Consider the following 60,948-nt stretch of genomic DNA (forward strand, 5'->3'; position numbering starts at 1 on the left):
GTAAGCATTAAGCAGGGACAAGATCCCAGAGGGTTGGGTTCCATTTTTTAATAAAGGAGGTGTCATGCTGGGGAAGAGAAACAAGGGTATTGCCAGCAGAGAAGAGCAACCACGTGGCTATCCTGATGGAATCAACTGAGTCCTATGAACCTACCAAAGAGCCTTCAGAGGGAGCAGGTGGTGGCAGAGACTGTGCTACAGGGACTATTCACAGACGACTTGGAGGAATCCAGGGGAATAAGAAGTACTTCTAGGTTAATGGAAGAACACCAAAAATATCCTTCCAAAGTTGCACAAATTTTAATTTTGCTAGCCGTAGAAAAGAGGATCGCTGCTATTGTGTGGATAGAATAAGCTGGAGGCTGAACTTCAAATAGATAAGAAGTCAAGTGTGTCCTTTATTAAAATGTCACCCACAGAAGAGCTCCAAGTTGTCATAGAGAACTCACTGTTGACTCTGAACTAGACCTTGGGTAACTGACTAGAGTTAAGCCTGGAGGCAGCATGGGAAAAGGGCAAGAAGGCCAGAGACCATCAAAGACAGGAAGTCGGCACTGCAAAATCTAATAATAGCAGCTCTCAAATATTGTACACATCACTATGCAGCAGGAGCTACTGCAAGAGCTCTCTGAGGATTCACTCGCTCCATCTTTGCAATCCTCCTGGAAGGGAGAAGTTCTGGAGCTGCCTCCACAGCCCAGGCCCTTCCTCACTACACTACCCTACCTTTCCACAGCTGCTCAAGTGATTATGCAAAATCCGATCCCTTCTTGGCCTGGAGGGGCAATGGATTGTAGGCATGCATGCAATATAACAAACATTTTCCAATTGTGATTCATGCAGCCTCCAGAAGCTGCTTTATTTTTAACAAATTTATTTGTAGACAGCCACATGTCATGAAGGATTTGAGAACAAATGAGAATGAGAGGTTTGTAGGAAGCAGATCGTGAATTTAGTTAGAATCTACACGGTATCAAAAAAAAGTAATCTTCTGAATTTTGAATATTATTGAAAACGAGTCACAGAGAAGTTATTAGCCTGGGCAGAATTTATTCATTCCCCAGACCTCTGTTTGTTTACAGCTCTAGGGACTTAGAATCAGCCAAAACCTTCTTGGGAATCATGACATACTCATCTGGGAACTCAGCAGGTATCAATTCACACCACAATCTGTTCTCTGAAAGATAATGAATGACTTTGTAATATCAGCCATCAAAGAATAAATATTCATTCTCTGACACTGAAGAGAAAACAAATTTTAAATGTCAGTTGCATTTCATCAAAACTAGATGAAAATGTGTTTCACTCCTGTTAATCTGTGAAATAAAGAAGCTACAAAATGTACAAACACACTGAGGAAAACTGAAATCAGCAAGTATCAAAATCCAGTCAACACAACACTGTTTTCTAAAAGTTAACACTGTTTTCCAGAAGTTAAGTGCTGAGAGTGCAAGAATAATGTTTGGTCTCAGCTTTTTAAGCCCTTCTTCCTGATGTGATGGTCATGCTAGATGTTATGGGCCGAGCTGTGTCACCCTCAAAATTCACAGCTTGAAGTCCAAACCCCCAGTACCTTAGAATGTGACTGTATTTGGAGATAATACCTACAGAAGTAATTAAGTTAAAATGAGGTCATTAGCGTGGACCCTCTCCAACAAGACTAGTATCACCAAAAGGAGAAATATGGATACAGACACACACAGAGGGAAGATGATACAAAGAAAAAGAGAGAAGACCACCATCTGCAAGCCAGGGAGAGAGACTCTGGAGAAACCAATGTTGTTAACACCTTGATCTTGGATTTTTAGCCTTCAGAATTGTGAGAAAATTCATTTCTATTGCTTTAAGCCACCTAAGTGTGTGGTACTTCATTATGGCAGCCTTAGAAAACTAATATGCTGTAGCTCTCACTGGGATGCAAGATTGTGAGGGCCAGCGTGAGTCTGAGGTCTGGGTGTCTGCTTTGCCCTTGATTCCCAGAACATATGGTGCAGCCTGGTATACAGCAGACTCTCAGGAAATACTGTTGAGTGAATAGCTGACTGTAGCTAGAAGTTGTGGCCCATTTTACCAGAGTAAGGGAATTTAACCATTACCAAAAGTGATCAAAGAGAACTTTATTCCCTTACCAAAGAATAAGTTTCAATTCATCTATTGTGGGAAAAAAATGGAGAGCTGTATAAAAGAGGGGGGAATCACTAAAACCCTGTCACTTAGGGATAACTACTTTAAATTGTGATGTTTTCTAATCTTTTTCTATACACACACAGTAGAAATAGTACTAAACCACTTATCATTACAAAGCATTTTCCCCACATCATTAAAAATTCCTCATAAACTTTTTAAATGACTATAAAAATTACACTGTCATATATATCTTTCACTGAAATCCTCATGGCTTGACGTCTGTATTTCTAGCCTTTGCTATCATAATCAGCACTGTAATGAATATGTTTACGTGAGAAAGCTTTCGTCCACTTTTCTGAACACTTTAAAGAATGGCATCCTGACACTCAAATATCAGTTCAAAAGGTATGGCCATTGTCAAGTCTTTCGATGGACATCCTTCTATTGCTTTTTGAAAAAATTACATCAATTTATATTCTACAAGCAATCCATAAAATTTCCCTCTACACTTTTACCCTTTTACGTACAAACCTTGTTAATTATAAGAGATAAAGTGGGGTCTTAGTATCATTTTAATTTGCATCCTTTAAATATTACTGAGATTTCCATTCCCCCCTCCCCTGCATTAGCCATTCCTACTTTTGCCTGTTGAACTGCCTGTGTGTGCCTTTCCATAGGGGCTTCTCAGAACACTTTTGATGAAGTACTTTTTTTCTAGCTAGGCCTCTATGGCAATATTGCCTGTTCTTCAACAAAAGCCTTTACTCCCAAGTTAATGAGACTGCACATTCTAGAGCCATCCCAGAATCTTATCATGGGTTGATAGGATGTAATGAAATCTTCAGTGTTCTGAATAGACAAGGAATCATGTTCCAATTATTCTCCTCCTACTAACAAAATTCGGATACATCAAGTGCATATAAATGTATTTAATTTAGCTATCTAAGTATGAAATCAATATTCTTTGCAGTAGGAAAAGAAAGTTTCCACTTAAAAAAAAAAAAACAGAACTTTTGTGGGGAAAGCAGATAGCTCTCTCTATTTTCAACATAATTTTGGCATAAGATACCTCTTTCCCAGCTGCATTTATTAAATTCAGGACACAGAGGAAATTAAAAATACGTACATCTTCCAACTGATTTATTCTAAAATTCACATCCATAGTAAAGCAAAATGTTGCATCTTGAACAGAGGTCTTCTAATCAAATACCTATATGTTCAGATGGGGAGAAGTTCAGCAGACATTTTTGAAAAACAGTAGTTGGTGACAGAGGCTGCTTTTGAAAGAGAAATCAATGAGAGGGGCTAGAGTTTTCAGGATATCCGTGATATTGAACGGGTGCAGGGAAGGCAGGTGCATATGGTGAAGAAAGACCATGCGACTCGGAATTTTTTGGCATGATTCCCTTTCACTTCCTGGCTTTGTCAGCCCTCACAGTCCTTGCTCCCTCTTTTCATGGTCACAGTGTAAGAGGTATTCCTGTGCCTTCTGAGGATGACCCCACTTCTGCCTGCTCCGTCCTCTCCCCTCACACCTCCGGATGTCATCTGTCCCTTCCCTCTCTTGCACTGTCGTTCTTCCCTCTCCATCTGTTCCTCAAACTAAAAATACATTTGATTTTCCCCTTCCTAAAAAAAAAAAAAAAAAAACTTCACTCCAGGTTTTCTAAGCTAATAGTCCCCAATTTGTCCCCTTTTCAGACTCCTTGAAATGTACACTTTGTTTTACTTTCCTCCGATTTCCAGGCCACGCACAGGATCCTTTCCTTACCCACCAAGGTGACCACTGTTGCAGCTCTACCCCCATCTTCAATTAGGTTTGCCTGTCCTTGACCTTCTTATACATGAGAGTACTGTATTGTGACTGGCTTCTTTATGCATTTATCTTTTTATTGTGATAAAATATATATAGCCTAAAAGATACCATGTTAGCCATTTGAAGTTTGAAGTTCAGAGGCATTAAGTATCACAATGATAAGAAACTGAATAACATTCCATTGTATAAATGTGTCACAATTCATTTATCCACTCACCCACTCAATTGCTTCCAAGTTTTTGGTAATTATGAACTATCATAAACACCCCTCGGCAGGTTTATGTGTACACACAAGTTTGCTGAGTCGAATGTAAGAATATTTTTCATTTTGTAAAAAGCTGCCCAACTGTGTTCCAAAGTAGTTGTACCATTTCACATTCCATTAGGAATGAATGAGGTTTCTCACTACTCCATGTCCTTCTGTGTTGTTAGTGAAAGAATTGATAAGCTGGATTAAAACCTTTTGCTCTGCAAAAGACACTGTTAAGAGAATGAGAAGACAAGCCAAAGACTGTGAGAAAATATTTGGGAGTGACGTATCTGTTAAAGGACTCATATCCAAAATATACAAACAACTCTTCACACTCAGCAATAAGAACATGAACAACCCAAATTTTAAAAAACTGGACAAAAGATCTGAATGAACGTCTCACCAAAGAAGAAATACAGTGGCAAATAAGAAAAAATGCTCCACATTCAAAAGTCATCAGGGAAATGTAAATTAGAACAAGATGCCTCTAAACAATTATTAGAATGGCCAGAATCTGTTGTAGCTATTTTTAAATGTTCAGTTCAGTTGTGTTAAGTGCATTCGCATTGTCGTTTGAACACGAGTCCTAGGTCTCTAGAACTTTTTCATCTTGCAAAATTGAAATTCTCTACCATTCCAACAACTCTCCATGGCAACCACCACTCTACTCTGTGTCTATGAATTGGCAATTTCGGTTACCTTAAATAAGTGGAATTATACACTATTTACTTTTTAATGACTGGCTTATTTTACTGAACATAATAACCTCAAGGTTCATTCACTTGAAATTGGTCAAAGGGTTTCCCATATTTAAATTTTTTTTAATATTACAAGTGAGTTTATTTCTTACTTGTGATGCTTTGTTTATTTCAAATTTTCTGTGGTTAATTAATATGATTTTTAAAATTTTAATTTGTTATATATGACAGCAGAATGCATTACAATTCATATTACACATACAGAGCACAAATTTTCATGTCTCTGGTAAAACACAATGTAGAGTCACACCATTCGTGTCTTCATACATGTACTTAAGGTAATGCTGTCCATCTCATTCCACCATCTTTCATACCCCTATTCCCTGCTCCTTTCCCCTGCCTCCCCTTTGCCCTATCTAGAGTTCATCTAATCCTCCCATGCCCTCCCAACCACATTATGAATCGGCATCCTTAAATAAGAGAAAATATTCGGCATTTGGTTTTTGGGGATTGGCTAACTTCACTTAGCATTATATTCTCCAGCTCCATCCATTTATCTGCATATGCCATGATTTTATTCTCTTTTAATGCTGAGTAATATTCCGTTGTGTGTATATACCACATTTTCTTTATCCATTCATCTGAAGGGCATCTAGGTTGGTTCCACAATTTAGCTATTGTGAATTGAGTGCTATAAACATTGATGTGGCTGTGTCCCTGTAGTGTGCTGTTTTTAAGTCCTTTGTGTATAAATCAAGGAGAGGAGAGGGATAGCTGGGTGAAATGGTGGTTCCATTCCCAGTTTTCCAATGATTCTCCATACTGCTTTCCATATTGGCTGCACCAATTTGCAGCCCCATCAGCAGTGTATAAGTGTGCCTTTTCCCGCCACATCCTCAATAACACTTATTGTTGTTTGTATTCTTAATAACTGACATTCTGACTTGAGCAAGATGAACTCTTAGAGTGGTTTTGATTTGTATTTCTCTAATTGCTAAAGATGTTGAACATATTTTCATATATTTATTGATTGATTGTATATCTTCTGCTGAGAAGTGTCTGTTCAGGTTCTTGGCCCATTTATTGATTAGGTTATCTGTTTTTTTGGTGTTAAGATTTTTGAATTCTTTATATATCCTGGAGATTAGTGCTCTATCTGATATGCTTATGGTAAAATTTTGTTCTTAAATAGTAGGCTCTCTATTCACCTCACTGATTGTTTTTTTTTTTTTCTGAGAAGAAGCTTTTTAGTTTGAATCTATTCCATTTATTGATTCTTGATTTTAATTCTTGCACTATGAGATTCTTATTAAGGAATTCAGGGCCTAATCTGACATGATGGAGATTTGGGCCTACTTTTTCTTCTAATAGGCACAGTGTCTCTGGTTTAATTCCTTAAAAAAGGCATTGCTATGGTTTGGATAAGTGTCCTCCAAAGTCTCATGTGTTAAAGACTTGGTGTCTACCCCATGGCACTGTTAGATTGTAGTGGAACCTTTAAGAGGTGTGGCCTAGTGGGAAGGGTTTAGGTCCCTGGAGCTATGCCCTTGAAGGTAATATTGGGATCCCTTCCCTTTCCTCTCTCCCTTTTGCTTTCTGGTCATGAAGTGAGGGTTTCCTCTATCATGCATTTCTGGCCATGTTGTGCTGCCTTATTGCAGCCTCCAAAGCAACAGGCCAACTAACCATGAATTGGAAATTTCAAAAGTGTGAGCAAACATAAACCTTTTCTCTTTATTTATTATTTCAGTTTATTGTCTCAGGTATTTTGTTACAGTAATGGAAAACTAACCAACACATTAATGTTTTCAATTAATATGTTTGATGGCCCCATCTGTGTACCCTTGCCCCCATAGGATCTCTTCTCCATCACTCTCCCACTGCTATGAATCCCAGGAAGCTGACCTCTGTAGATTATCTCATCTTATCGATTGTGCTTGGGTTTCTGGTTGGGTTTGGCTAATGGGAAACATCAACAGGAGATTGGAGTATAAGGATTATTTAATTATTTCTCCACACTAGCATTGCCTTCCTGTCTCATTATTGTTCAGGTGGAAGCTGCTCTTCAGTCTTTCCTTAGCCACAACTCATCCTAGGCTCCCTTATCACCATTTTGCCTTCCCCTTCCTACCCCTCCCCACTTTGCACCTAGGCATAGGACAACTTCTTGCTGCTGCTAGTTCCTGCATACTTCCCTACTTCCCCTTTTTTTGTTGTTGTTATTGTTCTTTGAAACTTGCCCACACCTTGATAAGCAGTTTCTTCACTAAAGTCTCTTTATTAAACCTTTTTGAGTACACCATCTGTTCATATAATTCCTGCTAAAATGCTGAGTCAGACACATGCAACTATATAAAAAAAGTGATGGTGTAGAAGAAGAAATGAAAATTAAAAGTCTGTGTCTACCCCTACAGCCCTTGATCCATTCCATTCTATGTATAGTTGCCATGTCATTTGGTGAGCCCCAATTCTTAGGTGAACACAATCATGTTCAGTTTTTCTTCCTCGCCAGTAACCATTTCTCCAGGGCTAAGAGACTAGTATAGATGTTTGCCTGTCTTGGAACTGGGTTGAGAATGGGCACATGAGTCAAATACCATGACCCAGTTCAGAGCAATAAGAGGCAAAGGGAAATCTGCTGGGGGTTTCCCCTCAAACAAACCAAGCTTGGAGGTGATCTCTATTGCAGGAACCAGTTGGAGGAGTTGGCAGAGGAGGCTGAGCCAGGAGAATCATAGAAACCAAGCTGGGCCACTGGACTAAGCCACTAACACCAACCCTAAACTCAGATAACCAATTACAGAATCTGATATATTCCATGCTTTCTTGTTTACTTGTAACAAGGCATCTTAATCAATACATGCGAATACTGTAATATACACATACCCACATGGATCATACCATATATATTGTACTGCAAATGGCTTTTTCCACTAAATAATATGTTCTGACCATCTTTCCAAGTAAGCACTTTTTCCCCGACTTGAAACAGGGTTTCACTGTGTTCTCAGGCTGAACTTAAACATATAGATCTCACCAGGATCTGGGACCATCTGCACAGGCCATTGTGCCCAACTAAGTAAACAAGTTTACTGTTGTATTATTATTTAAATACTGGGCAGTATTTTGTGGAAGGGAAACATCAAGTTTACTTATCCCTTCCCTTGCTGAAGAATATTAGTTGTTTGCAATTTTTTCCTATTAAAAACAGTGGCACAATGGCATACATTATATGGTTTGTCTTTATTAATATACACACAAAATGAATTCTGAGTGAAATTACTTGATCCAAAAGTCTGAGAATTTAAAATGTTTATAAATACTACAATGATGCCTTCTAAAAGGTTATATCAGGTCACATTTTCATATCCTTGTCAACACTGAGTACCATAAAAAGTTTAAGTCTTTGGTATCAAATAAAGATTACATTTCATTAGTATATTAATATGTTTACTTATGAGTGAAGGTAAAGAATTTTATGTGCTCTTTTGTAAACTATTTACATCATTTGCAAAATTTCTGTTTAGTTATAATTTTAGTTATATTTATAGATATAATTTTCTTATTAATTTGAAGTAGCTCTTTGTATAGTATTTAAAAGAGCTATTTATCATAGGTTTTATAATTTTTGTTCTCCTGATTTTGTTAATCCTCTTAGTTTTTATGGTATATTATTATGAAAAGATTTTGTGCAATTTAATGTATTGATGTTTTTTCTTTATTATTATAGATATTGTTTTATTCTTAGAGTCCTGAATTTAATCCAAAATTATTATTTAAATTCACCAACGTTTTAGATGGGCCTGGTGTAATCCCAGTTACTCAGGAGGCCAAGTCAGGAGGCAAATTTGAGGCCAGTCCTGGCAAATTTGTGAGATCCTGTCACAAAATGGGGGATGTACCTCAGTGGTAAAGCACCCTGAGTTTAATCCCCAGTACTGAAAAGAGAAAAAATTGCCAATGTTTTCTTCCAGCAATTTTGTGTATTTGTATTTGCCTTTAAATTTGTGATCCAAGTGAAATGTTTTTGATCTATACAAATCTGTTACAGTGAGCATGTATTACTAATTACCAATATTTTAGTTACTAATTATTTAGCATATATTTTTATTACCAATTATTAAAAATTTAAAATATGGTCACTAGCTAGTACAGATAAGTCTTTCTATGAAAATCTTGACAAAAGCAAAACCAATAACAGATGTGATTTGAAAAAAACATCAATATGGTAAAAGAATGAAACGAGGCTTCCCATATTTGAAATTTGAAAGTTCACCATATGTGTGCCTCCCTCTGGTGTCTCTAAGCTCTGATTCCATGTGTACATACTGTTCAGCACAAGAGGCCTGTTGGCTTGGTATCAGTGGCCACTCCTCCTTAGCTGTCAATCCACAGAAGAAGAGGAAGAAACAAAGTCAACAAGAAAGAGGGTATAAATTAACTGTTAGAAGTAGAATCAGCATTTACCTCAAGGCAGTGACAACTGTTTTTGAAACTCCTGGATGCCCAATAAAATGATTCATTTCACAGTTTCCACCCCATGAAAATTTGAAATCCCCTAGCACCTCCATCCCACAGCACCAAAGTGTCTCCATTGCACACAAAGTTCAGAGCAAAGACTATATCCAGACTGCCTGCTTCCTACTTGACTCCAGTACTTAACTGCAGGACCTTAGTACATTGCTTGAGTATCTCTGGACCTAATTTTTCTTACCTTTAGAATTGGAGATAATAATACTACCTTTTGTGGATGTCCTGTGGATGGATTACCTGAGTTAATACATATAAAGCTCTTTGCACAGTTCTTGGATATAACAGTGTACAATCAGTATTACCTATTACCTTTACTTGAAACTAGTTAAGTCTATCTAAACCAAAACTCCATTACAGAAGTCCAAGGGAATATGAGAAAGCTGGAAATTACAGAATATTCCAATTTTGCTGTTGTATGACATCTCTGGAAAAATCATATAACTTTTGCCTTTCTTCTTGTCTGAACTATGATACAAGGATAATTAGTTTCTCATTACAATTAACTACTAATCGTAAATATGCAGTTTGAAGGCTATTATTATTAATGTGATTCTTATTCACCTGACTTAAGATGTGCTGTTTTTCTCCAACTGACTCAATGCTATGGTGCAACAGTAAGAGAAAGTTGTTGGATCATTTCAAACCTGCTTATTCATGCTAAGATCCCACTGTGCAATAGAAAAAAAAAATCTTAGTCACACAATAAGGCAATGGTTGAGAGGAAAGTAGAGTATCTTACTTCATAAAGTGCAGCTAAGGTGTATTTTGTGGTAATTATTTTCACAATAATTCTATGAAGAACTTCACCGACTTGTACTTTGAAGTTCTCCTGAACATACGCAAACTAAAGCTTTACAATATTGCATTTCTAACATAGATCATTGGGGACCATTTTAGAGGTTTACCTATCACATTTACCTGTAGGTATAAGCTTTTATTTTTTTTCAAAATTTATATTCATGCGATTAAAATACATTAATTTATCATTTTATTTTATTTATTTATTTTTTGCAGTACTTTTTGTTTCTGTCTGGTATACTCTATTATAATTGAATTCCTGTGCTCATTTCTCACAGTTCATTCTTTGGTGTAATTCCAGTTACTCAGGAGGCCAAGTCAGGAGGCAAATTTGTTATTTGGTTTGTCTAGTAGGCCTATTATTTCAATGATCATTTTTAATTTTTATCAATAACAATTTTTTTAAAGCTGCCTGTCCAGACACAGTGGCACATGCCTGTAATCTCAGCAACTTGGGAGGCTAAGGCCAGAGGATTGCAAGTTCAAGATCAGGCTCAGCAATTTAAAGAGGCCCTAAGCAACTTAGGGAGACCCTATAACAAAATGAGAAATAAAGAGGGCTAAGGATGTGGCTCAGTGCTACGACACCCTTGGGTTCAATTCCCAGTACTAAAAATAATATAAAAATAAAAATTGTGAGCAATTATGATTGCAGTATACTTTTTTTTTTTTTTTTTGGTGTGGGTACCAGGGATTGAACCCAGGGGTGTCATAGCAATGAGCCACATCTCCAGCCCTCTTTTGTATTTTATTTAGAGACAGGGTCTCACTGAGTTGCTTAGTGCCTTGCTTTTGCTGAAGCTGGCTTTGAGCTTGTGATCCTCCTGTCTCAGCCTTCTGAGATGCTATGATTACAGGTGTGTGCCACCATGCCCGGCTCTAAGGTTTTCAATTATAGTTCATTTTAAATCTTATTTGTTCTAATAACTATTTCCTTTAGCATTCATGCTTATGTTTATTGAATTTACTGCTTGTCTTTCAGTTTGGTATTCCTTAAAACTCTGGTGGTTCACAATATAAAATGTTTTGTTATTTATGACTATTGGAACTTGTGATATATTTGATTTATATAATGTGTTAAAATTATTTGTTAGTACTAATTTTATTTGTTTATTTATTGGTACCAGGAATTGAACCCAGGAGTGCTTAACCACTGAGCCACATCTCCAATGCTTTTTTGTATTTTATTTTGAGACAGGATCTCAAGTGGTTCAAGGTCTCACTGAGTTGCTGAGGTTGGCTTTTAACTTGCTATCCTCCTGCCAGTACTATTCATCTAAGCAAGTTTATAGAAAAAAACACAAAGTCCACTAAACTCAAGTTCCATTGTTCCATATATACTTCTAATCTATCAATACAGATGTATACACATAGCATAGTTCTAATATTTCATGCATACTATTTTTGTAATGTTTTGTTAATATGTGTATATTCACTTTTATCTACAAATTTATACAGTTGACATTTTTAATATCCACATACTTATTCAACCATAAAATCATCATGTTTACTAACATCTTGTTAGTATTTGTATGCTTATATATTTTTATATTGTGTCAGAATATCAACACTGTTAAACATTTTTCCAAAAAACTTTAATCAATTTATAATGCACCATTAGCCAAGGCAAATATGATACTCAAATATATTTATTCTTTTGGAAGTTTCTAAATTAGATTTTTTGTTTTGTTTTTTAGTACTGGTAATTGAACCCAGGGCTTCAGACATTCTAAAGCATGCAAAGTATCACTGACCTACACCCCATCCCTAACTTTTTTTTGTCACATTACGACTATTTCTCTCATTTCATATCTAACATCCTATCTGTGTTCTTTCATGTGTTCTTGTGGCAGAGTACTTTCCCAATCTGTCTGCAACAACCAAAGTCACACATTCTTCTTTGACACTTGTCTCATTGAGGGGTGACAGCTATGTTCTTTTCCTTGAATCTGGCTGGCTTGTGACTTCAGAAGCGAAACTGTGTGACCTCGGGTGAGATTACAAAATGTAATACAGTTTCTTCTTGGGTTCTTTCAATATTCTTGCTCTTGGAACTGAGCCACCATGCTGTGGGGAAGCTCGAGGAATCTATGCAGAGGCCCAGATGGAGTGTAACTGAGGGCCCAGCCCACAGCCCTGGATGAGCTCGGTAGACAGCCAGCACCAATGTGCGAGTCACCTGAGTGAGTCATCTTGAAAGCACACATTTCAGTGCCCAAACTAGGAAGCAGGGGAGGCAGTGGGGGGTGGGTAGAGGTAAGGCATCCCAGCTGAGCCATGCCCAAATTAAAGATATATGAGTAAAATTAATAATTGTTATAAACCATAAAATTTAGGGTTGGTTTGTTATCTAGCAATAGGTAACTAACACAGCATGCATATCTCTTTTAACAACATAGAGGAAATGTCTTAAGTAACTCAATAGAAAGTCTGAATAGAGTAAGATGTGAAGTTTCTCAATATATCATTTAATAATGCCATCAAAGACCCAGGCTATATCCTTCTCTTTGATTTGCAAATATTGATAAATAATCACAAGCATCATATCCAGATATGTCAAAGTCTAGATGAAGAAGAGAGGCCATCTACTCTTTTAATTCTTTGATAGAAAAAAGGTATTGCTTCACATTTAGGCTCCTTGGCAAAAATTGAATATATGCCCAGTTCAGAGCCAAACCCCTATTAATATGATTGGAATGGAACAGGTGTTAGAACATCAACCACTGAACATTTTCAAGCATGTACAATTTATCTCTAGCAATATTACCCATTTTAGCAATAGTTCTGATTTCTTCTCTGATCTTCATATGATTTAAGAGCATGTGAAGGAGCAGAGAAAAATTTGAAGGTGCAGGCCTTGAAAACTAGAGTGATGAAATCCCCCAAAAAAGCATCCACAGAAACTGAAACCAGACTGGTTCTCCCCTAGAATCTCTGGAGAGAGCACAACCCTGCTAATATCTTGATTTCAGCTTGGTGACACAGCTTTAGGACTTTTAGCCTCTAGACCTGTGAAATAATATATATATATATATATATATATATATATATATATATATATATATATATATATATATCACAAAGTTTGTGATAATTTGTTAGAGCAATTACATTAAAATTTTATTAAAAACTAATATAAGGCCAATCAGTACATTGTTTTGGGAGTTATATAAGACCATATACCTGGGATCTCCTGGAATCCTTTTTGTCTTCCAATTCTGCGGTAAAGGCACCATTCCAGGTCAATCACTTGTAGACTGTGTCAAGGAAGCCACTTTGCAACACCTTTCAGTGATTGTTATCAGCAGATTGAGTCATTTCTCAAGATCTATCTAGAACAGCAGGCATTTCCACCCACTGTCCCAACCATTCCCACATAGGTTCATCTCCACCTCTTCAATTATCTGATCTACCAGGAAATGATAGCTTTTAGTAGTGTCCTGTGTGATGACAGCAGAGTCCTGGATAAAATAAGGGCCACTTTTGGTATCTGTGAAATCTAAGTACAGAAGTTACCTGGTGGTAAAGTGGGATTGCCTTTAAGTCCATAAGAAAACTCTACTGGCTTCCTGTTACCATTGAATGAGTTCCTCAAAAGTCCATGTGTTGGGGCTGGGGATGTGGCTCAAGCAGTAGCGCGCTCACCTGGCATGCATGTGGCCCGGGCTCCATCCTCAGCACCACATACAAACAAAGATGTTGTGTCCGCCAAAAACTAAAAAAAAATAAATAAATATTAAAATTCTCTCTCCCCCGCCCTTTAAAAAAAAAGTCCATGTGTTGAAAACTTAGTGCCTAAATATATATATATATATATATATATATATATATATATATATATATATATATATATATATGGTATTTGGAAGTGGGCTGTTTGGAGGTCATGAGGATGGGGCCCCTGTGATGGGATTAGTGGCATTATAAGAAGAGAAAGAGCTGAGCTTGCCCACACCTGCTTTCTCACCATGCAATGCCCTTCACTATGGCATGATGCACACAAAGCCCTCACCAGATGTGGCCCCTTGATTTCAGACTTCCCAGTCTCCAGAACTGGAAGCCAATATACTTCTTTTCTTTATAAATGATCTGGTCTCCCATCTTCTCTTACAACTGCATGAAACAGACTAAAATACTTTCTAAATAAAATTTATTTTCATTTTCTAACTAAAAATAATATGAAACAGTCTAGTTTCCATAAAATAGATGAACACAACTTCCTGCCTGCAAAACACCAATTGAATGAAACCTAATAGTGGACTGCAGCTATACAGCAAGGTGGGCCATCTCTTTGCTCAGAGCTTCCCAGCAGACAGAGTGTCTTTTGTTTAAGTCATTCTAGAACCAGTAGGCCTAATGGATGCAAGAGCCTCACTGTTCTTAAAACCACATTTTTTAAAATGTTTCTTTCTTTGTTTTAATTTTGTTTTTGAAATTAGAAAAAGAGCCTGCATTTCCAAGGTCATTAACTGTATCTCAGGTCTCTTCTTTTCATGACCATATTGTTTTCTTTAACCTGGAAAAAACAAACAAACAAACTTAACCACAAATGTAATGTTTATCTTTTAAAATAGCAGCAGGAAAAAAAAAAAGCACAGGATGTGTGAGGCTAAAAACACTCTTTGGCTTCCTCTCTCTCTCTCTCTTTTTTTTTTTTTTTTTTTTTTTTTTGATGACTTTCCTAAGGTTCCTCCCAAAGGGAGCCTGTTACAAGTAGCCTTCTTCAGTTTGGCTTAGAGATGAAAGCTCCCCAAATGACTGCCGCATCATTTAAGAACCCAACCTTGTTTATTCTGACCAAGTTGGCACAGGGTTAACTGCAGTTTGGCAGCGATTCTTCACTATCTTGTTTTATTCATTATGTCATGACTTCAAGTCTTGTCTTCCTTCCTCAGTTCTTTGAAAATACTGTTTGATCATGGATATCAGAGCTTCTGAAATATTGGCATTCTTGGGTACTCTGTAAGAAAATTTCTTAGAAATCTATCTGCAACCAACTGAGCTGCTTATTTTCTTTTGGGAGTACATTCCATTAGACAACAGGATTTATTAATTCAAATGTCTGCCTGATAGAACCACTTGTTCTTAATGACATCAGTCCTTTCTTCCACATCTCATACCCCATGCCCTCTCTGCCCAATTTCTTTCTTTATTGTTATCTTTGCACAGTCTTCTGCAACCACTCTCCTACTTACCATCAACAATAGAACTTTCTCATCTCCATTATGACAGACCTGACTCTGTAAAAGTAATAGGTAATATTGCAAAAGTCTTTTAAAACATTGAATCAAATTGCTTTAATTAAATGCTGTTAAGACTCTGTCTACAGTTTACATATTTGTTTTATTTATATGCACTCCAACTCTTCATAAAACTAACTCTGGTGTTTCAGAATGATGGCCATGCTATTTTTTTTTTCGTAATGACTATAATTCATAACGTTTTATCATGCCTCCAAAGCATCATCTTTCTCCCTGAAAAATGCAATTAATTCACTCTTAGAAAGACATATTTATCAAAGTTTAAAAATTGACCAAACCAAGAAAAGTAAAAACTAGTTTAGGCATATTTGGTGTAGCCTGAGCCATCCATAGTTTGACCCAGGAAAGGGCACTAAAAGAGTCAAGTAGAACAAAGGCCCTCTTCCTGATATCAATGCTGTCACTTTGGAGTATTGCCCCTCCCACACCCCAATTAGTAACTTCTGCAATTTTAACTGACTAGACTCCTTGGGGGAAATTCTCTTAAGTGTATGGGGTGTTTCTTGAACCACCAGTAATTTTTTAAAAAATTTTCTGTTAAGTAGAGGTTTGCTTGCGTTTCTATGTAATTTTATTTGGGGATGTGTGTGATGGGGGTATCTTATTGTGTTCATTCCTTTAATAATTTTACGTCTTGAACTCAGAACTTAGAAAAGGGAAGGAGGTGCTGACTATTTTTCATTCCTTTACCGTTTTCATTGGTAAAACCAAAGGCAGACCACTTCTTTCACATATCTTTTAGCATCTGATCAGATTTTCTTTTATATTTTTTCTCTTCCGTGTGGTCTCTTAAATCAAGTGGCAGTTAAACATACGGTTTCTAGTTTAGATTGTGCACCTTCTTTAAGATGGAATTTATAGGGCTTTTACGCAGTGTGATCGACCAAACCCAAGATTATCCTAAAGAGAAATTTCTGTGTTTAATATATTTAACACACATGAATCTCCCTTGGCCTTCAAAAGGTATATCCTGACTCTGCTCTTATTTTATCTGTCCAAAACATCCTTTAAGGGAAATTTATTTTTAAAAAGTTTTACAGGGGTTTTTACATTTGTATTTTACACAACACATTTGTATCTTGGTTCTCTTGAATTTTAACAAGTCAAACCTTTCCTCTTTTCTTAAAACAAGCCAGAGGAAAACTAGATGAAAGATCAGACACAACCAGTTTCTTTAGATATGTTCTGACTCAGAATACAAACAAGCTTCTCTTGGGTACAAGTCCTCACTATTATTCAAAGACTCAAAGTACAAGGAAGTTGATCACATCAGATTCACTGTAAAAATCTAAGTATATGCCTCCTGCTTTGGTGGACCTGTTTGTACTTCCCATATTCTTTAGCCAGTTGATTAGCACAGGACCCAGGCAGACTGGGGAAGGAGATATTCTCCTCTGTAACTGAGGACATTGTAGGAATCAGTCTGTACAGGGAGACTCTGAAACGTGCTTCTTTACAGCCTGGCATAGGTCACACAGCACAGTTCATTTCTTATAATTTTATCCCACCTAGAGCTCCTTTGGTTATAAACTCCCAGTTTGCTTTTTAGCTATCACTTTATTAAAAGGATAATAAATATTTTTAAGTTTCCTCTTCAGCATTAAAGCAAATGCTTAAAAATTTTTAAACTGAAAGTATTAGGGCAAAACCTAGGAAAATAAAAACCAGTTATATTCACCAGTCCAAAGATCTTGAAGTGTTCCCCAAGTTTAATAAACAGGGCTTTCAAGTCCACGCTTCACCTCCGCTCACCCTAGAAAGCAATAGAAGGAATTTGGTCTGGACAACACAGGTTAACTGTGCCAGTTGCTTCTAAGGGTTTACTTCTAAGTAACTCATGGGGAGGTCTTTCCCAGCTCTATGTGTCATCTAGGGACTGGGAAAATATGGACAGTTTAACTAGGCAGAGACGGTCATGCTGATCTAGGAAATGATTCCTGAGAAGGAAACTGACTTCTTCTCAGCACTGTGAGTAGCTGGGTTGTTCCACCACCCAGAAGTTATGCAGACTAAGTGTGCAATAAAGCTCTACTGTTTTCATTGCATTAATTACACTGCTTTATGAATCTCTTCCTTGCTTAATAACTATTGCCAGATGCAATGTGTCTTGGAAGTTTGAGGCTGAAAAGATTACTTTAGTACCTGCCCACAAATAGCTGCCATTGATCTCACTTCTGCAAGAAACAAAAATAGTTCAACTATGTCTTTGATTTTTGAAGTTTTGTTAAATGATCATAAGAAAAGTAATTTTGTTGTGGTTTGTTTTTTAAAAAAATGAAGTCTGTCTAAATAAGTATGACCTTCCCATTACATTGGACTATAATCTGTTCTTAGACTAGGCAGAAAAAGAACTACCAGAGACTTCTTAAAGTTGTTTTCCAGTACTTTGATTCTATTAGCTAGAACACCGTTTGAACAAAAGGCAAAGTCCTCTGGTTATTAAGTATAAGAACATGAGACTTCAAATTTATGGGTTTTAGACATTTCAGTTTCCCAAGCCAGTCAAATATGTTTTATTTCTTTTGAAACTCTTGCCCAGTATGTCCCCCCACCCCTATTTTGATTTAGATTCAAATAGCACTTATGTCTTAGATGTAGTTAATAAATACATAGAAAATATAAGATACAAAATATTTAGAGATGTGATTTATAAAGCCATGGTTAAACTATGTAAGTCATTTTCATACAAGTTCTAGATAAGTAAATTTTAAAATTTGAGCAGTTAAAGTTACGAAAATATTTCTAGGAAATAGTGTATATTGTTATATGCTTCACTTTTAGAAAAGCATCTATACTTTAAACAACATTTTCTGAGTTAGAGTTAAGTATTCCTCACCTCTGTTCCTCCTCCCTCCCTCCCTCCCCCCCCCTCCCTTTCTCTTTCTCTCATTTAAATGTGTCAGAATGTTAATAGTAACAGACAAAGAGTTACCACTGCTTTTATCCCAGCTGTGGGAAAGGTTAAGAAAACAAGGAAGGAGCTGGGCACAATGAGTTTGTATTCCCAGTAATTTGGGAAGATAAGGCAGGAGGATCACAAGTTCAAGACCAACCTCAGCAACTTAGTAAGTCTCTAAGCAACTTAATGAGACTCTGTCTTAAATAAATAAATAGATAGATAGATAGATAAATGGCTGGGGATGTGGCCTTATGGTTAAGCATCTCTGGTTTCAATCCCCAGTATCTAAATAAATAAATAAAATAAGGAAGGAAAAAATATACATATAGGGATCACATGAGGATTTGAATTAATTCCTAGGGTGATTAATGCATTTTTAAAATTGGGGTTATATGGAGTCTGCCTTCAGGTATCTATTTCTTACTATAGATGTGCCAGATCTCTTTCAGTTTATAAAAGTGCAGGAGGAAATAAAGAAGATGGTACTAACTTTCTCTGCACTTCAGTCAAGCATCTAAGAAACTCACTGAAATTAATTTCTTAGCACTAACTTCATGTTCCACTTTCATTATAAATAACTTTACTATATGCTTTATCTTAATTGAGTAATGATTTTGATGAAGATATAAACAGGGCAAATTCAGTGTCTTCAGACTGAACAGAATAGAATGGAGAGAGTACATGGAAGATGAGAAGAGGACTTGGAGGGATGTTACCAGGTTATGGAGGCCTTGAAAAGCACATAGAGGAATTTAAATTATAGACACACAAGCACACACAAGTTTCATGTGAGGATATGTGTATGCAGTCACAATAGAGAAATATTAGTATTGCCTTCTGTGATCCATGTTACCAAAGCAATGGGTAGGACAATACAACAACTTCATGCCATTAGAAGTCCAGAGCCTTCCAGGATGAAGCCCAGTGTAATGTTTAGGAAGGCTCAACTGGAGTACGACTGATTTTTTTATGATATCAGCTTCAGTGCATATGTCTTTTACCTCTTTTCACTTATAACCACTTCTATTAGACATAGTATTCTTTTTATTGATATAAATAAAAGAGCTTTAAGAAATTTATCTTCTTTATCCATATTTTCAAAAAGAGGAGGAAGGAAACTGGTTTGAACTTCTCTTTCTGCCTCTGGTGTTTCCTTCCTTCTTACTCGCCCACAATGCCAGATTAATCCTTATAGAGTCATTTTATTTTAAACTCAGATTTGGAGAAATTTACAGCAGTTTCCTTGAAGACAAAATCCATAGTACATTCTAACATGATGCTGTGGTTTGGATCATAAGTCCTCCAAAGACTCAGGTGTGAAAAGCTTGGTCTCCAGAATGACACTATTAGAAAGTGGAGAATTTTTAAGAGGTAAGTCCTAATGGGAGGTTTTAGGTCATTGGGGGTGCACCTTCAAAGGGATTGTGGGACCCAGTCTCCTTCTCTTCCTCTTTCGGCTGCCATGAGGTGAGCAGTTCTCTCTCCTATGTGCTCCCACAATGATGTGCTGGGAGCAACAGGCCCCAAAGCACTCATGAACTTAAGCCTCCCAAACTATGAGCCAAAATAATCCTTTCCTCTTTATAAGCTGATTATATCAGATATTTGTTCCAGCAACAGAAAGCTGGCCAGCACACCCAACATGCAAACATGGAACGCCAGTCCCCTTCCAGCTGCATTTCCCACAATTACTCAGCAGATGGGTTCCAATTGCCCAAGCTTCTCTCCCCTGGCTCAGTCCTCTCTCCCTCTTCTTAGGCTGCTTTTATTCTTTCTCTTCTATCTTCTGAAACCTTTCATTCCTCCAACCAAAATTCTGTCTTCTTCACGAAATCTTACAAGGCTACTGCAGCTCATTCTAGACTCTGATATCTTACTACAAACAGTTGGTTTGTTTGCAGTGTATAGCTGCAGGTTCCAAATCCATGGAATCAATGGTAGAATGAAAATATTCAAGAGAAAAAATTGCATCTGTCTGATCACATAGTCTTTTTCTTCTTGTCATTATTCCCTAAGAAATGCTACTTATATAGCATTTACATTATAGTAGGTGTTGTAAGCAATCTAGGAACATTTCCATAAGCTAGATGCAAACACTATGCCAATTTTATATATGAGACTTAAGCATCCAAGAATTTTAGTATTTACAAAGGTCCTGAAACCAAACCTCCATGCAAACAAAGGTAACTGTATTGCCAATGAAAATACAATATATGGAAAGTTTTAAGCAAGATACTCAGAAGAATCTGAGTTCAGTGGGTTCCGTACTTTGGTCCACCTAACTTTCTGCCTTTTCTTTCTCTCTCTTTTTAATAAACTTTTTTTTTTTTTTTAGCAATTTTAGGTTCACAGAAAAATTGAGCAAGAAAGCAGAGAGTTTCCATAAATTCTTGTCTCCACACACATACAACCTCCCCCACTATCAACATTCCATCCCAGACTGGTATACTTGTTGGAATCAATGAGCCTACACATCATTATCACCCCAACTCTATAGTTTATATTAGGGTTCATTCTTAGCGTTGTGCATCTGATGGATTTTGACAAATGTACAATATATAGCATGTATAACAGTGTAGTATCATACAAAACAGTTTCACTGCCCTAAAAATCCTACATGTACCACCTATTCATCCTTCCCAATTCCCAATCTTTGATCTTTTTACTGTCACCATAGTTTTGCCTTTTTCAGAATGTTATACAGCTATAATACAGTATACAGATTTTCAGATTGCCTTCTTTCACTTAGAGATATGATCTGAAGTTTCTATGTCTTCACATAGCCTGATGGGTCATTTCTTTTTAGTGATGAATAATTGTCCATCATCGGTATGTACCACTGTGTATGGGTCCATTCATTTCCTGAGGGATATTTGGATTGCTTCCAAGTTTTGGCAACTATAAACAAAACAGGTAGAAAAATACAAGTTTTTTTTTGATAGACATATTTTTTTGATAGACATAAAAACAATTGTTGTTGTTCCACTAAGTTATATATGACAGTAGAATGTATTTTGACTGTGAACATAAGTTTTTAATTCCTTGGGGTAAACATCAAGGATCATGATTGCTAGATTGTATGGCAGAATATGTTTAGTTTTACAAGAAACTGTCAAACTGTCTTCCAATTGACTGAACCACTTTTCATTCCCACCAGCAATGAATGCGAGTTCCTATTGCTCCACATTCTCACCAGCATTTGGTATTGTTGATGAATAGGACTTTGGCCATTCAAATAGGTATGTAGGGGTAGCCCGTGGCTGTTTTAATTGCAATTCCCTAATGACATATGATGTGAAACATCTTTTCATATGCTTATTTCCATCTGAACTGAATATCTTCTTTGGTGGTATCTATTGAGATTGCCTGGTTTTTAATGGGGTCATTGCTTTCCTATTGTTCAGTTTTAAGAGTTCTTGGTGTATTTTGGATACAAGTCCTTTATTCAATATATCTTTGGCAAATATTTTCTCCTAGTGTTTGGCTCATCCTCTCATTCTTTTGATTTCACTCTTTTCTTTTGGTTTGTTTGTTTATCACCATTTCCCTTTTCTTCTCCCCTTTTTAGTGTAAAGAAACGTATTCTAAACAGGGATGCTCTTAGAAAAACCCTGCTCTGGAGGAGGGAAACCAAGAGAGCACAACTAGAAGACTGAATCACCCACAGATCCAGTTTTTTCACAATCAAACAAAACATCAAGAGATCTGCAGTCATTGTTAGGACAATTCTCAACAGACTTAAATATTGTAGCCCAAGATTCTAAGAAAAAAACTGATCTAGCCCATCCATTAAGGAAAATAATGATAACTTATTATCATTATTTTAAAATTGAATTTAAATAACTGATATGATAAAGTAATTGAAAAGCATAATGCTATTGAGCTAGAAGGTGGAGGATAAATATAAAATTGGGAGGTAAGAAGTTTAGAAGCAATAAAGGATGCCCAAAGTTATGAAGAACAGAAAAATAGTGCTAAAGTGTGAAGAGGCAAGTGGAAGCCTTCCCCTCTCCCCTAGAAGGAACACTTCCCTTATGAAAGTGGAGACAAAGCCACAAGATGCCTAGCTAAAAACCACACATTGGGTTATAGGGGAGGTGCCAAGAGTACATTTCAAAGGGCATATTCAGTCATGTTGTTTCACCAAAGACCCTATATTTGCAAAAAAAAAAAAAAAAAAAAAATGTTTTCCATTCATTCTGCTAAACCTCAAGAAATTTCTCTGAAGAAGGAATTGCTTCCTTGAGAAAGAACAGAGGAAACAGAAATGTAAAGAACATAAAAATAACAATAATAACCCATGTCCAGTCATATCACACAAATCTAAATGAACTATGATTCTAGAATTTAGTTCCCCAATTCCATTTTGTCTTCTTTTTCAGTTAAGTAGAAAAACAAGCTCAGATCCTAGTGAAATCTAAAGCTAGTTTCACTTGAAAAACAGATTTTTTTTTCTGGCTCTCTCAAAATCAACATGAAAAAGGAAAACAAAGTTTTTCTAAGACTTCCTTTATATTTGATAGTTAATGGTAACTTATGACTATGTTTTTAACTTTTTTGTTGAGTCACCAAGTCTCCTCCTCCCCAACTCCTTGGTTTCCAGGGTCAACGGGCAACCTTTTATAAATCACGAGACTGGATTTGCTATGTTTGGTCTTGATCCAGTTTCTTTATTATCCTGGCTGTTGTGCACTACACAGCTCTGTAGACACACCAGATAAAACAGAGAAACAAAACCAGGAGATTATTCCAGACTGTTTGCCAACTGATTTTAAACTGTTGCTCACTGCTAGTACACAACATAATGAAAGGTCTCCCATTCAGGCATCTGATCCTGGGATCACAGAGGATTTCTGGTTCTGTCCACCTCATTTGTTCTTCGTTTGCCTCAGTTTCCTCATCTGTTTAATAGTGTTGTTCAGGAAGAATTTTTTTTCCCTCTAATTCTCTTTACTATAAGATGCCTTGGGTACTTTTCTACTATTTCATTCTAACATAGACCTAGAAGTGTTAAATAAGAATTACAGTATGCCTTTGTCTTAGACTAAGCTCCTGCAGTAGACCCCAGCAGACCAGGCTAAAAGTCAAAACGGTGTCTCTCATGCTTAAAGCTTCATGTCAGCAAGCTGAAACTAAGGTATTTATTTGTTCTTAAGAGAAGTCAGGATTAGAGAGGTAATAGTCAAGCTTCCTAATAGGCATAATAGTGAAGTCCCTTTGCCTTAATCTTTACACACAAAGAAGGTAAGCTGAAGTAAACTGATGTTAACCAGTTATTTTTCTATTGTTCTCTTTGTCCCTGTGACTTTGAAATGACCCATTTCTTCTCCTCCTCCTCCTCCTCCTCCTCCTCCTTCTTCTTCTTCTTCTTCTTTTTTTTTTTTTTTTTGTCATACTGGGGATGGAACCCAGGGCCTCTTGCATGATAGGCAAGTACTGTACCACAGAACTGTATTCCCAACCCCCTGCTTTTTTTTTTTTCTTCATCTGTAAACCAACCTCCTCTGTGGTCCTCATTGGAACTTATTCTATTTTATGGAATGAAATGTTGCTCAACTCTAGAATTGAAAGTAAAGCCAATTAAGATCCTTAAACTAACTTGTAATGGTGTCTTCTCACAGATTGATATATGTATAATTATAATCCTTCAGATCTTGCTTCCAGAATTCCTTGGTCTTCAGTTGGCATGTCTCAGGAAATCTGCAAAACTAGGAGATGCTAGCAGTACTTAACTTTGATGAATTAGATTCCACTTTTACTACCAAATGCCAGTTCACAAAGTGAACACCAGAGTTGACATCTGGCCAAGTGAGAACAACCAAGGGAGTTTAAATAAGTTGCTCCAACTCAATGGCTAGCTTCTGTTAAATCTCATTACAACTGGAACCCAACTCCTACTCTTATTGAACACTTAATTCTTTGAGAATACCCAAGATGGCTCCAAGTCTTGCCTGGGTTTCTTTCTCAGTCCAAGATGTTCTGAAATTTGTAACCTTGGGCTGTTTCTTGGGGATTTGTGATCTGACTTTCTATGAAAGATCTAAGATACCTAAGTCTCTCATTCAGCAGTCAAATCCTCAAAGACCTCAGACTCAACCTACTTTTCTCAGGGTTGACCCAGGCCAGAGTTGACACAGCTGGAATCTTGCAGAGCACAGCCACAAGTCTGGGGTGAACCAGGAGAGTGCACTGGGAGAAGGATACAGAATCAACCATTGTCCAAAGGGCCATCTGTGACACAGTCATAAACCCACAAACAGTACGGGCCAGTATCCTCCCTCTCTACAGAGGTTTCAGCTGTAAATGAAACTTCTTCAAAATATGAGAATTTTGCTTTAGCCTTAAATGAGCAGTTTTCACTTTGCAGAAAAGGACTAATCATCGAGTACCTTGCTTTGAATCACAAATCAGTCCAGTGTTCACATGGGCTCGTTCCAAGCCTGCACAAGAGAGGAACATTTTGTTTTACCAGTATGAGATGTTCAAAATACAAATCTGCTAAGAGGATTCATCCAAACTGATCTGGGACTAGGCAGGGCAGGCAATGACCTCCCCAGGGAGGGGAGAAGCAAGTCAGTCAGGCAACGCCCTTGGGCGAGGTCTGTGGAAGATAAAATCAGATCACAAATACAGAGCTTTGAACATTTCTGTGCTGTAGTGAAACGGTTCTCTAATAAATTGCAAAAATGGAGATCTTTCTAACACAAGAATTCCTTGACCTTTAGGTTCGCGGTGGGGGCAGCGGGCAAGGAAGAGGCGGCCTTAGTGCTGCCAGAGGTTAACCCATTGTGTGCGGCGAACCACAAAAGTTCACCCGATTTTGCCACCAACCTGCCAACACTGGGCCTGGAGGTAAACTGGTTGAAAGCGAAATCAGAACCGGAAAATCCAGGCGACCTAGAGAAGCCACCTGCCTTCCCCTAGGTACACCCCTCCAGCGCGACAGGTAGGGTTCTGCGCGCGGTTTGGGGGCCTGGGCAGGGTCTGGCGCAGAGCTCGGCCCCGCCCCTGTCCTCAGGCCCCGCCCCTCCACCCGCCAGCTCCGCCCCTCCCGACCTCAGGCCCCGCCCGCCCCCGCGCCAGAGCTGGGAGGCTGCGAGAGCGGAGCTAGTCGCCGCCTCAGCCGTTGCAAACCCCCCGGAGCTTCAACAGCCGCCGCTGAGTCGCGCTCGGAGCCCGGCCGAGGAGGCTGCAGCTGCAGCCGGGATCCCGCAGCCCGCGCCTCCAGCTCATCGCCGCCCGCCTAGGGCGCTCCAGGCCGCACCATGGTGAAGGTGACGTTCAACTCGGCTCTGGCCCAGAAGGAGGCCAAGAAGGACGATCCCAAGAGCGGCGAGGAGGCGCTCATCATTCCCCCCGACGCCGTCGCGGTGGACTGCAAGGTCCGAGCCCGGGAAGGTCGGGGAGCGGGGGCTGGGCCCCGCGGGGCAGCTGCGCAGGGTGGGGGACCCCGGGAGAGCCCGCGCTCCCCCCGCGGTGCGGCCGCGGTTCCTTCTTTGTACCGAGGTGCGTGTGCAGCGAGCGGCGCCCCTCGCGGGGTCGCGGAGCTGCGCGCGTCCCCCGTCCTCGTGCGGTCCTGGGATGTGCGCGGGGCCGGGAGCTGGCTGGTTCCACCTGGGACCGGCTGCGACAGGCAAAACAAGCTCCGCCGAGTTTGGCACTTCCCCTTCCCAGTATAAATAATGAGCCTAAAATGGCTGACATCATTCCAAGCCTAAACCTCTGTTGTTTCCTACTTTCGTTTCCAGGCTGAACAGCACTTGGACTAAGTCCAGCAACTGCAAGAGTCTTAATTTTTAAAAAAGCGTTTTCTTCTTTACCTTCCTTTTCCACGGCTCTTCGGTGTTGGCAGGTGAACTTCACCGTGGGGTCTGGAGCAGGGGGTGAGGCGATAGTCCGCTAGGAGTAGGTTCTGGCTGTTGGTTTGATAATTAAAACTATATTCCAGGTAAAGGTCAGTAATGACTATGTGGATGTAAGTGTAAAACCAGCAGTTGACATTTCAATATTTTATCAGTGTCTTTGTGAGCGCCTCTTGTGCAAAGTGAAACCAAAAAAATTTGTCTCCAGCTCCTTAAAATTTTCCTTCGTTTTATAAAGTTCCCCCTTCGGCCCTAAGTAAAAATCACAAGTGGAGCCGTTATTAACTTTTAGTGGTTTAAATATGAATATGATTTTCTCAGAAGTTTTGCCTCTTCCTACTAGATCTTCTTTTAGGTTGCAAAATTCAGTACGGTTGAAATTAACTGTAGAAGTTATGTTGCTTAGTTTATTTTTCCTTAGCGCTCTTCAAGACTTAGCAGGGTAATTTTAGTTTTGACTTAAATCATTTGTGTGCCAACTATGAGTAATAAGAATTTTGATATGGTCTAATGAAAATTACTACTGAAAAATGGGCCACTAATATACTATAAAATTTTTGAGAATATAATGATAATCTGTATGTGCCTGTACTTATTTTCTGGCAATGTTGTAGTTAGAAATAACTGGGGTTGGTTTTTAAATGACTTGTCTTGCCTTGAAATAGGACAGTGAACTGATTCCCTAAAAGGATTAAAGGTTTTGGTTTTGGTATTAGTATTGTTTTCCTGAGTCCATTGCAAACAGTCTTGGTCTTAAAAGAAAATGTTTGGAATGCACAGAGAAAAATTGCAGTAGCAAATTATCTTAGCTCTTTGTTAATCTAACATACATGGTACCTGAAATAGATTAATATTCAAGTACCCAGTCAGAACAACCTCAAATATATATTTGTAATGCTGTTACATATGTATGTAATTTTTAAATCCTATAAACAAATATAACTCCTCCCATTTAAAAAAAAAAGAGGAGAAAGCATTGGATGATGTCATTTCATATAGCTTTTCTCTGTTCCACTGTAGTGAAGAAGATTTGAAACTCTGGACAAACATCAGAATTAAATTTGCTGAGTAGCTTTAAGTCTGACTTCTGACAATTTTTGTTCTTTGTGAATTAGTGGCCCTATTTTCAGTTCTTAGACTTTCTCACAAATTCATCCTAATTTAAATTTTGTGGTTATTGCAGCTATTAAAAGTAACCATTTACAGCTCTGTACTTTGTTTTTCATTTCTTATTTTCTCAGATCCCTATATTCAAAGAAAAATACTGGAACTAGTAGAGACTTTTCCTTTATAACCAACATGTTAGTCACAGATTCATTGGTAGATAGAAAAATAATGAATTCTTTTCCCACCTATAAGCTGAAAGACTTTTTTCTTCACTGGGTAACAAAATATTTCTCTACATTAAAAGTAGGATTCTTATAATCAGTCTCTTAATAGATTAAGGGAGACCTTACTTAATGACAGAATTGAGAGAGAATTTCTGATCTCTTCATCTTAAAGCTGGGACAGTGATTACATAATGTTCTCTTGTTCCTTGCGGGTGACTGTGTGGCAACCACCTTGTCTGACTGCCTGGACTGGGAACGGAATTAGCCCTAATGTGTTTTGCCTGGGGCATTTCCTTTGCCTGCTTGGTTGAGATGATCTAGTGAGGCTAGTTAACACTAGTACACCCGGGTAAGAATTTTTAATACCTTTTACCCAAGTAAGAATTTTTAATACCTTTTAACCCTCCTAGACCACAGTATCTATTTACTAGTGTTTTTCAAAACGTGCTCTTGAGGACCAGTTGCCCTGGTATCATCTGGAGTTCTGGTTTTAAACTGCAGATTCTACTACCTTATGCCACAAGAATTCTGATCACTCTAGTCAGCTGTCTTATATAACATGCATTCCAATACTTTTACACTGCTCCTGTCTTTTGCTGTTTTCCTCTCTACAGGGGGAGAACTACCCTCCAGAAGCAGTTCCATTGCTCTATTATGGTTTCAGCCTTGTCTTTTCAGTAGCTGTTAATCCCAGCAGCTATTTCTATTGATTATCTCAATCAAGTAGCTTGCATTTTTTTTTTCTCTTCCCCTAAATTTTCCTGTTAATTGTTTTCACCTTCCTGTACCTGGCTTGGTGGTCACAAAGCTCTTGGAGGAATAGAAACACCAAAGAATCTATAGAATTCGTTTTGAGTGACAAAAAATGATTTTGAAATGATAAACACATTTTATATTGTAGGTAACAATCCATTTATTTTATGTCTGTAGCTTTGAACCTTGGAGAATTGTTTGTATATGGTATATCAAAGAAAATACTGAATGTACTAAAGCAGAAGCCCCAGTTTTGTCATTATATAACTGCTTGATCTTGGGCTTAAATTTTAGTTTTCCTGTCTGTGAGATAGGGTAGGACCAGATGGTCTGTAAGGATTCTTCCAGTTTTTAAAATTCTATGGAGATGTTAGGATTGCATAATTTTATTTTGGCAAGAATTAAATTGTTTTAATTGTGAAAAATAACAACTACTGCCTCACTCTAACTAGATTGTTCCCTTTCTTCCTTTCCATGTTTAACATGTTACATTCCTCCCTCATCTGAAGTAGCAGTGGCTGAAGAAAAAGGAGATGAATAAAGAAATTATGTAATAAAGCAAATTTTCAGTTTTGGTTACCTCACTGTAGAACAGACAAGTTGTCAACAACTCTTTTGTTGCGATGCCTGCTTATGAAACCTCTTTCCCAATATCAGGCCCTGAAAAAGCCTACGTTTGCTTCATTAGTTATCCCCACAAGCAGTTTTGCTGATGCAGAGTGTTGCCTGCTAAGTCTGTAGACGTCTTTAAAAGAAAGAGAAATAAAGTGCTTGTATAGGAGAGAAAATGGGGCAGGAAGGGAGCATGAGAGAAAGCGAAAGACAACCAAGGTCTGAGTTACCCATCACAAAATGGCTGTTTGGACCCTAATTGTTTATACTTTTTGCACAATTGTTTATACCTATTTGCACAATTAGGACTGAAGGATTTCATAATACAGCTTATTGTTTATGGTAGTGATTTCTGTTTTTTATGGGTTTTGTGGGGTTGAGGGAGGATCATAAAATGCATAATAGGACTGAGATGTATTAAGAAAAGGAATTGGAAACTTAATTCTCTTTAACCAAATACATATCATTACCTAGTTATATAATTTTGTGTTTGCAAACATTGGCCAGTAAAACTTTTATAGTCATTACATTTTGGTCTCCATGGATGGTGTCGATATCTGAAGTGAGGATTCAGTGCTGGGAGATAAATGAATTGCCTCTGTGTGTCCCAAGTGCCTTGGCAAAACCTCCTGTGTTTGCATTCCTGGTACTCATCCCCAGCTGGACACTGCTGCTGTTGAGTGTGGGTGAGATTGCATATCATGCCATTGGAGGGCAAGATACCTGCCAGAAGGTCTCCCAGGATTGTAGTCTTCCCAGATAGACAAGCTGGTGTACTATCCTGGGCATAATCAGCCAGTAAGACTTCATGGAATTCAATTCTGCTGTATAAGAGGTTTATGTGAATAGAAGTTGTTTTTTGTTTTGTTGTGTGTGTGTGTGTGTGTGTGTGTTTAACCAGAAATGATGAACACATTTCTGGCACAGGCTTATTTAGAATTTAATTTAGGAAGTGCTTATTATGCATTGCTAAGGCTTGACTTTTGTCCATAGGGAAAAAAAAATATACCAATCTAATTGTGGGACATTTTCTTTATCACAGATAACTGAGTGTCTCTTCAAAAGCCACATTTTTTTTTTCCCCCCCGGAAAGGAAATTCTGAGTTCCTGTTTTAACTGAAGCTTTGTGAGCTGTTTTGTATACCATCATGTAAATGGAGATCCAGGAAAAAAAAATTTATCTTTTCAATTAGGACAAATGAATTCACTCTCAAACTTTTTTGGCAAATGTGCTATTTTTATTGAGCTTAAGGACTTTCACACCAAAGGACTTCAGGCCATAACTACTGTCTATTAAAGGATTTAACTATTCTGAATGTGAACTGAGGTGGTTTTTGTGTAAATGATCTAGAAAATAAACAATGAAACTGTACTTTAAGCTTGTGTAATGTATAAATGTAGTTATTGCCAGCCCCTCTTCTTTGCAGAAAGTTAACAATGAAAGTCTTACCAAATAGACAACTGAAAATTACTTTTACAGATATTATTCTGAGGACATCGTTTTTTAAAATCTCCATTTAATTGTGATTATCCCCTTTAATCAGTAGTTGAGATATGTTTTTAACAGCTTTAAGGAAATTAATATAATCTCATTCAACAATTGAATGAACAAGATTAAGTAATTACCGATTTTTAAATCTGATTGATTGGTTATGCAGTATTTCTATAATTGTACATTTTGAGAACATGGACTCTTTATCCTAAACAGAAAAATTTGAATCTTGAGTTATAGAAATGAGAAAATTACCCTTTCTTTGTATGATAGATATTCTGATTTTTTTTTACTTAATGCTTTTATCTTTTAATCCTGATAAGTTTTCAGCAGTCATTTTTTGACTTAGAGCTAATATAAATATGACAAGAGAAATTAACATTGAAATAAAATTTGCTGTTTATAAATACCACTTAAAAGTAACATATCTGGAAGTTTATTTGGAAAATTGACTCTAAGCATTGTGTTAGATACTTAATCCTTCCAAAATTTCAAATATTTACACAAACCTTTTTGGCATAGTTGAATTCCATACTTTAAGGAGCAAGGAGTTTGGGTGGGTTTTTACACATTTAAATATTTAACCTTTAATGCCAAAATTATACATCAAGTTTTTTTTCAGAATAAGTTTAAAAATTAAGCTTAAATCTAAATTTTTCTCAACTTATCTATAATTAAAATGTTATATTACTGTTTAAAACTGTGCTATGCATGGTGGCACATGCTTGTAATCCCAGGGGCTCAGGAGGCTGAGGCAGGAGGACTGCAAGACCAAAGCCAGCTTCAGTGAATTAGTAAGACCCTCAGTAATTTAGCAAGACCCTGTTTCAAAATAAAAAATAAAAAGAAGGGCTGGGAACGTGGTTCAGTGATTAAGCACCCAGAGCTCAATTCCCAGTCTAAAAAAAAAAACCCAAATGGTAAAAAATGGTAAATTGTGTTGTTAGTTAAACCTCTTGAATCATTGCAACATATAAAAGAAGACCTCATCTTTATGCTGGGAAAAACAATTTTGAGAGACAGTCTGTTTAGGTCTGCATTATCATTTTTAGTCTTTCATCTTACATTTTATAGCTTTCTCCTTCAATTCATTTTTTCATTGCTATTATTTTACTACTAGGACATAAAATTTCCCAAGCTTAAGTTTTGACTAGGGCATTGCTAAACATGTTAAGCAGAGATGGTACACTCAGTGCTCCTATGCCCAAATAGATGAATTAACAAAATGATTTTTTCCATATAAACAAGTTAGAATTTCTTGGTTTTCTTTTTTATACTCAGTCTTCCAGTTTTTATGGTGCTGAAGATTAAACCCAGGGCTTCCCACACACTAAGACTGCATTCTGTCCCTGAAGTCCACCCTTAACCCAATATTCCTCCAGCTTTTTCTTTCATTTGTTTGTTTTTCAATCCTCCAGTTTGTTTGCAGTACTGAAGTAGAATTTAGGTACTCCTCAGCCCTTTTAATTTTTTATGTTGGGCTGGGGCTGTATAGCTCAGTGATAGAGTGCTTGTCTAGCATGTGCAAGGGTCTGTGTACAATTTCCAGTGCTACCAATAATAATAATAATAATGATAATAATTTTTTTTTAAAAGGAGAGTGGGGAGGGGAATGTGGAGAGAGAGGATCCAGCTAACTAGCCCATACTGGCCTTGAATTTGCAGTCTGTGCCTCTGTGCCTCTGTGCCCAGTCTAATCCTCCAGTTTTTAAAAGTGAGCTAGAAATCAGGAATTTTACTTGAATTCGTGCAGTAAGTTAGCCAGAAACACTGGGCCGTTATTTTACAGTCTCCTTTTAAAGTAAAAAGCAGGCTGGAAAGTTATGACCCATGTGTTCAAATGTGGTATAATGCTTGTTTTCCCATAGCCTGTGAAGTAGGAATGATTTGTACATTTTTAAATAGTTGATGGGGAAAATCAAATGAATGATATTTCTCCCTTTTGTTCAGTGCCCTCACTGAATGAGGTGTGCTGTTGAGGAAGCAGTACTGTCAAGGATTCATTCCTGCAACATAAAAACCCTTAGGATTTAAAACTGTTTTTCTTTCCTACATAATAGGTGTTTATATAATTTTTAAAATTCAATTTTGGGTTTTACCAAAGTTAACACTTAGTTTTAAAATGCAAATAGTCCTGTCCTACCTCAGAGGAACATACTTTTAAAAAATCATAATATCGTTATACATAGTAAAATGCACAGATCTTGAGTGTCTAGCTAGATAATTTTAAATTACACCTGAACTAAACAAAGATAAAACACTGTTGTCAACTCAGATGTATCTGATACTCTTAGAGTTTGTCATCCTCTCTCCTTAGAAACAATCACTGTTCTAATTTCTAAGCCCTTAAGTTAATTAGAGGAATCATGTTTACTCCTTAGCTTCTTCTTGTATTCTGCTTCCAGGGTGGCCACTAAACCATATTCTGCTTTTGAGAAAATTAGAAAAAAGTATCCTCTCTGGGGTTTTGGTGAATAGAGTTGGGTGGATTTGACAAGCCCCTCTGATCCCCTTAGCTAGCATCTGTGTGAAAGAAACAACCTGCCCAGACCATACATGGTGATCTGAGCTACATATTTCTCTAAATCAGGGTTCTCAAAACTTTATGGTCTCAGAACTCCTTATATTAAAAATTGTTCAGAGCTTTTGCCTTATGCAGATTATATATCTTGATATTTTCTGTATTACAACTTAACATATTTAAAATAATAATAAGCCTTAGTATGTTAACATTTTTTGATTTTTTTTTTTTTTTAGTTACAGATGGACACAATACCTTTATTTTGTTTATTTTATGTGGTGCTAAGGATTGAACCCAGTGTCTCACACATGCAAGGCAAGCAGTCTCCTGCTGAGCCACAACCCCAGCCTCCATAAATAACATTTTTATGAATAATAAAATTTTCTAAGCAACCAAAATGATTTAAAGACTAAGCATTGTTTTACATTTTTAGAGTGTTCTTTAATGAATAGCTCAATAGCAGTCTATTGTGATATCACATGTTTAGCTTCTGGAAAGCACTGCATACCAGTAAGAATGAAAGTGAAGCAGTGTCAGTATTTTATTATGGAAATAGTTTGACCTTATGGACACCCCCACCCTCACCCCAAAGGTCCTTGACCATAGTTAAATAGCTACTTTAAATACTGGCTTATACTGCTCTTTCATAGTTTTTGTTTTGTTTTGTGGTTTTAGATATTACCCATAGATATATCTAAATGGAAGGTGACTAGTTAGCCCTTTCTTTGTATTTACATACTACACATGTAACCAATTTTTCTGGGTATGGTTATAGCAATTTCTGGTTAATTATATCTGGTTGGGTGTATATTGTCCAAATGGGACATTGTTTTACTTTATTTATTGCCTAAGTTAATTTGTCTAAGCTATCTAGTCAGATGCTGACCTAATAGCTCCATGTTTTCCATAAGTCGCCTGTGGAGGCAGATGATAGACCTTATTAGCTCCAGATATTTGTAATGTTACACAAATCATTTTTACTTAACTCCCCTGAGCTATGTTAGGTTTATCTGTAAAAAACGATGTATTGGGATAACTGACTTTTCATGGTCCTTCATAGGGGATTTTTTTTTCTTTCTGATAAATGTATTGATCACATATTCAGGAGCAATTACTCCATGGTCAGATAGCATATGAAGAATTAAAAAATTCCTAAGCATCCCAGCCTTCCAGAAGCACATGGTGTAGCTAGGAAAGACCTACCAGTTATGTAAGCAGTATGTACCAAATTACTCACAACCTACTTAAATGTCTATGTCTGCTTTCACGAGAAAATCATGTCCCCGAGTCCAAGAGTCTGAAAAATAAAAGCAAGCAAATAATTTTACCGAGTATTTACAGTCCACACATTGAGTGCCAGGCATTAGAGCCCAAGGGTCAAAGCATTTCACACCAGCTCACTATAGAGAAACAGTTATCCATGATATCAAGAACTATAGTTTTTTTTTTTTTTTTCCTAGTTAGTCATTTTGTGTAACTTTTAAAATTTCAAACTTGGGTGAAAGATAATCTATAACTGTCCAAATTTAAATTATTATTTTATATAGGCTCGGGATATAGTTCAGTGGTAGAGCTCATGAGGCCCTGGATTCAATTTCCAATATTATAATAAGTAAATACTCCTCCCTATCCCCTCTCTTTCTTGGCATTCTGTTCTGCATTTCAAATAGAATTACCCATATTTGAATATGAACGAGTAATATTTATCTTGGTGAATGACATTAAAGTCCAACATTTATACAAAAAGTGAGTCCAAAACAGTTTTGCTTTTCTTTTACAATCCTGACAATTTTATAATGAATTATACAGGAGTAGAGCATTCCTATCATGCTTTAAATTTTTTGAAAGGTAGTTGACACGGGAACAATATGATCCCAGTGTGATTCAGCCAGTCGTAGGGAAAAAAAAAATCTGTCATAACTAATTTAGCTTTCCCTGGGAAAGGTTATCATTCACAGTAAAGAACATTTGCCTATAATACCGCTGTGTACAAACATCTGGTTGTGCTAGTCTAGGCTTTCTTTTTCCTATTCTAATACCTTTTAACTCCCAAATATGAATTTGAAAGTCTGCTAAAATTTCACTTCATAAACTACTCTTGCTAGTACAATTCTATCCATAGATTGAATAAATACCACATAGAAGTAATGGTCATCTTTTCAACTATAGAAAAAAGCATAGATTTTAAGGTATTCATATAGTATTGTTTTTCTTTGTACCACATACTCTGCTGGTCACTAACGGTACACATGTGATTAAGTTATGATCCAGCCCTAAATGCTTTTATAGCCTGCCTGATTTTTTTTTTTTTTAAGTTCTGACCCATTTTTCTTTACCTAGGCCTGTGCTAATTTTCTCTGGTGCTGATAATTTGATTCAGATTCCATAGATTTCTCACAAGAGTTAGACTGTTATACAATAGCTTTTTGGTTTTATTTTCTTCCTCTATTTCTGCTATACTTTGTAGGATTTGTTAATAAAAAAAATATGTTAGTAAAATACTTGTAGACATTGTAATTGGAGAGTGTTCTCTCCCCTTTATTTAAACTTCCCCCATTCCAAATGCAGAATAAGGGAATAATATTATTGATCATAACATGTTGGTGTAATTACCAACTTTGACTCAATATTAATTAACTTGGCTGAACAAAAGCCAGTACTGAAAAGGTCAGAGACCTTTGTGAAATATTAAGCCAGTTTTCTGTTTCTAACCATATAATGCTAATCACTTGGAAAACTGCTTCCTGTTTATGTGTCAAACATAATATTTTCCATATGGACTTCATAATGCCAGTTAAGACAATAGCAGTCCTATTTGAGAAGGCAAATTAGGAAGCAAAATGCAGATACTGATTTAAGTGGATAAGAATACAGTGCAAAGACATATTTGGTATCTATAGATTGTTAACATCTCAGCTAGAGAGTTTATTTTAGATATAGCAGATATATTTGGTAATTAAGGCTATTAATAATGGACAGATCACTAGATCATGTCTTTTTGATATTTCTGTGTTAAAGAAAGTAATCTAAGTAGAAGTTAGGTCAGTAGAACATCTACCAGCCTCTAAAACCTAGAATGCAAAATCTTTTATATGGAAAAGTAGTTTAAATTGTTTTATTAAATAATAAGTTTACAGGAGGAGCCTTATTTAGTCATAGCTGAAAATGAAGATCAGGGTACAAAATCAAGCAACACTGTAGAAAAGAACATTGTATTGTATGTTTGATCTTCAAGCCGCAAGAAAAATGTTGAGAGGAGTTGAGAACACTAGAACATTTTTTTAAAAATGTGAATAAGCAAATTTTAAAAATATTGGCAGCTGATTTTGTTTGGGGAAACATGTGGTCCAAACAACACATCATGGGTAGGTGACCTATGTATACCTGAATTTACATGTATTACATGTCTTACATGTTTTGAAATATATTGTGTTTCTTAGCAGAAAAAAAAATTACTTCTGAAGATTAAATAGCCCATGATACTCTGAGTAAATTATGTCGGTACTTTTCCATGTTTCTGTTTTATTTTTATAGTTAAAGTGTTTCTATGCCATTGTGTATGCGTTTCTGTCTCTTAATTTTTAAACCTAAGATATATTTTCCTCTTTAGTATAGCATTGCTGTTTTAATAATAGAAGATAATACATCTGAGCTTTGAAAATGTCTCTTACAAGCTTCATTTATCATATTAAAAAGGTGCCAGTAGAAGTGCCTGAGGATGTGAAGTGATTTGTTAGTTTGAGAACAGAATAAAAAATTATTGGAAAAAACATTTTATAAATTTATAACTCAAGCACATTTACTGGAGCCTCTTAGAGAACTGATTTAGATGACCTGATTCTTAACTAATAGAAGTAACAGAACATAATTTATATCTTTCATTTTAAAATATAGTGGCTAAGTAATTCTACTTTATCATCCAGTAAGATTTATTTGAGCCAGAAATTAGTATGGTGCTACAGTGAAATACTTTGAAAGCCGTGACTTTGTATATCTGCCGTTTCTGTATCTGCTATTGGTTATAGGCCAGCATGTACTTCAGTGTCTTCATTTATAAACTGGGCTAAAATCTTGAGGTTTCAGGGAGATTAATGAGATGATAATTGTACAGCACCTGTGGGAGTTCCGTTACCTTGTAAACACAATTTAAGGTGTACCAGTTTTATTACAGTACAGGGGGAGGAAATGCCTGGGTGACTTTTATTAAATGAGGCCAGGTAAAGTTATATACCCCAGTGAAGAAGCTCCTGCTGCTTAGTGATTTTTTTTCATTGTCCTTAATTATGAAATATTCCAAGTATATGAAAATATAGAGAATATATAGAGAACCTATAGTGTATTTTATTTTTAAGGTCTTAAATATCATACTTAGTATTCTTAAATATATACTTATATATTGTACAACTTGCCTGTTTTTTTTAAGTTCATTATTATGTTTAATTAAGTCAACAGGGCTAGTTGATTCTTTTTAACAGTATTATATAAGTCTGTAACACTTTATTCTCTTTTTTAGTTGTGTTTTAGTTGTAGTTCGACACAATACCTTTATTTTATTTTTATGTGGTGCTGAGGATCAAACCAGGTGCCCTGCAAGTACTAGGGAAACTCTCTACTGCTGAGCCACAACCCCAGCCCCAACACTTTTATTCTCTTGATGGACACCTTCCCTTTGTTCAATTCCTTCCCCAGCACTTGGTATTGTTAGACTTTCTTTATTTCCTGAACTCAGTTGATGTCTTCCCCACCTTCCACATTGAAATTAATTGTCATGCAGTACAACTTACCCATTTTATTTGTACAGTTTGAGTTTATGGTAGCAATGTAAAGTCATGAGTCCACTGTAAAAGTCAAGATAGGACATGTTTCCATTACCCTAAAATGATTCTCATGCTTCTGTATAGTCAGTTTTTCCAGCCTCTCACTATGACAACCACTAAGTTGCATTTTGTCACCATGGTTTTGTCTTTTCTAGAATTTCATAATGAAATTAAACGAAACTCTTTTGTGTTGGACTTCTTTTACTTAGCATGTTTTTGAGATTCAGCCATGCTGGGGTGTGTTATTTTTATTCCTTTTTATTGCTCTATTTCATACTGTGAATATATCACTATCATTTACCATTGACAGATATTTGATTTTTTTTTTGTTTGAGGCTATTTTTAATATACCATTATGAATATTCACGTAGACATCTTTAAGTGGATTTTGGATATTTGATTTTTAGCAATCTTGCTGATTTGTAATTAGTTTTGAATAATTTGACTTTCTCAGATATTATGCAAAGATTATTTACAAATAATGACAATTTTTTTTCTCTTTCTAATCCTATACCTAATCTTGTTCCTGTTCCTTGTTTACTGACTAGGACCTCTGATAAAATGTTGAAAGGAAACAATTTTAATGGGAATTTCTCTATTCCTTACTTGAAAAGGCATTATATAAATCTGAAGTTTTACCGGTAATTATGAGGTTTGCAGAAGGATAGTCATGGAGCTTTTCTTCAAGTAAAGCTTACTCTTTTAAATGTTAAAATCTAATCACTTAAGAATACTTTAAATCAAAACTTAAATCTTGAATGTATTTTAATCCGTTTTTCATGACTCACATTATGAGACATTTGTCTGTCATACATAGTGTTAATTCTTGACCATGAATTGCTCATGGTATGAGCCATGTCTTAATCACATTTGAATTTGCCACAGGATCTAGTGCCGTGTTGCACACAATAGGCCTTTAATAAATGTTGAACTGGGCTAAGTAAGTAAGGCTACTGTTTTGCTAAATTGTCAGTTTATTGTTGCATCGTGAATTATGATTCCCTCCTGCATTATCTTGTAAGTTGCTGATGTAACTTTTGCAAATCATAAAAAATTTAGTAGCCAAAACTTTTTTTTCTGTATCTAAGTTTTGTTCATGCATCAAATATTTTCATGCCTACTAAGTGTCATGCTTAGTTTTGAGTTACGAGTAATACAAAATGACTATGAATGGATATTCCTAAGAACCTTATAGTGCATCAGGAAGAGAGAAGCTCTGTTTGTGAACTTTTGTAACACAAGATAGGAAATGATTACTAGGAATGTAGAGAAGGAAAAAGAAATTAGACTTTGAACCCTTGGTAGCTCTTATGAAGCTTCTGACTATGGTGCATGGACTTTGGGTTCATAATTTGATTATTCAAAGACTGTTTATTCTCTCATTCTTAAGCCATAAATTTCACATTTTTGAGGTACTTAATAAATGACCTGTGAATAATTGAAGTATTTTGTAAATATAATTTTTCAAGAAATTGCTATTTTTTTCTTTTGTTGTAATAATTCTGAAAAGTGATTTTTTTAATAACATGAGAATTCAGGTTCATACCGTGGCCTGTAATGGCCCTTTGTAATCTTCCCCAGTTACTTCTAATTGTCATGTCTTGACCCTTCCCTATCATATTGGGTAGTACAGCTAAAAATAGCACATAGTCCTTGGAAATGTACATTCTTGCTCCATGATTTTATTCATCCTTTTGTCTTACATATAATTTCTTTTAACTCAATCTTCTGCTTTGTTAATGAATATTTATCCTTTAACATTCCACTCAAGTTATTTTCTCCCCAAGAAATCTTCTTTCCAAACTCATCCCTTATGTGTTCTCTGTGCCGGTATCATATTTACATTCTTTACAATTGTAAATGTATCTGTTTTTCAGACTGATCCAATTGGTCTTTTCCTTGGCAGAGGCTATCTTCCCAGTGCCTACCACAGCTCTTGGCACTCGGTAGATATTTACAGTTTTTTTCTGAAAATTGTTGTTTGATGAACAGTTAAAATGATATATCAAAAAGCTTGAAAACTTGACTGTTAAGGCTGCATATTCTTTTATAGGTATCTGCCTGGGGTCTTTGTCTATTTATGTGCTATTAAAAGAGAAAGCCTGCTAGATAGGGTGGGTGTGTTCATACATTTGACTGTCTCAGCAGCTGATACCAAATGTTGGAAATGACTTATTTCCATCTGTCATGCCCATCCCCCACCCTGTCTCTGCCCTGAAATTATGTTAGGAACAATTTCTTATCTCCCTAGATATTTGTATCAGACTAGGGCTCAAGCAAAACAGACTTTATCGTTCAAGAGTCATAATACCCAGTAACTCCCCCGTATTCTTTTAACTTTATTTTCACGTATGTCTTCCAGGCTTATCTGCAAGTGTACTGCTTCCCAGTGGTGTACTCAGTGCCTTAAGTGTGCACAGTTGGCATGTGAACAAGTATCACAGCAAAATGTAATACTCATAGTGCTTGATCTATCTGATTCTTAGATTAAATAGTATTTGTTAAGTGTTAAAGTCTATCTTTAAAAATAGAACCTCAGTCAATCTAGGAGCATACTGTTACATTGCTCTTGGTTGCTGTAACATTTGGGATTGAATTTTTCCCAATAAAATCAAGATAAAATTCCTTATCTTGGAATTAAAAACATAATCATACTCTTCTTAAGGGATTGCTTCAACCACATATATTTTCTTGGTCTGATAATCTCACAATATTTTTGTTCATCATTAATACAGTTTTTCTGTCTAAATTTATACATACTATTCTATGGCTTAGGTTAAATCCACTTTCTCCCTTAACATACTCCATATTGGGTTTTAGTTTTTAATTATTGAATTAGTTTTTTAATTAATACTGGTCTTTTTTTTCTGCTGCTTTGATTTTGAATAAAATGAGGAACTTTAGCAAACTGTTATTTAATTTAGAACAATGGAATTATAGGGTTATTTCTGAGTAACTTTGTGCTCTTTGAGATTCTAATTTTTAAAGAATTTTAGCATCGTATTATCTGTTCTGTCCTTTCTCATTTTCCTGTTACTTGTTCTTATGAATGAATCAGGAATGGTTTTATGCCTGGCATGAACTACTTATAGCAGGGTAGCACATAATTTTGAGACTGATCTGATAGTTTCCCTAGATCTGTGTAATACATGAAGCTTAGTATCATAATACTGCAAGACAAAGTTGTAACCTTTTGTGAATTTTTAGATGTTAGATAATAGCATCAAAAATGCATGGAAAATAGAAATTATAGAGTGTATCATTGCTTTAGACATGATTAGCAGATGTGGTATTGAAAATTAGAATCGGTTTAATTCTCCTTAGGGACCAGTGTCCTCCAGATGAGCAGGCATTGAGGTTATTATTACTACCAGTTATTATTCCTGGGTTGATTTTGATCAGGGTCCCAACTCTTTTGGTCTTTATGTCTTCATTCATTAAAACAATAATCCTTAAGGTTTTTCTAATTCTGAGCCTTTTGTGATTCTGCTCAGAGATATTAACTGTCCATTTTATATCTTAGGATCCAGATGATGTGGTACCAGTTGGCCAGAGAAGAGCCTGGTGTTGGTGCATGTGCTTTGGACTAGCATTTATGCTAGCAGGTGTCATTCTTGGAGGAGCTTATCTGTACAAATATTTTGCACTTCAAGTAAGTGGGGAAAAATTTTTTTTTTTTTATTTGGCCTTCCCATCATGTGTATCAGAAAGATTTCCTAACTAGTCCTAAGCTTTTACTTGCAGTCTGTGGCTTTTAGCCAGAATGGTGGTCCTGTTTTGAAGCTGTATTTTTAAAAAATCTCCTAATCATATGTTTGCCAAAAGGCAGAATAGCAGTATTTTGAGATGTCGCTGACTAAAGGGTTTAGACTGTTGGGTAATTTTTCAGAATCGACTCAACTTCATTTTCCTACTATAATTAGTGGCTAAAAGGTATAGTATCATGAATTGCCATTTGAATAAATACATTAGCCACAATTAGACAATTAGACAGTATTTGTGGCTAATGGGTAAACCAATTTGATTTACCCCTACAATAGCCATTTGCTTTTGAGCCCAGACCAAAGTCATTGATTTCTTTAAGAGTAGGATAACTGCAGCAGTGATAATATAGTAACTAGGGTAAAATTTGCTTATGTTAGAATTTTTAATAGTAATCACAGTGAATTGAGACATAGGTTTTTTTCTTTCAATTAATTATGACTTCTTTTGTGTATATTCCTCTAGGCAATCATGCAGTAGGGCTTTTTCTCCCCTTTAGGAATTTTGCTGTAGGAAATTAAGTTTTTATGACTATTTCAAATATTTCAATGTTTCAGAATTTTGAGAAACAGTTGAAAACTAATTCACTTTAAAAATTGAAGTAACTAATTTTGAAATATAGAATGAATAAATATTATACTTTTTTCTGTATTATTCAAGATGACAGCATGTTGATGGACATTACTGAAATACCAGTCATTTTTTTAATGTCTTTTTAGGGCTGGGGATGTGGCTCAAGTGGTAGCGCACTCGCCTGGCATGCATGCGGCCCAGGTTCGATCCTCAGCACCACATACAAACAAAGATGTTGTGTCCGCTGAAAACTAAAATATAAATATTAAAAAAAATTCTCTCTCTCTCTCTCTCTGTCTTTCACTCTCTCTTAAAAAAAAAAAAAAGAAAACTCCACCAAAAAAATATACATTTAATGTCTTTTTAGTTGATGGGCATTTATTTATTTATTTATTTATTTATTTATATGCAGCGCCAAGAATTGAACTCAGTGCCTCACACATGCTAGACAGGCACTCTACCACTGAGCTACAAACCCAGCCCACTAGTCATTTTTAAAAATATAATTTTTTTATAAAAATACATGTGATACAGAAAAAAATCATTTGGCATTTCTACTGTTCAGAGATAACATTTGGCGCCAAAACGTTTTGTTAATAGGCCTCCAATATTTATTGTATATATGTGTACTGTAAACACCCCCCACATGTACACACACATGAAGTCTATATTTTGGTTTATTTATCATCGAAATATAAAAGAGTTTGCAAGAAAAAGGCTATAGAGGTTGGAACTTGGCTTTGTAGCATTTTCAGAAATGCTTACATTTAAATATAATACAATTACAAAGATTTACTATGTTTTTCACTTAATTATGATATAAAGGAAAAATCAGATTTACGTGTACTTATGTGTAAAATTCAAGAAAATTATCAGTATTGGCTAATAAAGGAAAAATCATGTAATAAGTAAATTACATCAAAAGAAAGTTCTTTCAGACAAAAACATGACTTGTTTCTGCATATATTCTTTTGTGAAAAACAGTGCCTGCAGGTAGAAGTAGGCCTGTGTGTTTCTTCACACTTACTTGTCACTAGATGAGTAATTTCTCCTACACTCTGTTTTTATCTACCACAAAAAGTAAAGGGAAAATCAGCTGCTTTTCTCCTTCTGAAGCCATTTTTTTTTTTAATATTACTTCAGAACCTGATCTTAAAGAATGTGTTAACTCTGTAATTAAACTGTCTGACCTGTCATCTAAAAGTAAGAGTTTGCAAGCAAAATGCTATTTAGATAGAGGTGGCAGCTTAAGTAATGCTTACATTTAAAAACCTGTCTCACCCTGAATTGCTGAAATGAGTGTTTAAACTCTCTATAGCCAGATGACGTGTACTACTGTGGAATAAAGTACATCAAAGATGATGTCATCTTAAATGAGCCTTCTGCAGATGCCCCAGCTGCTCGCTACCAGACAATTGAAGAAAATATTAAAATCTTTGAAGAAGATGCGGTTGAATTCATCAGCGTGCCTGTCCCAGAATTTGCAGATAGTGATCCTGCTAACATTGTTCATGACTTTAACAAGGTGAGCCAAGTGTCCAGGATTTTAAAAAGAATGTAGGTTTTTCGTTTGTGCTTTTTGTAGTTTAATTTCAGTGTTTGTTAAATTTTCTGTTTAATTTTTACTTTTAAAAATGGAATTGGATTTCTTTGCTTTCTCTGAAGCAGACCCCTAGGGACCTGGTCTTCTCACATCTTGCACCCATTCTTCCCTTGCCTTACCTACTGTGAAAGCCCACTTCATGGCTGTTCTTCCTTTGCTGGCAAATTACTTTTATGTTTTTTCTTACTCCCATATTTTCTTAGAAGGATGTAATTTGTGTTCCCACTTCTGTATAGAATTTTTCAGAAATTAATTATTTATTGATCTTTGTCTAAGTTCTCATTCTGCATTTCCCCCCTACTTTTCAACATTTTTATGCAATGGAAAAGAGTTGATGTGATACCCAAATCTTCCAATCTGGCTCCAACATTTTGCCATATTTACTTCATCTTTATTTTCCTCCCATTTGACTATTTACCCCTGAATACTTAATCTGTTATCTCTTAAGTAAAGGGATATTCTTCTACATAACTACAATGTCATTATCATGTCTAAGAAAACTAACATGATTATTTAGTTATATTAGTTTATATTTCAGTTTCCCCAGTACTTTCGTCTTAGGAACTTGCTTCCTCAAACCAGGATTCAGAGATTCAGAACTTCATTGATTGCCTGTGGTTTTGCCATTTTGTACATTGACATGTATTCCTGCAGTTAATTTTGCAGACATTTCATATAAACCATTTTGAGAAATTACTTCAAGTTAAAACACTTAGCCAAAGCAAATAGTAAATAATAGTAGCTAACACCGAGTTCTTAGAAATCTCAGTGTTGTAGGGTTCACTTTAACTCTATCCTCAAAGCTATATTGTGAACTGGGCTTTCTCATCTGAACCACAGAAGACAAAATCATTTTAAGAGGTCGTTTTCCCAGTGCTCTAAGGATGGTACTAGTATTTCACATACATAAGAGAGAGGGGAAGGGGTATTTGGGCTTATAAATGAAGGGCATCAAATCTCCCAATCCAATGATAGGTATTTGTAATTAATTTTAATAGGTATTATTATTACTTATTATAGAAACAAGCCCCTGGTAAGAATTTTATTTACTAGTAGTAATTTTTTCTCCCCCATTCTTATTTTCCTATCTCACCAAATTCTTGATTTATTGAAATACAGGTGATTGATACATTCTAAAGTCAACCCATTTTATTGGTACCAGTTAATCTCAAAAATCTAGTTGCTGCCTGTCTTACAGATATTCATCTAACTAAAATGCATCTTCTTCCCAGAAACTCACTGCGTATTTAGATCTTAACCTGGATAAATGCTATGTGATCCCTCTGAACACTTCCATTGTTATGCCGCCCAGAAACCTGTTGGAGTTACTTATTAACATCAAGGTATAAAAATGTTTAGTATTTTCATTAATAATATTGTCACGGTGTCTTGGAATTCTCTGCTGAGAAATTAGCACTATAGGAACCCATCTTACCAAAATATAACCAAGAGTTTTACAAAGAACTACTCAGACTCATACCTTTTGTCTTCTTTAGTTTTTGAATGTTTTATATTTTGAAATTAAAATACAATTTCTGAAGTTTTCTTAAAGGACTAGAGAGTAAGTATTAGCCAACTACTTAATTCTGATGCCATAGACAATATGTAAGCAACTAGGCATGACTGTATTCCAACAAAATTCTTTGTTTATAGCTGGGCATAGTGGCCTGCACCTATGGTCCCAGGTATTTCGGAGGGTGAGGCAGGAGGATCACTTGAGCTCAAGATTTTGAGGCTAGCCTGGGCAACATAGCAGGACCTGTCTCAAAAAAAGAAAATCCATAAGAAAAAAAAAAAAAAAAAAAAAAAAAAAATATATATATATATATATATATATATATATATATATATAAATAAAATGTATATGGTGGATGGTTAGTAGTTTGTCAATTCTTGTATAATACTAAAATCTCTAAGAATTGTCCTTTTTTCTAGTTTGTTCAATGTACATTTTGAGGTTTTCTTATATGTTATTTTCTAAACGTAGGCTGGAACCTATCTGCCACAGTCATACCTGATTCATGAGCACATGGTTATTACTGATCGCATTGAAAACATTGATCACTTGGGTTTCTTTATTTATCGACTGTGTCATGACAAGGAAACTTACAAACTGCAACGCAGAGAAACTATTAAAGGTAATACTTTTTAACTTTAAAAGTGTTGGCAGAAAATTTCATTATGCCACTTCATTGTGTTAAATGATTTAGACGAAGCTTGATCATCGTTTTCAGTATGCTTGCAGTGAGTGAGGAAATAAAACAATATTGTGTCACTATGTAATATTTCCAGATTTATACAATCATCTTAATTCTAAATATATCCTTTGCAGATAGAGAAAACAAGTCAGTTTGAAATGGCATTGTCTTGAAAAACAGGTGTCTCACTTTCCATATAGCTGTCTAGTCTGACTTTCTATCCCCTCCGTGTCTCATCCATTCTGTTATCCAGAAGGTCTCTTCAGACCAGATCTTCACTTGTATTTTCAGTGATCTGGATCATAAGCAAGCTGTTTATCTTTTAGATCACATTGAGGATAATCATAGTTTAGTTAGAAAAGAATTAGGGTGAGGGGTGAGGAGTTAAGAACTTTGATCCAACTAATGTCACTTTGCCATATCACTTAACCTTTGTTTTCTCACTTGAGAAATAAGGATAACAGTATGTTCCTATTTTCTTTCTATTGTAAAAATAATACAAGAGTACCTGTGACAGAACTATAGAAATCAAGAAGTGCCATTCAGATGCACTGTGGTATGATTTCTTTGTGTCACCCAGCTTTCCTGGCTTTTATTAACAATAATAATACTGTTCTCTTTACCTGGAGCTGATGAGTCATCTGAAAACTACCACTTGATTTCTTACATTTAAAAATTATCTTGGTTCATAATTTTTTTTATTTGTTCTTTGTAGATAGGTTCATAATTTTTTAAAGTCAAAACTGATTCATACAAATGGATACATAACAAAATATATACCGAAATTTTTCCTTTTTATTGTACATTTCTCAGTTTCCACAAATATACACATGGTCATGCAGATACTACCACAGTCAAGATGTAAAACATTTCCAAAACCTTCAGGTTGAAAAATTTGCAAACAATCTGGAAGTCTTATTATTGTTGCTATGATCTATGAAGATGCTTAATTAATTCAGAAAAGGGAGAGAAATTTTCTGCAATGTAAGCAAAGCTATAGAAGTTTATGGAATATAATGAAATGTTTTCATGTATCTCAAATATTACTCTGAAGATTAATGTGAGTATTTTTTATTAAAGAACCAAAAATTTTAAAACTTTTTTCTCCCAAACAGGTATTCAGAAACGTGAAGCCAGTGATTGTGTCACAATTCGGCATTTTGAAAACAAATTTGCCGTGGAAACTTTAATTTGTTCTTGAACAGTCAAGAAAAACATGAAGAAAAATTTAATACCACAGCATAACCCCATCCTTTGTATTTTGTGCAGTGATTATTTTTTAAAATCTTCTTTCATGTAAGTAGCAAACAGGGCTTCACTATCTTTTCATCTCATTAATTCAATTAAAACCATTACCTTTAAAAACATCTTTTCTTCTTTCTAAGTGTGGTGTCTTTTATATTCGAATTAGTAATTGTATGAAGTCATGGATAATACTGCACTTCACCACCAATCTTAGTGTTAGGATGAATTAAAATTTCTTAATCATTTATCTGGATTTTTATGTTTTAATTATGCATTTTCAAGAGGAGGGGTTATCTAAAGAATAATCATATATGTGCATACATTAAAATGGACCACAGTGACTTATTTGTAGTTGTTAGTTCCCTGCTGCCTAGTTTGTTAGAGCATTTGAGCACACATTTTAATTTTCCTTTAATTAAAATGTACAGTATTTTCAGTGTTGCATTCAACTATTTAGAGTATGATTTCCACCTTGATGTTTTAATATCCTAGGCATATGATGTAATAATATTTTAGAAAATGTTTGGAATTTAAGAAATAACTTGTGTTACTAATTTGTATAACCCATATCTGTGCGATGGAATATAAATATCACAAAGTTGTTTGACTAGACTGCGTGTTGTTTTTCCCGTATAATAAAACCAAAGAATAATTTGGTTCTTCATATCTTAAGATAATCCACATAAAGAAAGAAACTATTTTTTAAAAATTCAGTTCTCTATATACAGTGAGTAAAATACTAGATTTTTTAAAAATAAAAATAAGTCATTAATAACTAAACCAGATTCTTTTTGGATACTATTAAAGTAACATTTAAGACTCAACCTTGAATGATGCTGTTCAAAATAAAATACCTTTTATGTTTAATTGCAGGACTAGTAGTAAAGTCTAAAGTTTCCAAGAAGCATAAAATGCTGTGCTTTTTTGAGTATATCCTCTTCACCAATGGTGCATTTTGGGATGGGGGTGCGGGGTAGTAGGGATTGAACTCAGGGGCACTTGGCCACTGAGCCACATCCCCAGCCCTTCTTATACTTTATTTAGAGACAGAGTCTCACTGAGTTGCTTAGTGCCTTGCTTTTTCTAAGGCTGGCTTTGAACTTGTGATCCTGCTACAGCCTCCCAAGCCGCTGGGATTATAGGTGTGTGCCACTGCGTCCAGCAAAAGTGGTGCATTTTGAGTTAAAGTAGTGATGTTCATTTGGTGTTAATAAGAGGTCTTGCTGTGTTTCTCAGGGTGTCTCAAGTGATCCTCTACCTCATCCTCCCAAGTAACTGGGAGGACAGATGTGCATCAAGGAGTCCAGCAAGCTATTATAGTGAATTTATTTGTCAAAGGTTGCTTCCTGTCTGAAATAATTCAGAATCTACTACCATTTAAAATACCTGAGAGTGCCAGGTGCGGTGGCACATGCCTGTAATCCCAGCGGCTTGAGAGGCTAAAGCAGGAAGATCACAAGTTCGAAGCCAGACTCAGCAATTTAGTAAGGCCCTAAGCAAGTCAGTAAGACCCTGTCCCTAAATAAAATACAAAAAAGGGACTGGGAATGTGTCTCAGTGGTTGAGTTCCCCTAGATTCAATCCCCAGTACCAAAAAAAACAAACCAACCAACCTGAGAGTGATTTCAGCTAGGTGGATACCTAGGGATTGAGAATTCGTTTTAAAAGAGTTATGGTCATTTTTTTAAAAATTGGTGCCTTAAATTATACATAATGATCGCATTCTGATAAAAGGAGAACTAAAATTTTATGACTTCATGATAAAAATGTAGGAGCATATTATTCATTCATCAAATACTTGCTGAGCATCCTATATATACCCAACACTGTATGTTAAAAGATACAGCTTTGTGGAGGCTTACAGTATACTAAAAGGGACTTATGTATAACCAGCCAATTATAATGTTACCGCTGTTTATCGGCATGGTGACGAGTTCTTGTTTACCCGAATGCTGAAGTATAACATCAGAGAAACACACCAAGGCAAGTTTAGAGTGGAAAGGAGAAGCTTTATTAAAGGACAGCAGAAAGGACTTCTCCCCAGAGGAAGAAGGGGACCCAAAAGGCAGAATCCGGAATCCCTGGAAGAGGCAGGTCTTCCCTTTTTTATAGCTAAGGTCTTCTTTCAGCTTTCCCACACTCATGTCTTTTGTTTCCCTTTATCTTTCAGTGATGGAATGCAGATGGGAAGGCCCAAAAGGTGGGAGATAGGTGCGCTGAAGGTGTAACCTGGGCAGGAAGGGCCTGGGGCAGCTTTGATTATCATTTCCCTGTTTGCTGAGAGCTGTTTCATTAACAGTTCCTTAGAATGGGTCCCAAGCCTTGGGGACATTAACATTTCAATTTCCCCAAGTGCTATTCTGCTTTCCCGGACTCCATTCTCTATAATGGCCTCTATTTTAGTTCTCTTACTCTATTAGACCCAATTTACCTAACCACACTAACTAACTACCTATCTGTAAATCTGGCTTCAATAATGCACTATGATCAGTGCTGTAAGGGAAAAGCAGACCCAGGAGGGTTAGTGAGAACTTTAGAATGCAAAGTGCATGGGACTGGGTTATGGAGGACCTTCTCTATTTTATTATTATTATTTTTTTCCTTTTTTAAAAATGTGAAAAAAAAAAAAAAAAAAATGTGATTCTAGAGATTGAACCCAGGGCCTCACACATGCTGGGGAAGTACTGCACCACTGAGCTACACCTCCAGTTCCTTTATATGCCATCTTGAGGACTTTATTTAGTAGTCTATGGACCATTAAAGGTTTGTATTTTGGAAGAAAAAATGTTCTGTTTTCCCATTGATCATAATGAGGTATTAGGGTAGCAAAATGTGGTAACCACCCCAACTTCTCACTGCCTTCAAGTGTTTGCCCTTTTCATCAAAGTCAAGTGTGACAGGCAGGCTCCAAGCTCCCAGAGACCCATAATTGTACTTAACTATAACACAATTGTTTCATTAGAATTTTTAAAGATTTTTGTATAATTGTCTTAGTAAAACACAAGATACTTCATAACATTTATAATTGATTTGGCCAGATGATCTAACATGGTGCTCATAACGACTTTACTTCCATTACTAGTAATTTCCCTAACTTAGAGTCAGTTAAATAGAGAGTGCGCCTCTCACCCAAGCTTGGTCATTCTGATGTCTTCTAGGAGTTTTGGTGCTCCAGCTGAGTTGCTAGGCTGTTCCCTTTTAAATCGTGTTCCTGGTGTAGTTTGGAAAAACCAAAGTGCAATGGAAATTAAAAGATTACAAAGAAAACCAGACATACAGAGGGGACTGTCCAGTTTCCTAGTGGGTTCCAAACAGACTCAACTATCCTTCCTTGTCCTTGAATTCTTACTACATTTGGGCTGCTGTAACAAAATATAGACCTGAATGGCTTATAAACAGTAGAAATTTATAAGTACTAGCTGAATAAAGAGCACAGAAATCAGAAAATAAGATTATATAAATCTTGGCAAGTTTTTAGGACTTTGATGATGATCAATTATCTGACACAGGAATGAGAATCTCTGATCCAGAATTAGCAAATAAATAATGAGTATGAAAGTGTACACATGATATAGCTCAGTACTTTATAGGTGATTAATGCTTTTTGTGACCCTTATCACCACTGTTAGCAAGTAAACACTGATCTTGTTTTTTTAATGCATAATTTTTCTTGAATCCTTTAAAAATATTTTCTACACTCATATTCATAAGTGGGATGCAAAAAAAAAGTACACAGTGTTCTAAATAGTGTTTATCTCAAATATCAGAAGTAGGAGTACAGAGATTAAAGAAATTCAAAGGCAGTTAAATGAAAATCAAATGGATTGTTGAAATGAAAAAAATCCAAATTCCACATTTGAATGTGGTTCTGAGTTAATGCTGAATAAATCTGTACCCCCTCTTCTACCTAACAAAGAGATTGTTGCCCAGAATTATATAGATCCTATTCTGTGTTAGACACCATCCTTTCTTGTTTAACTCTTTTTTGAGACTGTTTCCATGATAAGGACTTCTTATGTCTCTATTTAGAAAAAGTACAACCCTTCATGTCCACAGACCTGTCAGTCATCTCTAGCTTTCTACTGCATAGGTCTTTGTGGTTCATGATTTTGAGGATAAAACATAGTTCAGTCTCAGCTCTCTGACTGTTGATCACTTTAGGCTTTTGTCTTATTAAAAAAATATTAAAAACAATTTAAGATATTTTGAAATATTAACTGAATTTTGAAACTATAAGTTAAAATATTTCCAAATACAATTTGTAAATTATAGATTCTACACTTTTTAATTCTTCTGGTTTTCTATTGTAGCTCAATCCTGTGAAGCCAAAGGGGTGGGTGTGAGTTCTTCAGAGCTCAAAATCCAGTCCTAAGGTGACATGATACAAGATGATCCTTAGCTCTCTCCATTATTTATAAATAATTTTTATATAAATTATGCAATTCATATATTCATTTTTTCAACATTTGTATTTACATTTTCACTATTTAAAAAATATAGGGGCTGAGGTTGTAGCTCAGTGGTAGAGCACTTACCTAGCATATGTGAGGCCCTGGGTTCAATTCCCAGCACCACATAAAACTAAATAAACAAAATAAAGGTATTGTGTTCATCTACAACTAAAAATTTTTTTTATTAAATATAGAAGTGTTAAAAGTAAAAAATGACTGTCTCCCTCTTTCTACCATCCTCACTCCATCACATTCCCCAAGAGAATCTGTTGTCAACAGTTTTTGGATAACCTGGTTCTTGTATTAGTGACTAAAATAAAAACTACTTCCTCTGGTCATAAGATGTGGTCTTTCCATCAAACAAACTTGGAGTATTTTTTAAGAAGGCCAACCAGAAACCTACACTCTGGACAGTCACCAGTCTTCCCAACAATTTCTGGGTCTTCCATAGTCATGGGTTAACCACCTCACTACACCTACCCTGTATTTATCTATGATCCTTTCTTCATACAGCAGTCACACTGATCTTTGCAAAGCACAAATTTGATATTTTTATTATCACGCCTCCTGCTGGAAACATTGTCATGACTTCTGGTTTTTTAGACCAAAATACTTAACTGCTATGCAGCCTAATCTCAATTCACTCTCAACTACATCTTGATCTAACTAACAGGATGCTCTTGGCATCCTGTCACACTGGCTCTTGGTGGCTTTTTGGTGAATGCTATTCTCACACCTGTGAAATTATTCCCATCTATTCCCTGTTAGGCCCTTTAGTTAGCTTCTACTCAATCTTCAGGAGTTAGTTTAGGTGTTCCTCCCTCAGTGGCAACCAACTTTTCCTGAACTAATCAGAAAGTTTCTCTTGTTCTCAGAGAATCTCATAGTATCCTACCTATATTTCTCTCATGACATTTAATATGATATAAAATTTTGTTTCATTATCATTGCTTATTTGATTAGTATATTTTTTTACGTTAAACTCCAGTTCTTTTATTCTTTTTCTTTTTTACTTTTTTGGTGTTAATGGAAATCAAACCCAGGGCCTCATACTAGGCATGTACTCCGCCACTGAACTGTATCTCTAGTGCCTAGACTGGTATTTTAATAGAGTGTCTGGCACATAGTTGGAGCTCTTTATTACTTATTGAATGAAGTATTCCTTTCTGTACTACCCTAGTCTTTTCCATTGTAACCTTTGTTTCAATGATATATCATTTCCCAAAAAGTTCTCTTTTTTGTCCTTTGGAACTGGGATTGAACTCAGAGGCTCTTTACTGTTGAGCTACATCCCTAGCCATTTTTATGTTTTTTACTTTGAAACATGGTCTCACTTAGTTAGCAAGACCCTGTCTCAAAAAAAAAAAAAAGTGGGGGGAGGTGCTGGGGATGTGGCTCAGTGGTTAAGCACCCCTGAGTTCAATTCCCAGTACAAAAACAAACTAAACTAAATATTCTCTGAGGCCATATTAAGAGTTTTACATGACAGGAGTAGATGCGAATGTTTCAAACCAAGATCCATGCTCTATAGGGACTGGTATTTTGGGCCAGCTGCTCTTCCAGACCCAGTGTTATCAAAAGGCATCTATACTAAAGGATTTTTTTCCTTTTTTTTTTTTTTTAAACACAGGACTGGAGGATATCACTTATATTTAGTAGATGGAGCCAAATGTTAAATGTAGGGAGTTCTTCACAACAAATTATTGATTTCAATTATGCCCCTACATAAGTGTGAAAGGGGACTCAGAAGAGGTTTCAGAATGGAGTTTTCAGAATGCCAGAGGTAAAGGTAAACATTAAGCCTTCAAGTAAATAGAGGTTTTCCATTTGAGTATGAACATGGCAAGTTCTTAGAACATTTCTTAACACCTCATCATTAGCCAAGTATTGGTTTAGTAGCTAAACTGACATACTTAGATTTAATCAACTCTAGAGAACATTATACTTTATCCCTACTTATTTGATATCCAAATTCCATCACAAACCCTGCTGAAAAAAAATTAAGTGAACCTTGCTGAGGTGTCCAGAAAGGTAACAACCTGTGAAATCTGAGGATTCTTTTCCTCTCCCTGCAGCTAACTGGTATTCTGGAAAACAACTCTGCATTGATACCTTCCTTTAACTCCCCATAGAAAGTCCTTTATAGAATCATGACTTAATATTCTCCTTTTTTGAGGATTGGTAGATAAAAATGAGTCAATAACATTCCTTTAACGTTTTAATGTCTCATGTTCCTTGTCTAGATATTCTAAAATTTAGTGTTAGGAAATTTTTTTCTCTTTTGATACTTGCTGATATTATGTAGTAGATCTAGATAATTCATTTTCTTCCCTTTTGCTTTGATTGCTGAGAAACTCAAAGCTGAAACTTGTGCTTAATTAGAATTAATTAATTTTAAACTAGGTTTTCTAGTATGTAACCTTTTCAGTAGGACTTGAAGTAATTCTTCATTTTGTTGTATATTTTACATGCAAAACAATGACCACAGATTAGTTGCCTGTTCTTGAATTTTATTTGAATGGAATCATATAGTATGTAATCTGTATGTACATAATCTTTTTTTTGTCCTAATTCATAGCCACAGAGAATAAAATTTGTGCATACTTGAAACAAAGCATGTTCCATGGTAGCATACATAGCTGATATGCATGGGATTTTTTAAAATTTTGATTTATATTTGTTTTTGTACCTAATTCATACAATTCTGTTTCCGTAGCTCTTCTTTGGTGTATTTAGACATTCCTTTTCTATCCTCTCAACCAAAGACATTTATAAAGCTCAAATCTAGTGACATCCAGAGAAAGTTCACACAGAGCTATTTTTATTTTATTGATTTTATTTTGCAAACTCGTTTATCTCCATTCTACTTCCAGAGAATAATCAAAACCCAATAACATATATAATCTTTTTGCCTGGCTTTTTTCTACTTTTATGTTTTGGGCATTCATCCATGTTGTATAAATTAGTAGTTGTTTCTTTTCAGTTGCTAAATAATATTTCATTTTTTGTATAAGTTATCCTTTCTCCTGTGTATGAGTATTTTGGTTGTTTATAGTTTATGGCTGGTATGAATAAAGTAGCTGTGAACATTCATGCAACTAGTCTGTCTTTGTGGACAGCTCTTTTTCTTTTTTTTTAATGATTTCAGTGTGAAACCATCATTAATGTAACCTCATATCTTTTTAGAGGAGAGAGGTAAAACATAAGTAATAAATATATGAAAATATAGGAGTTAAAGTATTACTAGATATGTAGTCGTAAATATTAAGAACAACTTAAGACATTTCAGCTTCCCATTATCTTAGACTTGAAGGCCTAACCAAATATATATAATGGATTCCTTCAAGTAAATTTATGAAATTTGGACACCTACTCATTTGAATCCCCCCTAAGGAATAGATTGCTGTCTTTTTAGTTGAATAGAGTACACACCTACCTCATCATTACACCATGGAATCTACACAAGTTGCTGTCTTCAGATCTCCATTTTCCTTGCCCATTAGGCATTATCAGACTTAACACAGTCAAAGCCAAACTGGATTTTCCTCCCCACACCTGGCTTTCTCATGATTTCCTGTCTCAATACCTTTTTCCCATTGTGTAGACTGAAAATGTGGAGTCATCCTTGATTTCTGTCTTTCATAAACCTCACATGTCATGTATCAGCAAATTTGTACATTCTACCTTCAAAATATAGATTATCCAGAATTTGTCTTGCTTCCATACTAGCTCCTAGAGCCTAGGCTAAACTGAATAACTAAAGTGATCTTTTCTAGATTTAAACCACATTATATGTCACTCCTTTTATCAAATCCCAATCTTTTCACATAGAATAAAAGCCAAAGTTCTTACAATGATTGACATGACCATATAAAGATATCCTCCCAGAACCTGTCCTTGAATAATTTCCTACCACTCTCCCAACTTTCTCGTATCTGCAGGCGTGACTGCCTCATTTTCCATCCTGCCTCACAGCCCTTGCACTTGCTGCTCGTGGGCCAAGAATTCCATATCTTCCCTCCTCCACATACATCCCAAGATCTCTGCTCACGTTATTTCGTTAGATAGGTCTTACCTGATCACCTTTTTACAAAGGGAGTCCCACTTCTACCCTTAGGACTGGCAATTCCTACTTGTATTATATTCTTCTTTTGCCCCTCTAGGGAAAACCATGAAGAATACTTCAAGTTTGAGAATGGGCAAAATAGCTAGGACTTGGCTCAAGTTTCCTAAAACAGCGCTGGGTATGTAGCTCAGTGGAAGAGCAGATGCTAACATGTGCAAGATCCTGGATTCAATCCTCAATTAAAAAAAAAAAAAAATCTAAACAACTGATAAGAAAATGCAAAGAATGAATAAGCTAAGAGACAATCTTTCCTTCAGCATCCCCTGTTTTCTCATGGAGGTTCCTATAGTTTGGTGGTCCTCACAGCCCATATGGAAGGAGATGTCCACCAGGGCAGAGCAACATGGAACTATGGGCCTTGCCTCCTCTCTTGTCCTCATACACAGCTATTCAGCAACCCGAAACAATCTGTATGCTACCTTATCCTGCTGCACAATGAGCTGAATGAGGTTCACGCCTGATTTCCTTGCAGCTGTGACTGTGCAACTTAACTACAAGACTTCTGCATTCTACTCCCTTATATGTAAGGGCCTCATGGCCATGACCTATCACACTTCCTTGTTTTTCACCACCAGAAATGATATACACCTATTTTTGTTTTTGTTTATTATCTTCCTCTCCAAGTAAAATGAAAAATCCCTAAGAAAGAGATTTTATTCTTTTTGTTTGTGCTGTGTCTCTACCTCCAAGAATAGCACCTGGCACATATTAAATAATATATACTCACCAAATTTTGTCCAATGTCCTTAACTTGGTTCTATATAGTCTCTTCTTCAAAACCTGCTTTTATTGTGTAGTATTCAATGGTGGCTAATATCCAACAAAACCAAACCTTCCTTTTTCCTTTCTTTTCTTTCCTTTTAGCATTAGAGTTTTATTTGGGGGTTGGAATGGCCACAGGAGTTACATACACTTCAGACTTGGAATTTCTTATGCTGCATGTTAAGAAAGTGAGTTGGACATTTCTCTCTTCAGTAAACACCATGTAAAAACTCCATTACCTTATTTTAATGTCTAAATTTCAAATTATTTCTAATATAGGATTCCTTAAGTGTGATTGTGCTGAATCACTTGGAGAAAAACAACGGCAGAGTGTATTGAAATTCAGACTGATTAGCAAGTAAAAGTCCTCTTGGAGACAACATTCTGAGAAAGGTTCTGCTTATTTAACATCTACACATGATATGGCCTGGATGGGTTTGAATAGTGGATAGACTGGCTTGATAGAAATTGAGAGCTTCTCATCGATTCATTCCAAAAAAATAATTTTATTAAGTATCTAATATATTAGACACTGACTTCAAATGCATAATCCTAATTCTTTTATTTATTTTTTATTTTTTAATTTTATTTATTTACTTATTAGCAAACTATTGTTTTGTTTTGTTTTGTTTTGTTTTTTACAGTTCTAAAGACTGAACCCAAGGGTGCTCTGCCACTGTACTGCATTCCTAGCCCTTTTTTATTTTTTATTTTGAAACAGGATCTCCTTTAGTTGCCCAGGCTTGCCTTAAACTTGTGATCTTCCTGTCTCAGCCTGCTGAGTCGCTAGAATTACAGGTGTGCACCACCAGGCTCAGACCCTAATTCTAGTTTTTTAAAGCCAACATTGTCACTATAGTGAAATATTTTCTACTAGGTGACCCAGAAAATCCAGTTTTCTGGTGGTCAATAAATAACCTGTAGCAAGTAACCATGTGTGCAAATTATAGCACTAAGCTTTGCCCTAAAGGAATGTGCAAGTTGTATCTGTCTAGGGTTATTGGTTGAAAGGAGAATAATATGCTTGACAATCTTTCTCTAAGTGTGTTGCTTTCAGTGAAAGAAGAGATGTTTACTAATAAAACTTTTAGAGATCATCTCTTTTTGTAACATGGAAACAATTATCATTTTATGTCACTATTTAGTAGGATATATTTAATATTGACCAATTGACATAATATCACACTTGATATTATATCTAATCATTTTGGAGTCAGGCATGGAGCTTAAGCATGGGATAGTTGTGAACCCTGTATATTTGGATCTTTCTCCTCTAACACTTAAAAGCATGCTTAGAAAAATGGTTATTAGGGCTGTTGCAAGCAGAGGGGCGTCCCACCCACCTAACTAAATTCTGGTAAACAGAAAACAGTAATCAGCTTTTTAAGTAGCCAAGTATACCTAAAGACCAAGTCCACAAAGACAAAATTTAATAAGTCTGGTATGGATGGACTCTAGGCACCAGGATTTGGCCAAGGTCGTTGGGAGGCCAGCTCTGGTTGATCACAAAACCATATATACAGGGCACTACAGACAAGGAGAATTGAAATCAGAATGGGAAAGTCACTGAGTTCAGTCCTATGATGACGACAACGACAAAAACAAAAACAAACCAGAACCAAGGTTAAGAGGCAGAAACTTCTTTATCAGTACAGTTCACTTAAAATGAGGAATTTAAATTGTGATCTGCTGATTGTTTATCTCTCAAAGAATCAATCCTTAGGCAGAAAATAGAAGGTCCTTTCTCCTGTGAGTCATTTGTTACCCAATAGCCTCAAGCTTCCTGGAATGACTTAAAAATTCCAAAACCCTAGGCAATGACATTGAAACACAATGTTCAATATTATTGACCCGCTCAGCCATTCCTAGACATACAGATAATGTGGTCACAGGGTATATCATCTCAACAGAGGACAAGAGCACAATGGGGAGAGCAGAAACTGAAGAGGCACTTTTCCTATTGAGCACTTCCTTAATGTTTTTCAAGGATCAGATACATTTTTTTTTTTTTTTACTTTTAGTGGGAAAATTTCAAATGTAGACACAAAAGTAGAAACAATAGTTTAATAAATTCTTACGAACTCATCATTCAACTTGGCTATTCACAATATTTTGTCTTTCTCATTTTTCTATGCCTCTTTGTTTTTATTTCTGCTAAAGTATTTTAAAGCAAAAGGCAAACATTCATAACATTTCACCCATAAATACTGTAATATATATCTCTTTTTAAATAAAATCACAACACTATTATTCTTATTCTCAACAAAATTAACAATAATTCTTATTGTCTAATTCATACCTAAATCTCCATTCAGATTTCCTTGGTTGGCTAAAAAATGACTTTTTATACTTGGTTTGTTCAGTTGGGATCTAAGCAAGGTTTATACTTTGCGTTTGGTTGTTATGTTACATCCCTTAAGTCTGTGTTAATCTGTTTCTCTCCCCTTTTCCATCTTCCAGCCGTGCATGTATATACACACACATACTGTGCACATACACTTATGTGTGTGTAAATCACACCCAGCTATACCCTCAGCCCACTTCCAGCCACTTGCTGTAGAATTTCCTATATTCTGGATTTTTCTGATTGAATATTTAAGTCATATCCTCTATGTTTTTAGAAAACATAGAACTGGAGGAGGGATTCAATTTGAAATATGTATTTATTCATTGGCAAGAATATTTCACTGGCTGTGCTGCAATCTTCCTATTGCATCAAATTAATAAGAAGTGATTTTAAACTTAATTAATGGGTTCACGTAGGCCCAAATAATTTTATTTAACATTCTTAATTATGAATGTAATATATTCATTGCAGAAAATTAGAAAACATGGATAGTGATAAAGATGAGAATAAAAAGCAAATATATTCCTACAATCCAAAGATGACCACTGTTTATATTTGGTGTATGCTTTTCCAGTTGTTGTTTTTCCCAATCAATTTTGAAATTTTCGCCTTTCTCAGCCCTTTTATATATATCATCCAATAAGCCCTTTGGTTAACAAATATTTTGGGATGCCTATTGTTTTTGTGGTTCTGGAAATAAGAAGTGAGGGAGAAAATATAGTTTAAGTACCTGCTATGTAGTAGGTACATGTAGCAGGTACATGTTTTTATATTATTTTTCATTTATCTTCACAGTGACCTTGTCAGAGAAGTATTATATTCTCATTTTATTTAAAAAAGGAAATTGAGATTCAGACCTCTTGGAGTCTTACATGCTGAGTCCAAAGAGTCTTAGAGTCTTCTAAGTCCGAAGTCCTAACATTTATTTCCTTCCCAAATGTTCTAGTCATTTAAGAACATATGTAGGATCATGAAAAGACTTAATTGCTTGAGAGATTGTATTTGCTATTTAGCCAGGCCATTTCATTTAGGCATATGAAAACAAAGTACAGCGAGTTCTCCATTTTCATAGATTGAAAACAAAAGTTTTTCCTGTTTTCCATGTTCTGTTTCTTACTGTTGATCTTTTCTCATGGTACTGGCTGTTAGTTTTTAACTTAAAAGTAAATAAAGAAATAGAAATATGGGCAAAAATCTGTGATGGAGGACATTGGGTTTGGGATTGTCTATGAATCTTACGCCAACTCTTAATCACATAAGTTTGTTCAAAGGAGCTCAGAATATTGGAATTGGAAGATATCTCTGATTACCTCCTGGAACATTCTCCATACAAATGCAGAGTCCAAAGATCCATTGGATTCACTTCTTTTTCAGCAGGTCACCCACCTGTTCTTATATCAAGGCATGACTTGAACATTATCCTTCTGTTACCTGTGACCATGGTGTGACCTTAACCTGTTCTGAGCATTTTTCTCTCAGTCAACGAAAGGAAACGTTTAAATATTCTTTATTATTACCTTTAGGGTGGGCACTGGAATTACTGGATTCAGAAGCACTTCCTATTCTTGTAAAACACGTGCCAAGAATGGTTTCCTACTATTGTGAAAGCTGAGGGCCAGGATACGAAAAGGGATGTCAGACAGGGAGAGAAAACACATTTTAAATAAGCCAATGGTTATATTTTTTTCCTTGAGTTCTTTATTTTAACATAATTGTCTACATGGATAAATTTAAATTAGTGTGTCTTCTAAGAATCATTCAGCTGGGTGTGGTGGACACTCCTGTAATCCCAGTGACTCAGAAGGCTAAGGCAAAAGAATCCCAAATTTGAGGCCCACTGGGCAATTTAGTGAGACCCTGCCTCACAATAACAATAGAAAAGGGCTAGGTAAATAGTGGTAAAGCACCCCTTGGCTCAATCCCCAATGTTACACACACACACACACACACACACACACACACAGACTTTTTGAAAGAGAAAGAACTAATCAACCTTTAGTTCTAAAAGAAAGGTAGAAACAAAATAAACTTGTTTGTAATGCTACTAATTATACCCTCTTTTTTTTTTTAACAGACATACTTAACTATAGAAAAGTACAAATGTGTAAAAC

At 35.9% G+C, this 60,948-nt stretch overlaps 1 protein-coding gene across 1 annotated transcript; it reads left to right on the forward strand.

Moving 5' to 3' along the window:
• Positions 1-25,465: 25,465 nt before the first annotated feature.
• Itm2b (integral membrane protein 2B) lies at positions 25,466-47,273 on the forward strand. The gene is made up of 6 exons (XM_027928789.2): positions 25,466-25,764; positions 41,294-41,422; positions 43,424-43,630; positions 44,941-45,051; positions 45,696-45,846; positions 47,022-47,273. Exons 1-6 carry the CDS (start codon positions 25,648-25,650, stop codon positions 47,105-47,107), a joined length of 801 nt encoding a protein of 266 aa, XP_027784590.1. The 5' UTR covers positions 25,466-25,647; the 3' UTR covers positions 47,108-47,273.
• Positions 47,274-60,948: the final 13,675 nt, after the last annotated feature.

Source organism: Marmota flaviventris, chromosome 4 (assembly GCF_047511675.1).
Source record: "Marmota flaviventris isolate mMarFla1 chromosome 4, mMarFla1.hap1, whole genome shotgun sequence".
Classification (NCBI taxonomy): Eukaryota; Metazoa; Chordata; class Mammalia; order Rodentia; family Sciuridae; genus Marmota; species Marmota flaviventris.

Coding starts and splice junctions, on each gene's coding strand:
- Itm2b (XM_027928789.2), top strand. CDS start 25,648: ATGGTGAAGGTGACGTTCAACTCGGCTCTGGCCCAGAAGGAGGCCAAG. Junction 25,765..41,293: donor CCGTCGCGGTGGACTGCAAG/GTCCGAGCCCGG, acceptor TTTATATCTTAG/GATCCAGATGATGTGGTACC. Junction 43,631..44,940: donor TTGTTCATGACTTTAACAAG/GTGAGCCAAGTG, acceptor TCTTCTTCCCAG/AAACTCACTGCGTATTTAGA.